This window comes from Scyliorhinus canicula, chromosome 18 (genome assembly GCF_902713615.1).
Source record: "Scyliorhinus canicula chromosome 18, sScyCan1.1, whole genome shotgun sequence".
NCBI classification, from domain to species: Eukaryota; Metazoa; Chordata; class Chondrichthyes; order Carcharhiniformes; family Scyliorhinidae; genus Scyliorhinus; species Scyliorhinus canicula.
The window spans coordinates 79,903,591-79,975,007 of NC_052163.1; the positions used below are offsets into that span (position 1 = coordinate 79,903,591).

Consider the following 71,417-nt stretch of genomic DNA (forward strand, 5'->3'; position numbering starts at 1 on the left):
AGGATCCTCTAAGTTTCAGTAAGATAGTCCCTCATCCGATGAGGGGGGACCCCTCAGCGACTTATGCCTGTTCCACCATTTAATGAGATCATGGCTGATCTGTCTCTTGATTCCATTCGTACAATATGACCACGATCTGACGTTCGCTGTACAGGGTAAATATGACATGATGGTCATGTCTAACAGTGACTATAGGTCGCCTTGTGGACTGTGAATCTGTCTCCAGCTCTTGTGTATGAACTTCTTAAACTGAAGGTGGCAATGCATCCTTGCCTGGTCCTTCCAGCCTTAACTCCAAGATGTAAGTCAGGATGATGTTTAGCTCCTCAAACGGAGTGACGTGTCTCTTTAAGGCCACTGCTCAGCTCTTTCATTTAAGGGATCTGTTATAACCTGCCCGGATTCTATTGACTGGGGAAAATGTTTTTCTTTTAAATTTTAGAGTATCCAATTCATTTTTTCCAATTAAGCGGCAATTTAGCGTGGCCAATCCACCTAGCTTGCACATCTTTGGGTTGTGGGGACGAAACCCACGCAAACACGGGGAGAACGTGCAAACTCCACACGGACAGTGACCCAGAGACAGGATCGAACCTGGGACCTCGGCGCGTGAGGCAGCAATGCTAACCTACTGCGCCACCGTGCGGCCCTATGGCTGGGGGAAATTAGTTACCTCATGATCCTTGAGAAATATGAGCCGGGGGGGGGGGGGGGGGGGGGGTGGGGGGGGGGGGGTGAGGGGAATGAGTGGTGGGGGGGGGTTATGGGAATGAGGCAATCATTAGCAATGCAGCTGTATAAATAGAACTGGCCAAACTGGTACTGGGTAGAGAAGAAATCAGTAGTGAACAGTTGGTATTTTGGATATGATGTTTTAAATAAAATTACTTTTGGTTTGACTCTACAACTCGTGCTGGATTCTTCATGGCCCTCATAAAAGGATTGAAATAAATGCATCGTTGCAGTGTTAAATTAGCAGGAATCGGCGAGTGTGTCAAGATGAAGGCACTGTGCACACTTGGTATCAGGCGCAGACGTGTATGATGCGTAATTGATGGGATATATCAGCTACACGTTCCTTGTTTGGAACCCCTTTTGGTTTGTGTAGAGCGGCCTGTCATCTACATCCCAATGTACATTGTAGAGAGAATGGGTGCCGGCATCTGGTGCAGGGTGGGGGTTCGGACGCCCACTGGGTTAGGGGGCTGGGGTTACAGGTGTGTGGGACGGGGGTTGGTGTCAGGGGCACAGTGCTGCCTATTCATCCTGGCCCCCCTGAGGGTATTGTGCAGTTTCTACCTGCACTTCAGGCTGGTGTTACCCATGGCGCTGACTGCCTCTGCCACCTCCACCCAGGTGCGGCGAATGGCAGTGGCTGGCAGTCTCCTACCCGAGCCGGGGTACAGGGTCATCCGCCTCTCCTCCACTGCATCCAGGAGGGTCTCCAGTTCAGTGATGCTGAATCATGGGCCATGCGTCTTGCTGCTATCTTGTTGGCTGGGATGGGGTGTGTGGGGAGGGAAGTGTGTATTCACCTAAAGAAGGAGCAGTGTTCTGAAAGCTCGTGTTTGAAACAAACCTGTTGGACTTTAACCTGGTGTTGTAAGACTTCTTACTGTGCTCACCTCAGTCCAACGCCCGCATCTCCACATTAAAACTGTGAGATTAGCAGCAGAAATGGCAGATGATTATGAATTAGTTCATAAATCAAAGATTGGTTTGCGACATCAGTTTCAGCCAGTGAGGGATTGAAACTGGGGACATGAGAAATATTCAAGTGGGAAAGGTAAAGGTGATCTGATGGGAGACAATAAAGCGAGTGTACTTCTTATTAAAAAAAGAAATCCAGGAGGGTGGAAAAGAAATGAAAAGTTTCAAATGTTTTCACTATAATAAACTAGACCATGTAAAGTCACAGTGTTGGTGGTTGAAGAAAAGCACTGGAAAGGCTGATGTGGTAAAACAAGATAAGACAGTGGGATTTGTTAGAGTGGTAAAGGAAAGCCCACGGGAAATGAGGGAGGTGCAAACAATTGTACAGCCTGGGCAAGAAGTAATTGTTAAGAAGGTGCCAGATGTCTTCAAAGAATTTACTTGTGTGGGTAAAGTTTACTCATGTGTATCAGGAGGAGCAGGTAAAGAAGTCACAATTTTAAGAGATACAGGGGCTAGTCAATCTTTAATGGGAAGAGATAAGGAATTATGTAGTTTGGGAAGAATGTTGCCAGAAAAGGTGGTGATATGTGGAATTCAGGGTGAGAGGAGTAGCGTTCCATGATATAAGGTAAGTTTGGAAAGTCCAGTGAAGAGTGGTGAAGTGGCAGTTGGAGTAATTGAGAAACTATCTTGTCCAGGAATACAGTTTATCTTGAGTGATGATATAGTTGGATCGCAGGTGGGAGTGATGCCTACTATGGTTGATAAGCCAGTGGAAAATCAGACAACTGAAGCGTTGAAGGATGAATATCCTGGGATTTTTCCGGATTGTGTAGTAACAAGGTTGCAAAGTCACAGGTTAAGACGAGAGGAGAAATCAAAGAGTGAAGATGAAGTTGAAGTGCAATTATCAGAAACGATTTTTGATCAGATGGTTGAAAAATAACAAGAACAGGTAGAGGATATGGCGGATATTTGTAGCTCAGGAAAACTGGTGGAGTTACAACAGAAAGATGTAGAAATAAAACAAATATATCAGAAAGCATATACGGAAGAGGAATCTGAGAGTATACCAGAGTGTTATTACCGGAAAATTGATGTCTTGATGAGAAAATGGAGACCTGTACATATGCAGGCGGATGAAAAGTGGGAAGAAGTTCATCAAGTCGTATTGCCGGTAGGGTATAGAAAGGAAGTGTTGCGAGTTGCACATGAGGTACCAGTGGGAGGTAATTTGGGAATAAGGAAAACTCAAGCTAAAATCCAGAAACATTTTTATTGGCCTGGACTACATAAAGATGTAGTTAAATTTTGTCAATCATGTCACTCATGTCAAGTGATAGGGAAACATCAAGCAGTGATAAAGCCAACGCCCTTAATGCCCATTCCAGCATTTGAGGAACCTTTTACGAGGGTCCTAATTGATTATGTAGGACCGCTTCTTAAAACAAAAAGTGGGAATCAATATCTTTTGACTATAATGGATGTGTCTGCTCGTTTTCCAGAGGCCATTCCAGTACGAAATATAACAGCTAAAAGGATTGTGGAGGAGTTACTTAAATTGTTTACTAGATATGGACTACCCACAGAAATTCAATCGGATCAAGGATCAAATTTTACTTCAAAGTTATTCAAAGAAGTTATGGATAGCTTAGGAATAAAACAATTTAAGTCAACTGCGTACCATCCAGAATTGCAGGAAGCGTTAGAAAAGTGGCATCAGACATTAAAGACAATGTTGAGGGCATATTGTCAAGATTATTCAGAGGATTGGGATAAAGGAATCCCATTCGTATTGTTTGCAATTAGGGATGCACCTAATGAGTCTACCAAATTTAGTCCTTTTGAACTTATTTTTGGTCATGAGGTAAGGGGACCACTTAAATTGATTAAGGAAAAATTGGTGGGTGAGAAATCGGAAATTGCACTATTGAATTACATATCAAATTTTAGGGAACGATTAAATAGAGCAGGTGAATTGGCGAGACAACATTTGAAAGTTGCCCAAATTGTGATGAAATGGGGAGTGGACAAGAAATCCAAAGTTCGTTGTCTTGCCAGTGGGGATAAAGTTTTAGTGTTGTTACCAGTGGTAGGTGAGCCTTTAAAAGCAAGGTTTTATGGACCATATCAGATTGAAAGCAAATTAAGTGAGGTGAATTAAGTGGTAAAAACACTAGATAGAAGGAAGACTCACCGAGTGTGTCATGTGAATATGCTTAAAAGGTACTTTGAAAGGGAAGGAGAGGAAAAGGAGGTTTTAATGATTCTAACTCAAAGTGACGAACCAAATCTAGATGACTGTGAATTTGATATACCTCAAATTAAATTGGAAAATGAGGATGTTCTTAAAAATTTGGATAAATTGTTGTGTTACCTTCCAGAGGAAAAACAAACTGACCTGAAAGAGTTATTGATATCACATGGGCAAGTTTGTAGAGATAAATTGGGATTACTAAAATAGCTATACATGATGTCGATGTGGGAAATGCTGTTCCGATCAAACAACATCCATATAGACTTAGCTCTTTAAAATTGGCACAGGTTAACAAAGAGATTGAGAGTATGCTTAAAAATGGCATAATTGAAGTGGGTTGCAGCCAATGGAGCTCACCTATAGTGATGGTACCTAAACCAGACGGTGCCCAACGGTTGTGTGTGGACTATCGAAAGGTGAATGCAGTTACAAGAACGGACTCTTATCCTATCCCGCTTGAAGGATTGCATTGAGAAAGTGGGACAATCCGCTTTTATTTCCAAATTGGATTTACTTAAAGGTTACTGGCAGGTACCTTTATCTGAAAGGGAGAAGGAAATTTCAGCTTTTGTGACTCCAGATGGTATATACCAATTCAAAGTTATGCCATTTGGCTTGAAAAACGCCACAGCACCATTTCAACACTTAACTAATACAGTCGTTTCAGGATTACCCAATTGTGCGGTGTACATCGATGATCTGGTAGTTTTCAGCCAGACATAGAAAGAACATTTAAAACATCTGAGTGAGTTATTCGATCAATTGCAGGAGGCGGGTTTGGTGATAAACCGAGCCAAAAGTGAATTTGGAAAAGCCCAAGTCACTTTCCTTGGCCATACAATCGGACAGGGTCAAATGGTCCCACGGACTGTGAAAACGAAGGTTATTGGGGAGTTTCCGAAACGCTCAACACAACAGGAAATAATGAGATTTATTGGTATGAGTGAATTTTACCGGAAATTTGTCCCACATTTTAGCAGTGTAGTCGCTCCATTGACTGACTCGCTCAAGAAGCGTAACAAATTCTAGTGGACAGCAGAGTGTCAACAGGCATTTGATGGCCTGAAGGCTGTGTTAACTGCTGCTCCTGTGTTAGCCATCCCAAATTATACCAAACCATTCAAAGTGGCTGTTGATGCGAGTGATGTGGGCGTAGGTGCGGTGCTTCTACAAGATGACGACGAAGAGCTAGAGCGGCCTGTTGGTTATTTTAAAAAAAAAATTGAATTCTCACCAGTAAAGGTATTCGACGATTGAGAAGGAGACTGGTTTGTTGGAGAGTTTGGTGCTGGCTTTGCAACATTATCACATTTATGTGACCAGCAATCCATCTGACACCATTACATATGCTGATCATATACTGATCATAATCCTTTGACGTTTTTGGAGCGATGCCGGAATAACAATGCAAGGCTGTTTTGCTGGAGTTTATTGTTACATTGTATTGTATTAAAAATAATACAGGGCTGGTTTAGCTCATTCAGCTAAATCACTGGCTTTTAAAGCAGGCCAGCAGCACGGTTCAATTCCCATACCAGCCTCCCTGGACAAGCACCGGAATGTGGCGACTAGGGACTTTTCACAGTAACTTAATTGAAGCCTCCTCGTGACAATAAGCGATTTTCATTTTCATTTTTCATTTCATTTCATGTGGCAGGACGGGAAAATGTGATAGCCGATGCTTTGTCACGAATGTGATCAATCGAGAAGGTTTTCGGTTGGAGGAAGAAGAACAAAGAAAAATTGACTATATTATTACGCCTGTTTGAGCGTGTTGTTTCCTTTAAATGAAAATGTATATTTACCGTGTGCATTTCTTAGTGGATGGTGCAAAAGTGGAAAAATGAAACCATCTTGAAGTTGATGGTTTCTTTTTTTTTCTTGGGGGGGAGGTTTTATGTGAGAGTGCCTTTAAGAAATGAATGTTTAAGAAATGTACCTTTTAAGAAATGCAGTGATGTCAGAGTGTGGGTGGAGCTGGGCTTTTAGCTCAGCCATTTTGAAGTTTTTAGTTTCAGTTTGAGAGAGCAGCTTAAAAGTGCCTGGCTGGTTTGCTGAGAGCTGCAGGAAGGAAAAGAGCTGGTCTGGTGATTTCTGCAAATCCAAAAGCTATAAATATATTGAATGTAACCTGTTGGGCTCCTATTTTTCAAGGGTTGAAGTATTTTGGAGGTTTAAATGTACAGTTTGCAGGATTGGGTAGTGTTGTATTATTTTCGGGGCTATCTTTGAACTAAGGCGTGTTAAGAGATCCAATGTTTATTTTAAAAGGTTAAGTTGAGTTCATGGAATAAACATTGTTTTGTTTTAAAAACCATGTGTCCATAATTGTAATACCACACCTAGGAAACAAGCCGAGTGCTTCAAAAGCAACAATCCATTAAAGGGGGGGGGGGGGTTGGTTGGACTCTATGATACATTTTGGGGTTCTGTAAAGACCTCTCCCATAACAGTTTCTGCTGCTGCAGCTTGTCAATCGCGAAACCGACAAATCCCACCCCATTTCTCATCGGAATCGATTGTGTTCCACGTGGCGCTGGTGTTAGTCCCTTAAAGTCACTGAATCAGTTCAGGTGCGGCGGCAGTTTTGCTGTCGTACGACATCAACATTATGAGCTGGATTCACTGTTTTTGAGCCTAAGTGCGGAGGAACTGTGGTGTTTTACGTCAAAAAAATCAGCTCCAACCCTTCACCGATCCTGCGACCGGTAACAACCACGCCCCGTAAGACTCTCGGCTCCCAAGATAAAAATGGCTGGAGAATGGCCAGGTCCATGGCCGCGCATGCACATAACGATGCCCTGCAGCAGTCGCGCTGTAAAATATGACCTGCCTGCCAGATAGTGACCCTGGTCTACCCTTGGCCACCCCCCACCAGTACCCCCAGCCCTCACGGAAGCGCCTCCCCCAGCCAGCATCCTGGCTCCCACCCAACTGTGGTGGCGCTGGACACAGTCTGCAGCCGCCAGGCCGGATCCCCAATCGCTGAAACTGTGGGCAAGATTCACCCCTACCCGGCAGGGCGAGGGTTTCAGGCGAGTTGGAGTGGCGTGAACCACTCCGGTGTCGGGCAGCCCCAAAGGCTCACCGGCTAGGCTCGCCCTGGAGTGGTTGGCGCCCCGCCGGCCAGTGGAAAAGGAGCTTGGCACCACATCAACAGGCACCAAAAGGCCTCCGGCAGCCGGCGCGAGTCAGCGCATGCGCAGGAGTGCCAGCACGTGCTGGCGTCGTCCCCGCGCATGCACAGAGGGATTCGCTTCTGCACCAGGAATGGCGGAGGACCACGGCCTCCAGTGCGGAAGTATAGAGATGCCCCCACAGCACTGGCCCAGCTGTGGATCAGTGGGCCCCGAACGCGGGCCAGGCCACCGTGGGGGCACCTCCCAGGGCCAGATCCCCCCACACCACCCCAAGAACCCAGAGCCCGCCCGCGCCACCAGGTCCCGCCGGTAAGGAACCTACTCCAATTTACACTGGCGGGACTGGCAGCAGACAGGCGGTACTTCGGGCCGGAGATTTCGGGCAGCCCCAGAGCCCATTGAGACGTGCCGGACACCGCCATTCTCCAAGGCGGGCGGCACGACTCACGCTGGGCGGGTTTTTGGATGGCGGGAGAATTAGGAGAACGGCGGGGACGGGATTCACGTCGACCCCTGGCGAGTCCCCTCCCGGGAATCCCACCCCATATGTCAACCGTGCGGTCGGGAACCCGTCCGATTGGAGGGAGGGCTTCGGGGAGGGCATTTACGTGACAAACTAACTCTATCCCAATGGCGCATGACACGATGATGACATTTCAGAAGGGGTGGAGCAAACGAAACCTGTGTCAAACATGCGCCTCCCCAAATTTTGGCATCAGAAGGGGTTCTCCACACGATCGGCGATTATGAAATCGACACCAGGGAATGGAGAATCCCGCCCCTTGTCTCAGAAATGGGGAATCCTCTCTGTATGTTTGCAGGAAGCAGTTCAATATGGGGGAAAGCAGAGTTAGGCTATTGAGTAGGATAATCAGCCACGGTCATAATTAATAGAGGTGCAGGCTCAAAGGGCCAAATGGTCTCCTGTTGCACCCGTAGGGGCTAATGTTGAACGCCAGTGGGTGGCGGCCAGGTTGCGGGGGGAGGAGGAGTGGGGGGGGAATGTGGTGGAGGGTGGGGTAAGTGATGGGGGTGCCCATACGGACGATGTCACTATGCAGAACCAAGGGCCAAGGTGGGTGGTCAATAGGTGCGCAGCAAGATGGCCATTTACCCGACGATGGCCTTCAAGGCTTATGTCTGACTCCTGTCTGCTGCCAGTACACTGACTCCCTGGCTCATGTATGAGTGAGGCACTGCATTACATTGTTTCGTCCCTTTGCTCTGGAGGAGGAATATGGGTGAGGGCCTAGGGTTCACTGAATCATGCATGAATCCTATAACTGCAAATAAAACATTTGCACTGAGAGGACCTAACCGCCTGGCAGGCATGGAGGCCAATGGCAATCCATACCTGGGAAACACCACAGCCCCGTGCGGGGTCACCCCAGCCACTCGGCCTGTTCCCCTATCCCCCCTACCCTCAGACTTGTCAGGGCCCCCCTACCCCAGCCAGCCCGGTATCTGGCCGGGCAGTCCACAATCGCTCCTCTCCGTGTCCTACCTCCTCTCTCTCTCCCTCAGCAACCACCACGCCGGTGGTTTTTAAAAGCACAAGTGAACTGCATCATCGGGAACTCGGTCCATCAGAGGAGAGAATTGCGGAGGCCCCGGAGAAACCAGGTCGGGCCTGCTAATAATATGCAAATGATTATTCTTATTCGAGAGAAGAAGGCTAAGAGATTTGTTGGAGACATTCAAAATCATGAGTAGGTAACTGTTCCCACTTGTAAAAGGATCAAGAACGAGAGGGCACAGATTTAAAGTGATTTGCCAAAGAGGCAAGTGTGAAGATAAACCTTTTCACACAATGGGTGGATTAGGTCTGGAATGTTTTGCCTGGGAGTGTGGTGGAACCAGTTTCAGTGGAGGTATTCAAGAGGCCAATTAGGGTTGGGCAACTTATTCTGGCCTTGCCAACAGAACCCACATCCCATGAAAGAATATCACATTAAAAGTGAAGCAGATGGATTTTTATGACAATGTTCGTGGCAGCATCACTTCTAGCTTTTTAATCCACTTTTATTAATCCATTGAGTAGTAAATTTCTCCATTTGCCATGAGGAGACTTGAACTCATGTCTCCAATCATTGGTCCAGTTCTCTGGACTATTCATCCAGTAACATAACACTATGTTATCAAATGTAAAATAGCAAATATTAATATCTTTAAATTCTACATTTAGGGAAAGATAATGTCGCACATGACAAAGAAATGACGCGAAAAAGTGTGAAATATTCTGCAGTGTTTATTGGTAATGATGGTTTTGTGAAACCCTGCTCCTCTACGTCCTGCTCCTTTGATGGAATACCATGAGAATTATTGTGTTTCTGTTTACGGATATAAATGCATTTTAGCCAGAAGCAGCTTTAATTTCAGAGGGTCAGCGCAGAGACTGCTTAAACTCTCAGTTGGGCCATAAGCGTGCAGAAACGGTCGCACTCCAATCACTGGCTGCGCCATTGTCAACAAAATCCTTTGCTGCAACCTGCACAAAGTATAAAGCTCTGGATCGGAGCCCACTTAGGTTATAGCTGGTTTGGTCGCTGATCTCAATCTGTGAGGCAGAAGACAAAGAAGAAGCCAAGTTATCCAAAGCCTACAGATAACATTACAACTGAGAATAATGTTAATGAAGTACTGAGCACCGTTTCACATAACGTCACAGCTTCACAAGCACAGATCAATCCGAGAATTCTGATCATTTTGACAGCCACGTTTATGAGGAATCAATCTGCAGATCAGAGGTCCAGCTCCAATGTCATATCCTTAACTATAGATTTAATAAATTCCAGACTAGCTGCAGTTTTCCATCAGATTATGATGAGTTCAATTGAGAAGTCAATAGAGAAATGTGCTTTCCAAACTAGATACGTAAGTGTGGTCCAGTATATTTACTACATTCCACAATCCTTGAATTGTTGACACTTCTGGGTTCTATCTTGTTAAAGCATATGTACACCCAGCAACCTGTGTGATTCTATCTGTTGGCTAATGGTTGTCAGGTGAATGGAATCTGAGGGGATGATCAGCCAGAAAAAAATCTTTTCTCTAATTCTGAAGAAAATTTGATGGAAACAAATGTTATTCACATTGCAATAATTGCATTTCAAAACATGAGAATGACTATGGGTTCCATTGTGTTACACTCCTCCCATTGCAGCACTAAACAAAATAATGATTTTCAATGTGGGTGAGAGAAGTCTTTATGTATTACCAATATTACTTTTCACACAGAGGGTCTCTCTGTGCAATCATGACCCATGGTAATGTTACCTTGCTTGATTAACAGAAAGACTATTTACCTGGTGAGTGGAATGTGCTCTTGGGCTAGAATCCATGATAGTGAAAATCATATTTTGCAACAGACATTTAAGGGTCAAATAGCTAACCCCTCAAACTTTTCTTTTTTACCTTTGATAAAAGTTCTTTGATGGCCATATGCACCTTCCTGGAAATGTTGGGCTAGATTTTCCTTTGGGCTTCATGCTGAGAGAAAGACCAGAGGGTCAATGTTCCCCGAGACGAGCTCCAAAATGGCTGTCTAATGCTCACCATCCTAATAAGGGTAGAGGGTGTGCTCCCAATGTGTGCAGCCCCAATCAGAGGGCCATTAGCTCTGGCAACTTGGCAGTCCCACCAGGAGAGGTGGGTGCTGCTGAGGCAGATTGGACACCGTGAGGGCGTAACAATATGGAGGCTTGCACAGAATAAGACTCCTGAAGCTGGTATAGGCATTAGGGTGGATGGGAAAACTGCTGCCAGATGAGATGCAGTGGTGTTTGTAACTTTCCATCCTCACGGTCCCTCCATGGGGCATTGAGCATCCAGCTCTGATGGGCTCTGGCCTACCATAGGGAGACCACCTTGATTGAACTGAGGGGAGCTACTCTACTGGTAGGAACTACTGGCGATGCCACAAAATAGCTCTTACTATGGAGCCTTAATTGATAGGCCACCTCCATGGTGTCAGCAACCGTTACTAGCCCAACAGTGGGAAAGGTCCCCAGGGACGGGAATACATTGGGAAACTGCCCCCATCTCCATGGGTCCAGGGAAATGCAGCCCTCTGTCTAATATTTCTCAAAAGACCATAAATAATTTCAATTTAAATTACAAGTCCAGCAGTGACCAGTCTTACACCGCTGACCCTGAAATGGGAGTAAAGCTGCCTGCGATCCTATTGGCAGCTGCTGAGTGGGTAAAGAATAGGTTGTGAAGTGGCAGTGAATGAAGGGGAGATAATTGAGAAGGGGAGCAATTTCAAACATTTGCAAAATGGTAATCAGGAGAAACTTTCAGCATTTCAGCCTCGGAGTGAATTGATGAAGGACATTGCGCATTCTTTATCAAACCTGCTGAGCTTTCATCGTTTAGAAATCGATAGAATGGCCATCAGTTGTGTTGTCGAACAAGCAGTGCCAAACTACAGTAAAAAGATGCTGAAGGTAAAAACTTCACATACATAGAATTAACAGCACAGGAAAAGGCCATTCAGCCCCACCATTATGTGTAGGTTTCTATGCTCCATACGTGCAACCCTCCTTCTTATTCTACATCTATTGATGTATCTTCTATCCCTTTCTTCAACTAATTTGTGTGGTTCTACATTTTAACCATTCTCTGGATAAAGAAGCTTCGCCCAAATTCCTGACTGAATTAATTCATTCATATTTATGACACGTAATTTTCCTAGCTGGAAACATCTTGGTCCGGATTCTCCGTCCCTGAGGCTAAGGTGTTGTCACCGGGGCAGGATTAATGGAGTTCTCCACAGGAAATCTGGCGCTGCACTTGGACCACTTCACCGACCATGAGAGGCTAGCACCAGCACCATGGGGAACACGATCAATTCCAATGAGAAATGGTGTCGGATTCGCCGAGGGCGGGATTGGCACATGAGAGGCAGACAAGCTGCAGCCTCATATTAGCACTCTACTCCCCTCACTCATCCCAGTCAAGAGCGCGCCTATCTCATTGATGGGTTGGTTGGGGCCAGAGTGTATCTAGGGGGTAGCCTATGTGATACCCATATGACCTGTGGCACTAAGTTCACAGTGGGCAGTCAGCGGCGTGCCAGCCGCATGGCTGTCTTGCAGGCTGCGGCAATGATATTTCATGCCTGTCCAGCCCAACCCACAGCCCATCTCCTGGCCAGCCCCTGCACTCCGCCCGGCCCTAGCATAAGACCTCTGGCCAGTGGCACAACTGTCAGCACACTGTTGCGATGTTGGACACTTTCCGCCCCCGCTCTCTCTTCCTCATCAAACATGGCGCCTGTTTCACAATTTTTAAAAGCTCAAGTGAACCTCGCCGTCAGGAATTCCCCTCAGTGGGGGCGGAGGTATCAGAGATTATGGGGTCAGGCCCACTAATGATATGCCAACAGTGTTTACTGTACGCACGGAGTGTAATACATAGATTCCACTGTCAAGGCACCAGAGAATTGTGATTTGGCGTGAACATGACGCCCACCATGATTTCGGCGTCAAAACCAATTCTCCACGCAATCGCGTTTCACGATTCTGCCGATGGTGACGGAGAAACTCGTCCCTTCACTTTGAATACCCAAGTTCTTGTGTAGTTTTAAACGCCTACATCAGGAAATCCTGCAGCCTTCCCATCCAAGAACAAATCCCTTTGGTCTATTTCTTCTTTTCGGACTGTTAAAAGCTTTCAATTCGGATGCCATCACGATTCTACCTGTCCCTACAACAATAGCAGAAAAAGTTGTCCTTACCATTCTGTATCTCGTTGATCCCTCTGGCCAATACTTTATTCTGTATTTCAGCAAAAATAGACTGGGATCCGGCCACGTGACAGGTGGTTTCCACTGCAACAACAACTTCTTTGGTTGGTTGGGTATTGGAGAAACACTGACATCAGTCGGTGGATCTGGCTTGACTACAAGAAAGAGGGTATTGTTTTCAATATTTTGGGTGATTTATTGTGTTATGCTGTGAAGCGGGCTCATGGGGGTGTGTGTGTGTGTGTGTGTGTGTGTCATTAATTGAATTAAAGTCAACAGTTTCTCTGCACAGTGAGTACATCGAAGAAGTTTAAAGGCCGGTTTTCACTAAAAACGCGGCGAAGTGTTGGCGCTGGCATAAACACCAGAGTGTTTCATGCCAGCGTCAACGGGCCTCTTGGCCCAGCGATTCTGTAGCCCACAGGGGGCCAGCATGGTGCCAGAGCCTGCACTGCTCGCCGCTAGTCCACGCATCCGCGCGGTGGCCACTTCCGCACCGGCGTCACGCACCATGGCGGAGCCACACAGCAGGCCGGCACCAAAGAAGGTAAGCCCTCCCCAGATCGCGCCCGCCCGCCGGTCGATGGCCCTGATTGCTGTCGTGGCGGTCCCCCCCGGAGACTGATACCCACTCCCCCCACCAGGACGGCCACCGCAGCCGTGACGCCAAGCTCCCGCCGGGTGGAACCATAGGTGATCTAGGCCGGCAGGAACTCGGCCGATCAATCGTGGAGGACCACCGCGGGGGGCCTCTTTCAACGGGCCCCGACCGGCACCACATCGACCGCGCATGCTTCTCCAGTCACCGGTGAATCGTGACCCAGTGTCGGACCCAATTCTGAGGCCCCATTCTCTGCCCCCCGCGCTGTGCACCATTTCAGCGCGGTGCTTCGGAAAATCCCGGCCAAGGTGTCAAATGCATACACTTGATGTTAATATGGCCAAGTTGAATCATCAATAAATAAATAAGCCATGCATAGAAATCTGCAAATGGAGATAAAAATAGTTTGTTGTGTTTGCAGTGTTGGCTCGTGTAGACTTGAGAGATGAACAGACACTTCCAACACTGATGAAGGTTCAACTCAATTTTATTAACTACTTCTAACTAACTAACCCACGATGACTGTGGGTCTAAATGATGGTAACTTAAACTAGAGACCTAAGCCTTGTCCGAACCAGTTGATTCTCTCAGCACGTGGTGTGAGTCTGTGCTGGGCTGGATGAGTTCTTGTTACACTGAGAGGCAGCACCCAGAATGAACGGGAACCGTGATGCTCTCTGCCTTTATAGTGTGTGTATTCTAACTGGTGATTGGCTGTGGTGTTTGTACATGTTGATTGGTCCCTGTGTATGTCCATCAGTGTGTGTCTGCACCATGATATACTGGTGTATATTATGACATCCCTCCTTTTATAAAAAATGTTGATATAGGCATGTGAAAATAAATAGTGTGGGTGTGTGGAGAATGTACCTAGCTACGTGTGAGGTGCAAAGACATATGTACAAAGCTATATACAGAGAACAAGACTATTTACAGAGGAAGGTGCCTGGTGCAGATGACTACCATGAACTGGAACAACCAACGGATCTATTTACAAATCATTGGAGAACGAATGCAACAATGAAGGATATAGAATGTTTTTTTTCAGAAAGTCCACATGTGTACAGAGCTCATAAGGTCAGTCTCTGAGGTGGACACCAAACTTTCGTTGACCAGATAATAATGTCGTCGACATATACTCAGTCGCCGTCAATCCCCTCCATCATCTGCTCCATGATCCGATGGAAATCTTCGGACATAGAAATGATGCCGAATGGCATCCGGTTGGAGCAGAACCTGCCAAAGGGTGTGTTGAACGTACACAGCTTCCTGCTTGACTCATCTAGTTGGATCTGCCAGATACCCTTCGAGGCATCCAGTTTTGAGAATAGTTTGGCGTGGGCCATCTTGGACGTGAGCTCCTCACATTTCGGAATCGGGTAGTGCTCCCGCATGATATTCTGATTCAGATCTTTAGGATCAATACAGATTCGCAGCTCGTCGGACGGTTTCTTGATGCAGACCATGGAGCTTACCCAGTCTGTGGGTTCTGTGACCCTAGAGATGACTCCTTGGTCCTGGAGGTACTGGAATTGTTGCTTGAGGCGGTCCTTGAGGGGCGCTGGGACTCTGCGAGGTGCGTGAACGACAGGTGTGGTGTTGGGCTTGAGTAAGATTTTGTACGTGTACGGGAGCGTGCCCATGCCTTCGAAGACCTAATGGTATTGCTGGATGATGGAGTCAAGTTGCGCCCTGAACTCAGAGGATGCAGACACATCGCTTGAAGAGAGAGAGTGTACTCTCTGCACTAAGTGGAGCAGCTTGCATGCCTGCGCACCAACCAAGGAGGCTTTAGAGGCAGCAACAATCTCAAACGGGAGAATGACTGTGTGAGCACGGTGTGTCACCTCAAGGCGGCAGGAGCCGCTGGCGGCGATGGCATTGCTATTGTAGTCCAGCAATTTACACGCAGATGGCAGGACAGCAGGCTGTATGCAGAGCTTGTGAAAATCAGACGACGCGATGAGATTGGCAGAAACGCCAGTGTCCAGGCGGAACCTGACAGGGGACCGGTTGACCGTAAGGGTGGCACACCACACATCATCCTGGCCAACGCTGTGGACGTGGAAGGGTTCAGTGCCACGCTTGGGGGACGTCCTGTTCGTGGTAACGACGCCGATTTGGAACGGGACCTATGGGTCATTTCAGGCACAGTCGGAAGCAAGGTCTGGAGTAGGTTCATTGATGGCAGGCTGGATAGCCTTGAGGTCTCTGTGGGGCTGGGTGGACCTTCGAAAAGCAGCAGGCAGGGAGGATCTGCATATTGTAGCATAGTGGCCTCGTTTGCCACACTCCAGGCAGTGTTGGGACTTCGCAGGACATTGCCGCTTTAAGTGGGCGGAGCCACAGTTGCCGCACGCCGGGATGTTCGTCGCGCGACCACGCATGCGCGGGGCGATCCAGCATGGCGCGCACCTGCGCGAAGCAGTCCGTGACATCAGCACGCTTGCTGCGTGTAAGCGCGGGACTCCACGAGAAGCGCACACAATGGCCGCCATCGTTCGGATTCGGAGCCTGAAAACATTTAATCATTTGGACCCGTTCTGCCTCGTACGGGGCTTGCCGCGCCTTTTCAGCGGCCTGGATGCAGGAGTAGCGCGTTGAGGCATGTTCATGAAGTACACATGTCTCAATGGCCGTGGAGAGATTGAACTGCTTTACATTTAGTAGCTGCTAGCGCAGGGGCTCGGCTTGAACACCAAAAACAATCTGGTCACGGAGCATGGAGTCAGAGGTGGACCCGTAGTTGCAGGGCTGCGCAAGGACATGGAGGTGGGTAATAAAGGACTGGAAAGGCTCGTCCTGACCCTGGATTCGCTGCTGGAACATGTATCTCTCGAAGCTCTCATTGACCTTGACCGCGCAGTGGCTGTTGAACTTTAGAATTACGGTCTTGAACTTCGATTTGTCCTCCCCCTCATCGAAGGTGAGCGAGTTGAAAATGTGCAGAGCGTGGTCCCCGGCTGTGAAGAGGAAGAGAGCAATCTTCTGTGCGCCTGAGTCAGCTTCCATGTCTCTGGCCTCGAGGTACAGCTGGAACCGCTGTTTGAAAGTTTCCAGTTGGAGCCCAGATTCCCTGCAATGCGGAGAGGCGGCGGTGGGCGAACGGAGTCCATTCTGCAGGATGGCGCGAGACTGGTGGAAGGCAGATCACTGAAAGGTAGGTCTGAGAAGTGCTATCATCCCTCAACTTCTGGTACCATGAAGTGTTGGCTAGTGTAGACTTGAGAGATGAACAGACACTTCCAACACTGATGAAGGTTCAACTCAATTTTATTAACTACTTCTAACTAACTAACACATGATGTCTGTGGGTCTAAATGATGCTAACTTAAACTAGAGACCTAAGCTTTGTCCGAACCAGCTGATTCTCTCAGCACGTGGTGTGAGTCTGTGCTGGGCTGGATGAGTTCTTGTTACACTGAGAGGCAGCACCCAGAATGAGCGGGAACCGTGGTGCCCTCTGCCTTTATAGTGTGTGTATTCTAACTGGTGATTGGCTGCGGTGTTTGTACATGTTGATTGGTCCCTGTGTGTGTCCATGAGTGTGTGTCTGCACCATGATATACTGGGTATATTATGACAGTGTTAAATTTCAAAGGCAAGTTAAAAAGATTTACAACTTGGAAAAGGTCATAAATAAAGATAAGTTATTCAAATTTATTTTACTCCAATGAAGTGCCAATAGGGAGAAAAAGATATAGTTTTGTATTCTGGGAAAGGTAAGTTTCAAAGAAGGCTGAGGGCAATGGAATAAAGATGGATGAAAATAAAAGCTACTTAAGGAGAGATATGAGATCTGTATTAGGAGTGACCATGTCAGACCTTCTGGAGTGTGGTCTGTGCTGGAAGAGAACTGTGACAGAACAAAGTGAGCTTCAGCTAACCCAGTAAAGTGTCAGTTCTTTGAGAAAACTAGACATAGAATTTACAGTGCAGAAGGAGGCCATTCGGCCCATCGAGTCTGCACTGACTCTTGGAAAGAGCACCCCACCCAAGGTCCACACCTCCATCCTATCCCATAACCCAGTAACCCTACCCAACACTAAGGGCAATTTTGGACATTAAGGACAATTTAGCATGGCCAATCCACCTAACCTACACATTTTTGGACTGTGGGAGGAAACCGGAGCACCCGGAGGAAACCCACGCACACACGGGGAGGATGTGCAGACTCCGCACAGACAGTGACCCAAGCCGGAATCGAACCTGGGACCCTGGAGCTGTGAAGCAGTTGTGCTATCCACAATGCTACTGTGCTGCCCTTATAATAATAATAAGCTTTTATTGTCACAAGTATTAAGTTGCTGTGAAATACCCCTAGTCGCCGCGTTCCGGCACCTGTTCGGGTAAGCTGGAATTGAACCCGCACTGCTTGCCTTGTTCTGCATCACAAACCAGCTGTCTAGACCACTGAGCTAAACCAGCAAAATAAACTTTAGGCCGAGACCTCTGGGTTTTGTTTTAACGTTTGTTGAATTCCATAACAGTGTGGGAGTGAGAGAAGTCCGAAGACATACCACCCCTCCCACAAACATGGAGTTGCCTTGTGTTAATATTGCTGGGTTTTTGTAGATTTAAACATCTATTCGGGGAACAGAGTCTAACCAAGCAGCAAATCATTTGGAGGGAATGTTCTGTAAGTTTAATTTTAACTGTGTAAATGTAATCTTGTGTGTTTAAGTTTTTTTTTGTTGAGAAATATTTTAATTTAATCTTTAAAATCTCCAAAAATTATACTGGAATTCTTGGCGTCTGACTTCGCCACATTTATCTGCTCATGGCAAAACTAAAAGAAAATGACTGTGATAATGTGCCAAGTTTCCCTTTGGGATTTGGTTTGCATGGTTTAAGAACAAACAAAGAACAAAGAAAAGTACAACACAGCCTACCTGATCATAACATACAGGTAAAAGACACAGTTGAAATTCCTATTTTGAAAAAAGTTGCTTTCATTTAGTGTGTAACAATATCAAATTTAGATACTATGATTTCTTGGGTTAGTTTTCAAAAATTTTTCAATAGTTAATTATATTGGTTTCTGCACATTGGGCTACATGTTACTGATTAATCCATGTCTTGGAATTTCATGGGTAGTGTGTCTGGTAGGTTCAAAGACCAGATCTATTTATTGTTAAAGCTGTGGAGAGATTTCATAAAGATACATAAAATAATGCAAGGGTTAGATTGTATATCAGTCAGTAGATTATTTCAGTTTGCTGATTGGGGAGGACCAGGGGACTTATATTTGAAGTATACAGGAGTAGGAATAGGTTGGATGCCAGAAATTTTCAGGAAGGCATTGCCAATTTATAGATTGTGTGTTGATGTTCTACTCTGCTCGTATGGGAGATCAAACAGTTCTTGGCTGGGGCAGAGATCATTTCATGTTAAAACAGTTAATGAAAACAAGGATAAGGTGAAGAAAGATATTACTATTTTTAATATTTTGGGGGTTTTGGTGCTATGCTATGAATCAGGCTAATGGTTGTGACTGTGAATATAAGTAAATTAAGATGGGGAGAAAGTGTCTGCAAAGTTGAGGACATCAAGTAATTCTAGATGGGAAAAGCATGCACTTGAAGTAAATATTTCAACATTGAATCTTCTACAAGTAAATAAACTATGTGCAGAAGTTTGCATGAGGAGATAAAGAAGGTTTGTTGTGTTCAGTTGTGAATTTCAAAGAGATATAAAAAAAGGTTTACAACTTGGAAAAGATCATAAGTAAATAGAACATAGAACATTGAACAGTACAGCACAGAACAGGCCCTTCGGCCCTCGATGTTGTGCCGAGCAATGATCACCCTACTCAAGCCCACGTATCCACCCTATACCAGTAACCCAACAACCCCCATTAACCTTATTTTTAGGACACTAAGGGAAATTTAGCCTGGCCAATCCACCTAACCCGCACATCTTTGGACTGTGGGAGGAAACCGGAGCACCCGGAGGAAACCCACGCACACACGGGGAGGACGTGCAGATTCCGCACAGACAGTGACCCAGCCGGGAATCGAACCTGGGACCCTGGAGCTGTGAAGCATTTATGCTAACCTCCATGCTACCGTGCTGCCCACAAATAAGGCAGAGTTGTTAGGTTTTATTTTAGCTGAAAGTGGGATAATAGAGAGAACATGAAAGATGTTTATACTCTGGGAAAGGTGAGTTTCAAAGAAATATATGGATAAAATGAAAGAGAAACAAAGCTACTTAAGGAGAGATGCAAGACCTATGGTGGGTGTGGCCAAGGAAGAACTCCTATATTGCTGCTCTGTGCTGGGAAAAGGAGATATGAAGAAAGTGAGCAACGTTCCAGGTAAGCCAGAAAAATGCATGTTTTTCAGAAAGCAGGGTTTTGTTTTTAAAGTTTCTTGAATCTCCACAGCAGTGTGGGAGTGAGGGAGAAGGTTTGTGACCATAAGACCATACATCATAAGACATAGAAGCAGAATTAGGCCACTCAGCCCATCGTGTCTGCTCCGCCATTCAATCATGGTTGATATTTTTCTCATCCCCATTCTCCTGCTTTCTCCCCTTAACCCCTGACCCCTTATTAATCAAGACATCCCTTCCCTACAAAAACAGCGTATTTGACTTGTGGCAATTTATTGGAATGTTTAAAATTAAACATAAGGGATTATTGCCAAAAGATATGTCTATTTGCGAGTCGAACGAATCAATTAGGAAATATTTCTGAGGGAATATTCCATTCAACTGCTGTTACATGTATAAATGCAATCTTGTGTGTTTAAGTTTTCTTTTCTTTTTGTTAATGTTTTAATTTAATATTTAAACTCTCCAAATGTGTTACTGTAATGTGTGGCTTCTGACATCATTACACATATCTTCTTGTTGTCAAAATACAAAAAGAAAACAGTTGTGATAGCTTGCCAAGTTTCCCTTTGGGAAGGGCAGCACGGTGGCCTAGTGGTTAGCACAACCGCCTCACGGCGCTGAGGTCCCAGGTTCGATCCCGGCTCTGGGTCACTGTCCGTGTGGAGTTTGCACATTCTCCCCGTGTCTGCGTGGGTTTCGCCCCCACAACCCAAAAATGTGCAGAGTAGGTGGATTGGCCATGCTAAATTGCCCCTTAATTGGAAAAAATAATTGGGTAATCTAAATTTATACAAAAAAAAAAGTTTCCCTTTGGGATCTGGTTTGCACAGAAATTACCATCTACTGAATCATAATAATACATAATATAAACTTTCATCAAGTAAAAAGATTACTAGCCTAGCCCAGTAGCATGCCCAGCAGTGAAAGCAATGTGCATGTGACATTGTGAGCACACTAGAAGATCTGGTTAATGAAGGGACACATAGTGAGAGATTGTGACATAGCAGTAATGTCAACTGATTAGTAATCCAGGGGCCCAGGCTAATGCTCTGGGGACAAGGGTTCAATTCCGACTATGGCAGCGAGTGGAATTAAAATTCAGCTAATAGCTCTGGAACTAAATAATGACCATGAAACCATTGTTAATTATTATAAAAACCCATCTTAGTCATTACTGCCCTTTAAGGAAGGAACTCTACCATCCATATCTGGTCTGATGTTCATTTGACTCCAGACCCACAGCAATGTGGTTGATCGTTTTTGGAAATTATTCTTATTACATTTTTAACCTTTCATACAAAAGAATATAAAAGGCATGAACTATAACAAACATTCTTTAATAAGATTCCATCAATTAACACTTTTTACAAAAACTCTCACCTCCAACACCCCCCCCCCCCCCCCCCCCTTGTCCCGCCTGGGCTATCCCCCCCCCCCCCCCCCCCCCCCCCCATAAACAAGTAAGCCCCCATCCCTCCTTAAATTCTAGCAGTGATAAATTCTTTGAAATACACTGTGACCACTCGCCAATTTTCGATAAAACCCCTCTATCGATCCTCTCAAGGTATATTTGACCTTCTCGAGGCACACAAATGCCATCAACTCACCTAGACATGCTGAACCTTTGGCAGTGTTGCAATCTTCCAGCTGAATAAGATTTGCGTCCGAGCAAACAACAAAGCAAAGGCCAGGTCATCAGCCCCTGCTCCCGTCCGCAGTTCCTGCACATCGGAGACCCCAAAAATCGCTACCAGTGAGCAGGGTTTCACCTCCACGTTCAGGACCTTCAAGAAAGGACCCCCAAAACTCTACCAGCCTGGGGAATGACCAGAACGTGTAGGTGTGTGCTGTGTGGGCTCCCTTGAACAACCTTCACACCTATCTTCCGTCTCTTCAAAAAAGCGGCTCATCCTCGCTTTAGTGAGGTGAGCACGGAAAACTACCTTTAGCTGAATGAAGCTCAGCTTTGCGCAGGACAATGCCGCATTCACCCTCCTCAACACATCACATCAAATCCCTTCCTGTAGTATCGACCCCAACTCCTCCATCTATTTTGCCTTCACTTCACCCCCTCAACCAGACCCAATTTCTTCACCGTTATGCGCTGGTTAATCCTGAATGTACTAACCTCCACCGATCTTGAGCATGATAAAATCCGTTCCAACAAGGTGGATTGCTGAACCACCGGAAAGGCTGGAAAAACTTCTCAACCCAGCTCCACACCCGAAGGTACCTAAGTCCGTCTGCGACCGAAAGCCTGTATTTCTCTTTAAACTCTTAAATACTCTTAAATACCCTCACAATGGCTTAGCAAGCCACCCAGTTGTGTCAAAACCACTACTAAAAGGAATACAATTGGATGGATTACCCAGTATCGACTGAGGCACCAGAAACATAAACAGCAACCCTGTCGACCATTCAAATTCATCCTTATTAACACCTCAAGGTCATGCCAAAATTGTGAGACCTGTCACACCAACTGGTCAAACAGCCTGACATAGTAATTCTCATAGAATCATACCTTACAGACAATGTACCAGACAACACCATCACTAACCCTGGGTATGTCCTGTACAACCAACTGGACAGACCCAGCTGAAGTGACGACACAGTGTGTAAGAGTCCTTTCTGTTTCCCCAGAGCCACTCAGCACCTGACCACATTACAAACATAATAATAATAATCTTTATTGTCACAAGTAGGCTTACATTTACCTTTACACTGTAATGAAGTTATTGTGAAAAGCCCCTAGTCGCCACACTCCGGCGCCTGTTCGGGTACACAGAAGGAGAATTCAGAATTTCCAATTCACCTAACAGCACACCTTTCGGTACTTGTGGAAGGAAACCGGAGCACCCGGAGTAAACCCACGCAGACACGGAGAGAACATGCAGACTCAGCACAGACAGTGACCCAAGCTGGGAATCGAACCTGGGACCCTGGCGCTGCGAAGCAAGAGTGGTAACCACTGTGCTATCCTGCTGCCCAATCAAGGACAGAAGAGCTGAACTCCAGAGGTGAGATGAGACTGACTTCCCTTGACATCATGGTGACATTTGACCAAGTATGGCATCAAGAGCTTTAGCAAAACTGGAGTATATGAGAATTAGGGGGAAAACGTCCCACTGGTTCGATTCTTACCTGGTACAATGCAAGCTAGTAGTGGGTGTTGGAAGTCAGTCATTTTAACTCTCGAATATAGCTGCAGGAGTTCCTCAGGGTAGTGCCTGAGGCCCAACCATCTTCAGCTGCTTCATCAATGGCCTTTCTTCCATCATACAGTCAGAAGTGAGGATGTTCGCTGATGACTGCACAATGTTCAGCACCATTTGCAGCTCCTCAGATACTGAATGTTCAAATGCAGCAAGAGCTGGACAATATCCAGGTATGGCCTGACAAGTGGCAAGTAACATTCCTGACACTCAAGTGCCAGACAATGACCATCTCCAACAAGAGAGAATCAGGGGCATCAGGGTGGCACAGTGGTTAGCACGGCTGCCTCACAGCACCAGGGACCTGGGTTTGATTCTGGCCTTGGGTAACTGTCCGTGTGGAGTTTGCACTTTCTCCCCGTGTCTGCATGGGTTTCCTCCAGGTGTTCTGGTTTCCTCCCACAGTCCAAATGTGTGCAGGTTAGGTGGATTGGCCATGATAAATTGATCTTAGTGTCTAAAGATGTGCAGGTTAACTGGGGTTAGGGGGTACGGTGGGGAGTGGGCCTAGATAAGGTGCTGTCAGAGAATTGGTGCAGACTCAATGGGCCAAATGGTCTACTTCTGCAGTGTAGGGATTCTATGGATTCTATGGAATCTTGCCATCTCCCCTTGGTATTCAGAGGCATTGCTGAGTCCCTCAGTATCAACATCTTGGGGGTTACCATTGACTAGAAATTTAACTGGACTAGCCATATAAAAACTGTGACTATAGGAGCAGCTTGAGTGTGTCACCTCCTGACTCCCCAAAGCTTTTCCACCATCCCCAAAGCACAAGTTAGGGGTGTAATGGAATATTGCCTATTTGCCTGGAGTGCAGCTCCAACCACACCCAAGACGCTTGACACCATCCAGGGCAAAGCAGCCCACTTGATTAGCACCCCAACTGCCACTATCAATATTTTCTCCCTCCACCACCAATGCACATTGGCAGCTGTGTGCACCATCTACAAGATGCAATTAAGGAACTCACCAAGGCTCCTTAGACAGCATATTCCAAACCCACCACCTCTAACATCTGGAAGGACAATGGCAGCAGCTGCATGTGAACACCACCATTTAGAAATTCCCCTCCAAGACACACACCATCTTGTCTCGAAAATATGTCACTGTTCCTTCATGTCACTTGTTCAAAATCCTGGAACTCCCTCCCTCACAGCACTTTAGGTATGCCTACATCACAGGGACTGCTGCAGTTCAAGAAGGCAGCTCATCACCACCTTGGCAAGGGCAATTGGAGATGGGCAATAAATATTGGCCTAGCCACTGATGTCCCTATCCCATGAAAGAATAAAAGCAATAATAAAAGTCAGAATGGTTTTGAAGGACAATGTCACTCTAGCACAGAGGGATTGGTTATCAAAGGACAGAATAGAAGCATGTCTACTGTGCAACATGTCGTGGTATAAATCTGCTTAATCATTTATATGCCCGAATCATCCATTGGTAACTCTGACTTTGATAAGCACAGTCAGTTACCAATACAGCTGCAGTATCAGCAAGATTTAGAAGGTTTTGATTCCACAATCCCACTTCACTGGTCTGAGCAGACAATCTGGGTAGGCACTGTTAGTGTAGCCCTGAGGGATTGTTGCTCTGTCAGAGGTGCAGTCTTTCAGCTGACCTATTAGACCAGATCCACAACTGCACTCTCATGTGAACATATAAGTTCCCATGCACTGCCCCTGGTTTTTGAAAACAGAGCAACATCTTCTTCTGGTGTGTAATGAGCTTGTGTACTTCACACATCATCAGGCTGCTGAGCCTGATGAATAGGTGCTACGTGTTCTAATCTAGAAAGTAACCGTGTGAAGGATAAAACTGGAGCCAATCTTTACACACTTGGATAAGCATTTATTTAAAGAGATACACCTTACAAGCATGCCCCGCCTAACCCAACAATCACAGTTTCAGTCTCTTTCTATTCATTTGGACACATTTGAGTCTCTTAGTGCCCACCGCATGCAGTTGAATACCAACGTCTGGGTCAGAAACCACAGAGCCACACTATTAAAGCTTATACTATACCATTTAAAATAAATCCATGTGTTTATGAAACAGCAACATGAGACTTGGCATGTAAATGTGTTGATTATCAAAGTTGCAGAGCTCATTTCAAAACATAGGGCATAGGTCATGAGATAAGTCACAGATTGAATTACAAATAGTGACACAGATCGTGACGCACACACATTTCTGATTTACACTGGAATGGATAAATAGTGTCACTTACTTATCTTCTCCACAATAAACTGGTTAATAGTGGATCTGAATCCCAGTGGGTTTGTTGCTGTCACTTTCAATGTGTAAGGAATCTTTGAAAAGAGTTGGATATCCTCGATTATACAGTTCCCCTGCAGCGTCTCTTCACTTGAGCAATGTTCAGCATCTCCAATTCCATATCTTTCAAAAATATAAAGGGATTTCCATCAATACAAATCAAATCAGAAATACCAATAGGCTGATTATTAATTGAGCACCATAGGCGTTCCTAATGGTTTTCCCTGGGAGTTTGGTCTGTAGCTGTAGGGGGTAAAGGCTCCTTGCAGGAACATATGAGACAGAAAGGGGCCCCCCAACTCTCCTGCCATGTATTCCAGGGACAGCATTTATTCAGTAATCCAGCACAGGTCATCTATTATAAGGTGTTAAAATGGACTGCTTCCTGCTGAGAGATAACCTCGTTGAGAGGAGCCCATTCATCACAGAGAGCCTTCCTGTACCCCAACCCATTTACTGAACATCAAGCCCTATCGACTATCCGTCTTATTCCAAATACTTAGTAGTCTTGGAATAAAAATATTTTTTTTAACAATCATTCTTATTGACTTTTCAATCATTTAAATGTTTCCTCTGGTCATACTATCTTGGCTTAATTTGAAGTAATTTGAAAGATTATTTTCCCGGGACAATTTAATATTAATTACATTCCTCCTTCCATTCTCTGTCTGAGGTGAGTCCACGGTGGATTTTTTTGCTAGGGTGGGGCAAGGGGGTGTTAGGCCCAGAGTTTACCGCAGCTGGGACGGACCAAACCCTGCACTTATGGCAGTTTGGATTACTAACGCAAAACAATCTGAACTGAGGCCTTTCCCAGCTGGCACGTGTGGACAAGGCCTGAGGTTCGCCGGGACCTGAAGATGTCAACCACAGAGCAGGAAATGAAGGTTAGAATTGTTTCATTTATTTAAATTTGAATAATTTTAAATCTTATTTCACGGCACACCTGTTTATCTTTATTCATTCATGTGGGCATTGCTGGCTAGGTCATCATATGTTAAGAGTCAACCACACTGCTGTGGGTCTGTAGGCCAGGCCAGGTAAGGACGATAAATTTCCTTCAGAGAGGACATCAATAAACAGATGGGTTTTTATAACAATCAACAATGGTTTAATGGTCATCATTAGACATTTTAAATTGAAAATAAAATTTCCCCATCTGCCATGGTGAGTTTGAACCCACACCCCCAGAGCATTACCTGGGTCTCTGGATTACTAGTCCAGTGACAATACCACTATGCCACAACGTCCCCTGACCAGTGGGGAGCCTCTGGTCAAGTGATTTCTGATTAAATTCATTTTAACAACAGCCATATGTGAAATGGATCCTAGAGGGCTGGTTTAGCACAGGGCTAAAGAGCTGGCTTTTAAAGCAGACCAAGGCAGGCCAGCAGCACGGTTCAATTCCTGTACTAGCCTCCCCGAACAGGCGCCGGAATATGGCGACTAGGGGCTTTTCACAGTAACTTCATTTGAAGCCGACTTGTGACAATAGGTGATTTTCATTTCATTGGCAGCTCTCAGACCCAAGCTACCACTGTCCCCATGGCCCTATTTCTTCCTTGACTTCTTTCGGTCTGTGCCCCAACCTTTTTGTGATAACCCCCACGCGACCCACGTAGATAACCAGATTGATCTCCCGTGGGGCCTGACAAGCTCAAGCTCCCCAGTGAGGGGCTAAGGCCCAACAGTGGACTTGTAAATACCCCGAGGAAAAGGCCAGCCCAGGAAGGAGCCAGCATCTTAAAATGGTCCAGGCTGAGACTTGGGCTGTTGCTTAGTTGCTGTTTTTCCTAGCTGTGAGTAGGAAATAAAGTACTTTGACCGACATTTTCGGGACTCCTCATCGATTACAATATTGGCAACAAGGATAAAATGGAGCTGTAGATGGCGCTGCAGGCCACTCAGACTATGCCTGCTTCTTTCTCGACACAAAGAAGCAATGTTTGCACTGTTTCAAAAATGCTGCTGTTTGGGTAGACTTGACATGTTTGATGTGGAAAACTAGGCTCAATATGCAGTGCGTATGAGCTATTTCTTCATGGCAAATGCTCTGACTGGGGAAGATCGCCAGAAGGTGATTCTTTTGACCTACTGTGGGGCCGCCCACTTTCAGCGTCATAATGAGCTTAATTTACCCTGCGACCCCAGACTCCAGGACATTTGAGGAATTGGTGGCGAGTGTAACAAACCACTATGACCCCAGGTCACTGTCCAAAGATACCGATTTAAAATGGCCGAGAGAACCCTTGGGAGTCTGTTACTGAGTTTCTAGCACGATTGTGCAAACTGGCGGAACACTGCGACTGCAGGCCTTCCCTATCCGATACACTACGAGGCCGCCTTGTGTGCAGCGTAAACAACATGATAATGAGCGGAAATTGCTGGCCAAACATCATTGGACTTTAAAACATCTATCTCCCTTTCATGGGAGAGCGTGGAGATGGGAGTCCGGGAGCTCCAGGGTTCTTCGGGAATGGAGGTGAATAGTGTGGGATGCCCGCTAGTCAAACAAGCAGCGGCCTTCGGGAGCAGGGCCTCTGGGACCCCACCCTTGCCCAAACACCATCGGAGCCAGGCCTATTGGCTGAGGACCACTTCAGCCAGACCAGACAGCTCCCCAAAACCACTGGAAGAGGATTCCCAGTGTTGCGGCACCTGTGGCTGAAGAAACCACAGGAACTGGCAAAGCCAGATCAGCCAACAAGCACCCAAGTTGAGGGAAGCTCCTGCCCAGAGCCACGACCCTCCACCTAGAGCAGCCGGATGAGGACAAGTCCATGCAGTTGAATTGCATCACCATGTTATAGGTCGCCCCCATCAAAATCACTATCTAAGTGATCGTCACTCACTACAAATGCAGCTGGACTCCGGGGCTGCAGTCTCAGTGAGTGAATGGCAGATGTTCGAAAAGATCCAGCATTTGACCCTAAGATACACCGAGGTGAGGTTGGCAACATACATGGGGTGACCAGGAGCCATCGCAGGTATAAACAATGATCCCAGTTGCCTACAGATCGAGGTTTGTCAGGTTGTCTTTGATAGTTTTACGGGGCCCCAGCCGGAGCCTGCTGGGCCATGATTGGCTGCAAAGGCTCCCCATTTGGACTGGCATCAGATTTTCAGGATGGGCGCTGGGGGATTATACAACGCCCTGGGGAAATATCTGGAGGTTTTCCAGGACGGCCTGGGTAAAATCAAAGGTGCTGTGGCCAAGCTACATGCAAACCCTGAGGCCCAACTAAAGTACTTCAGGGCCCGTCCAGTTCCCTGCGCATTGCTGACAATTGAAAACCTAGGAATCATCCAGCTGGAACAATTTGCAGATTGGGCAGCGCCTGTATTCCTCGTACTGAAACCAGACAAAACTGTCCACTTCTGCAGGGATAACAAGCTAACAATGAACAAGGCCTCTTGTTTGGACAGATACGGGATGCCATGAATACAGGACTTCTGCGCAAAGTTGGCTGGAGGACACACTTTTTCTACACTCGACATGAGTCGCGCAAACCTCCAGTTGGAGCTAAAATCAGGTTTCAGAAAATCTGTGACCATTAATCCCCGCAGAGGCCTCTATGAACACACCAGGTTGCCATTCGGAGTGGAAGGCTTGCGTTATTTTCCAGAGAATCATGGAGGACATCCTACAGGGACTACCACGAATGGCGGTCTAATTGAATGACATCCTGGTCACCGCAGCCACCGAAAAGGATCACCTGAGCAACCTGGTTTTCTGAGACAGGTGTCCACCTTAAGAGAGGAAAATGCATTTTCTATACCAAAGAGATCACATCCTTAAGGTATTGTGTCGACCGAGACAGCATGCACCCAGTAGAGGAGAAGGTGCGAGCAATCAAACAAGCCCCCATGTTGGAGAGTGCAATCAAATTGCGGTGGATCTTAGGACTCGTGAATTATTACAGGAATTTATCCGGAACCTGGCAACCATCCTCGCGTCAATGCATATGCTACTGAAGCAACATCAAGGTCATGGAGAGCGTCGCAAGAAGAAATCTTCACCAAAGTGAAGCGGCGGCTGTTGTCATCAGGATTATTGACCCATTTTGGCCCCTCAAAGCTTTGTATGGTCACTTCTGGTCACTTCATCTTTCCATATGGAATCGGGGCAGTGTTATCCCACTGCATGGACAACAGAAAGGAGAGACCGATAGCCTATGCATCGCAGACTTTGGAGCTTTAGAGCGCAATTATGCCCAGATTGAGGAAGAAGGGCTGTCTGTAGTCATTGCAGTGAAGAAATTTCACAAGTACGTGTGTAGGCATTGGTTCACCATCATAATGAACCACGAGCTATTGCTCGGATTGTTTAAAGAGGACAAGACAATTCCCCCAAAAGCATCTGCCCAGATACAGCGATGGACATTATTGTTAGCAGCGTACAAGTACGTGTTTGAGCATTGCCCGGGTGTGCAGATCGCAAATGTGAACGCTTTGAGCCCGCCCCTGTTGTCGACACACCACCTCCCATCTCCAAAGGACTGACGAGATGGTAGCAACCATAAATTTCATGGATATCTTGCTAGTCACCACCGCACAAATATGCAATTGGTCGGAGAAGGACCCGTTATTGGCAAAGTTACGCCATGTTGTCTTACACGGGGTCAGCAAGGGAAACTGACAAAGGAGCTACAGGTTTTGAGACCAAGCAGCAAGAGCTCAGCATGGAGGACTTCATCCCTCTGTGAGAAGCTTGCGTTGTAATCCGAAGTCAGGGCAGACAAACCATACTTCAAGATCTACACAATGGACACCCGGGGGGTGTCAAAGATAAAAATGCTAGCCAGGAGCTAGGTGTGGTGGCCATGCCTGGATGGTATGATCGAGCAACTGCCCTGAAATGCACCACTTGCCAGGAACATCAGAAGCTTCTGCCAGCTGCACCATTCCACCCATCGGAAAGGTCGAGCTGGCCTTGGGTGCGACTACATGCAGGATTTTCCAGACCTTTTCAAAGCTCAATGTTCTTGCTGATAGTGGACGCGCATTCCAAACATCATTCACCACTTCAAAGGCCAACATCGAGAATCTACGACTCTCATTCAGTACCCATGGCACCCCAGAGGTAATAGTCACGCACCTCAGTCACCATCGAGGAGTTTGCATGTTTTACGAAGACAAACGGGCTGAAGCACCTCCGGACAGTCTCTTACCACCCTTCCTCAAATGATTTGGCTGAACGGGCAGTACAGACTTTCAAGTAGGGCATGAGGAAACAGGCCACTGGATCCGTGAGACGAGGCTGGCGGGCTTCTTGTTCAGCTGCCGGACCACACCACATGTCACGGCTGGTGTGGCACCGGCGGAACAGTTGATGGGCCGGAGGCTCAGAACTGGCCTTAGCCTAACGTTCCTTGAGATTAGCAGGAAAGTAGAAAGGAATCAAGACTTTCAGCAATGGTACCAAAGGAAACGGACACAGGCCAGAAGATCTCGACTGGGGGAGGATATGGCACAGTATACGTCCAAAACTTTGGAGAGGGTGTACCCGCTGGTGGAACAGACTGGACCGATCTTGTACTCGATAAAGACATGAGAATGGAGGGTGCAGAAGCATCTAGACCACCTTCGGAACAGGGGGCCAGCGCCAGGACATACTCCATCGTAAGAATCATCTATCAGCACCCCCGGCCTGGCACAAGGGAATTTGGGACATCATCCCCGAGGTGCATCGACACGGAGATGCGTGAAATGGAAGATTCAGGATCCGACATGGAGACTGAAACATCCTAGTTCTGAAATGATGGTTTCACCAGGGAATAGTTGCCAATGGTAACCCCTGTCATGTGTGAGCACCTTTAAGAAATGGGTGTTTATTAAATAGCTATAGTAGATGTACCTTTAAGAAATGGGTGTTTATCAGTGTGGGTAGAGCTGGGCTGTCTGCCTGCTTTTACTTTCACTTTGGCTGTCTGCTACAGGGTGCATTTTAGTTTCATTTTGAGAGCTTGATAGCTGCAGTCAAAGCAAGAAGGTGTACTAATCTATCGCTCTGCAATCTAAAGACTGTCTCCAGATCCTTTGGTGATTTAAAAATAATACCTGTTTCTGTGGAGAAGTTAAACCTGATGTCTTTCTGTAAAAAGGTTTTTTTGTCTTATGGATGTTGCAACAAAAGATTAAGAGTTATTTATAGAGTACTGTAGTCTTTGGGGAATTTATTGGTGTTGATAGTTGTTAAGATGTTTACTGGGGGTTTATAAAGTGTTAACTGGTATCATAAATAAACATTGTTTTAATTTAAAAGTACTGTGGATCTCTGTTGTATCACACTTGCAGAGTAGGCCCATGTATTCCCCATAATCACAATCTATTAAAAGTTGTGGGTCAGGTGAACTCCATGATACACTTTGGGGTTCTCTAAACCCTGGTCCATAACACCACCACCCCTCCAGATGATTGACACAAACACAACATTCCTCAACAAGCTACAACCCCCCCACCCCCTCCCACCCCCCAACACAGCCCCACAACAGCCGGAGGTGCAATCATGCAATCACAGACAAAGTGGAGAAGACAACCTCCTCCACTCACTACAGAGGAACATACAAACTTTGGGGTGGGAGGGATGTTATAACCCCCATGAAACCCAAGAGGGTGACCTGGTTTATCGCTCCACGGGGCTTGTGGAGTACGGGTTCCTCCGCTGAGGGGCGCAGGCCCAACAGGAGGCTAGTTAACTCCCCAAGATAAAAGCTAGCCCAGGAGGGAGCCGGCATCTCAGGATGGTCCCGGCTAGGACCTAGACAGTTGCTTAGTGTAGTATTTCCTATCTGTGAGTCGGAAATAAATTACTTTTGACTCACATTTTGGGGCTCCTCATTGACTTCTTTCCCCTTCCTGTAGCAAAGATCCATGTTTCAACAAATTCTGTATTTCTTCATAATGTCTCTCCTCTTGATAAGTGACCATTTGGAATAGAAGATGCCTCATTATTGACACCCAATTCAGAGGAAAAGGTTTCCAACCCCCCCCCCCCCACCCCCCCCCCCCCCCCCCCCCACCCCCACCCCCCCCACCCCCCCCTCCCACTGCCCTCCACACACCCATTTATTTAATGGACTTTCCTTACCTGTATGTGACATTGATCCGTGTGGGAAGGTAGGTTTGGTTTTCCAGCTTCCAGGAGCAGACAACATTCAGTGGATATCTGACTGACCAACATGCAACCTGAGGCTTTCCCGGTGGATCTGTAATTTGGAAATCATGATGGGTAATTGCAACACTTGAGGCGCAGAGTAGCAGTGACTCTCCTGTTCCTCTTCCCTGAGATCCGTAACTCAGAATTGGTAATATACTGGGTGGGGTAGGGGGTGTATGGGCAAGGAGGAGGGTTAGTTACCTTAAGCTGACTTGCCAGGCAGAAAACCCACTGGACTGGGTGCAACACTGGTTTTACGACTCGCCCAATCAGAACTTAATTGAATGGAGTGTGAAGCCAGCATTGCACCCAATCCTGTCAGTTCTCGACAGTTAGGTTAAAATTGCCCCTCCATAATGTGTATTACCATCACCATAACTCATTTTCTAAAACTCTGCTTATCACACTGGTTTAGCTCACCAGGCTAAATCGCTGGCTTTTAAAGCAGACCAAGCAGGCCAGCAGCACGGTTCGATTCCCGTATCAGCCTCCCCGGACAGGCGCCGGAATGTGGCGACTAGGGGCTTTTCACAGTAACTTCATTGAAGCCTACTCGTGACAATAAGCGATTTTCATTTCATTTCAGATGTCAGCCCTGGTATCTGGTGTCAGAGTCACAATTTCCCAGACAGTGTAAAACATAGCCAGATACAGAATTAATCTCCCTCTAGTTATCTCCAATTAGGTGCAGAATTACACCAATGTGAATTTTTCCATATACCGACTCTGATTAAGATTGAACTCTGGTTTGTTAATCAGGTTTATGCCTCAATTGTGGCATACTGGCCATAATCTATGAGCTCCCAACATCATATTGAGGGGGGTTACCCCAAAGAAGTGCTTGGAAATCCCCTTCAGCGGTTCACAGCTAAGGAAGCGGATGACACAAAGATTGGCGGAGTTCAAAAGGATATGGATATGTCAAAGGGTTCAATAGGAAATGGATAGGTTGGAGACTTGGACACAGAAATGGCATCTACTCCCCCCAGCTCTGAGTGGATTCGCCCCAAGCACCCCCCACCACCCCCACCCACCACCACTCCCACAAGCCTGGCCTGACAAGAGACTGCCAGTTTGTATTCTAATGGTGAACATCTCCCACAGTCGTGTGCCCCTGGAGATCACAATATGTAGCTCAGTGTGCCTGAAGCTGTGGTGGGTGTGTGCATCCATAAAAGAGAGGGAAAGTGGACCTCATGAGCTGGATTTCAAGGGCGCCATATTCCCTGTGCTCCTACCATCTCCGCATCCTGAGAACAAAAGCCGGCTGCCCTCAGTCATTTTCCACTCTCCTGGACGTTAATTGGCTCAGGGGAAATTTCTGTCCCCGTCTGGGGGACAAGTCCCCTCTTAGAGCATTCTGGCCAATCCGATTGCCCAGCAGCTCTGTAGTCCCAGCAATGGCAGGTTTGCACGCTGGGACTACAGCCAGTCCCTGATGAAGCCAGTACACTGATGAAGGCCCATGGGGCCTCACGGTAGCATGGTGGTTAGCATCAATGCTTCACAGCTCCAGGGTCCCAGGTTCGATTCCCGGCTGGGTCACTGTCTGTGTGGAGTCTGCACGTCCTCCCCGTGTGCGCGTGGGTTTCCTCCGGGTGCTCCGGTTTCCTCCCACAGTCCAAAGATGTGCGGGTTAGGTGGATTGGCCATGCTAAATTGCCCGTAGTGTAAGGTTAATGGGGGGATTGTTGGGTTACGGGTATACGGGTTACGTGGGTTTAAGTGGGGTGATCATTGTTCGGCACAACATCGAGGGCCGAAGGGCCTGTTCTGTGCTGTACTGTTCTATGAAAGAGGGGGTTATGGTAACCGAAGGAAAGGTAAATCCGGTCCATTAGTAGGTCCTGACTGGCAGACTCCGTGAGAGGGGTGAGGGAGGTGGGGAGGGGCATGGTTTGACAGGTTCAGTGGTGAAGGTTATAGGTTGATACGACCTGGGTGAGGATGCATCCGATGGGCACCGGGGGCCTCGCCAAAGCAGGTGCTGCCCAGCAAGCAACTCACCTGGCAAAAGTGTCCATTAATTGGCCACTAAAGTGCCTCAATAGGCCCAAGAGTGAGGGGGCCATCCTACGCCTCCACTGTCCCTCATAAAATGGAAGATAGGTTGAGTTTGGGTGGGAAGGCAGCAGACAAGACACATGCTGTACTTTACAAGAAGCTCCCCATCTTCAGAAACACCGGCGGGTGGGAATAAAATCAAACACAAAATCTCTGCCCCAGACCCCAACCTTATTAGGAGGCTTGTTCACAATTTGCAGAATAATTCCAAGCCTTACTTCTTCAACAGTAACAATTACACCAACTTTCCTTTAATTAGTACCTTTATTATAAGAAACCGTTCCAAGGTTTGTGCTACATGAATGCCAGTGCTACAACCTCCAACAGGAGAGAATCTAACTAGCGCCCCTTGACATTCAATGGCATTACCATCGCTGAATCCCCGACTATCACCATCCCAGGGTTACCATTGGCCAGAAACTGAACTGGACTAGCCATATAAATACTGTGGCTACATGGGCAGGTCAGAGGCTGGGAATTCTGCAGCAAGTAACTCATCTCCTGAGTGTGTGTGGAAAAGGTACATTCTCTCAGGGGGTACTGTTTAAATAGGGAGTGACTGAAAATGTCTCATTCAGTTGCAAACATTTTCCTTGATGTGGAAGAGGTCACTTGGGCTAGTTTACAATGAGTGACTGAAACAAAACCTTTGGATTTGGTGAACAAGCCGCAGATTACTTTTTCTGAAGGGGTTAGGAAGATCATTGAATTTACAGAGCAGAAATGGGCCGTTCGGTCCATCGAGGCTGCACCGGCCCTTGGAAAGAGCACCCTACTTAAGCCCATACCTCCACCCTATCGCCGTAACCCAGTAACCCCACCTAACCTTTTGGAGATAAAACAAACAATAGCCCAGCATTTAAATTTGTCAGAGACACAGCTTGAATCATCCGAATTAGCTAGAATTCAAGTAGAAATGAAACAATTAGAAATGCAGGAAAAAAATAAACAAAAAGAAATAGAACTGAAGAAATTGGAAATAAAAGAAAAGGAGAAAGTTTCCTCTGGCAGAGGGAAAGGGAAAGGTGAAAGAATTTGAACATCACAAAATGGAAATGAATGAAAGAGAGTTGGGAAGGGAAAGAGAATATCAACTTAAAATATTGGAGTTAAAGGCAGAAGTTGAGGAACGTCTAGAGGAAAGATAAAACACTCCCCATTAAAGCCTAGTAAGGATATGTTTAAATGTATTCAAGCATTGCCAATGTTTGATGAAAAAGATATGGAAGCCTTTTTTAATCTTATTTGAGAAAGTGGATAAGCAATTAAATTGGCCAAAGAGCATGTGAGTATTGTTATTCAAACAAAGTTAGCAGGTAGAGCGAGTGAAGTGTTTGCATCACTACCACAGTAAGTATCTAGGGATTATGATGATGTGAGAAAAAACATATTAAGTGCATATGAACTAGTACCAGAAGCCTACAGCCGGAAGTTTAGAAATCTCAGGAAAGAACCAGGTCAGGCATATATAGAATTTGAAAGCGTTAAGCAAAATAATTTTGACAGGTGGACTATAGCCTTAAAAAAGACAAAACATATGATGCTCTTCAAGAAACAATTATTTTGGAGCAATTTAAAGATTCACTTCATGCAGTAGTGAGAACTCATGTGGAAGGGCAAAGGGTTAAAACTGCTAAATTAGCAGCAGGAATGGCAGATGATTTGAATTAGTTCACAAAGCAAAGTTTGGTTTTCAACATCAATTTCAATCTGTGATGGATAGAAACTAGAGAATCAAATTAGATAGTCAGAGAAAAAGCAGTTTTATCAGAAAGCATCTACAGAGATAGAATCTGATTGTATACCAGAGTGTTATTACATTAGAAAGAATGTATTGATGAGAAAATGGAGACCTTTACATATTCAGGAAGATTAAAAATGGCAGAAGTTCAGCAAGTGGTATAACCGGTGGATTATGAAAAGGAAGTATTGTGGGTAACACATGAGGTTCCGGTAGGAGTTAATTTAAGAAAACATAAGCAAAAATACAAAAACATTTTTATTGGCCTGGACTGCATAAAGGTGTAGTAAAATTTTGTCATACATGTCACACATGTCAGGTAATAGGGAAACTTCAGGCGGTAATCAAACCAGCACTCTTAATACCCATTCCAGCATTTGAGGAACATTTTAAGAGGGTCCTAATTGATTGTCTGGATCCTCTGCCAAAAATGAAATTTTACTCAAATGGGTATCATCCAGAATTACAAGGAGCATTAGAAAGGTGGCAAGAAGCATGTTGATGGCCTCTAGTCAGGATTATCCAGAGGACTGGGATAAAGGAATTCTATTTGTACTATTTTCAATTAGAGATGCACTTAATGAATCAACTAACTTCAGTCCATTCAAATTGATTTTTGGTCATGAGGTAAGAGAACAACTTCAATTGATCAAAGAGAAATTGGTGAGTCAACGTTCTGAGACTGTTGTTGGACTATGTGTTCAGCTTTAGGGAGAGATTAATAGGAATGGAGTTGGCTCAAAAACATTTTAATTTGTCACAGCGTGATGGAGAAGGAAAGAAGGAGGAGGTGTTTGTCATTCTTACTCAGGGAGAAGTAATAAATTCAGGTGATTCTGAATTTCACATTCTCAAATTAGAAATTGGGAAAAATTACTGAATGACCTTCCTGAGAAAAATCAAAGTGACCTGAAATAATAATTACAGTCACATCGACTTATATATGGGAACAAATTGGGAAGTGCAAAAGCAATTATACATGATGTAGATGTCGAAAGTGCTACTCTAATTAAGCAACATCCATACAGGCTCAGTCCACTAAAGTCAGCACAGGTACAAAAGGAGAAAACATGCTTAAGAATGATATAATAAAAGTGAGTTGCAGTGATTGGAGCTCGCCAATTGTGATGGTGCCAAAACCAGATGGAACAGAACGATTGTGTGTTGATTATAGAAAAGTCAATGCAGTTACAAAATCAGATTTGTATCCTATTCCTTGATTGGAAGACTGTGTTGAAATGGTGAGACCAGCTAATTTTATTACAGAAACTTGACCTACTTAAAGGATATTGGCAAATACCTGTATCAGACGGGATGAATTATGTTTTGGCTTTTATGACACCAAATCATCTGTATCAGTTTAAAGTTATGCCATTTGGAATGAAGAAACAACCAGCAACACTCCAATGATTGACCAGCAAGGTTCAGTCAAACATGGAAGGAACATTTGGAACATTTAAATCAGCTATTCGATCAACTACAGAAGACTCAATTGGTGGTAAACTTGGCTAAAAATAAATTCAACGAAAGCGAGTCACATTCTTAGGCCATACAATTGCACATGGTCAGGTGGCCCCATGGAATGTGAAAATGAAAGCTATTGGGGGAGTTTCCAATACCATCAACGAGGAGAGATGTTCTGAGATTTATGGGTTTCTACCAGAAATCTGTGTCAAATTTTAGCGGTGTGGTTGCTGCACTAACTGAACTTTCAGTGGACGTTAGAATGTCGGGGGTGGCATTTAACAATCTGAAAACTGTTAACCACCTAATTATGCCAAACAATTTAATGTGGCAATTACGCGACTGAAGTGGCCATTGGTGCTGTACTCAGAAACTAAATACTTATTGAAAGAAACATTCAACCATCAAGAAGGAGACATTGAGTTTGGTATTGGCGTTACAGCATTTGAACATTTATGTTGCTAACATTTCATTGGAGACAATTTTATATTAAGACCATAATCAATTAAAGGTTTTGGAAAAGTTTAAGGAATGAAATGCAAGACTGTTTAGATGGAGTTTATTGCTACAACCATTTAATTTTAAAATTATACATGCAGCAGGAAGAGAAAACATGACTGCAGATGCTTTATCATGGCTTTGAAATGTGAGAAGACACGAACGTTCAAAGGTGGAAAGGAAAAACCGTACTTGACTATTCGCATGTTTAAATTTGCATGGTTAAATGTAATATGATATGTATCTTACAGAGTATTTGTTGTGTTTAGAAATGAGTAACGTTTATGATTCTTAGGGAGCAGGTGTGATAAATTTAGAAATTTTAGACATATTGTCTTCTCTGTATTTGGTGCAGTAAAGATTAAATGCCTGGGTTAGTGAGTAAATGCCTGGGTTAGTGAGCATATGCCTGGGTTAGTGAGTAAGTGCCTGGGTTAGTGAGTATATGCCTGGGTTAGTGAGTATATGCCTGGGTTAGTGAGTATATGCCTGGGTTAGTGAATCAATGCCTGGGTTAGTGAGTATATGCCTGGGTTAGTGAGTATATGCCTGGGTTAGTGAGTATATGCCTGGGTTAGTGAGTAAATGCCTGGGTTAGTGAGTATATGCCTGGGTTAGTGAGTAAATGCCTGGGTTAGTGAGTAAATGCCTTGGTTAGTGAATAAATGCCTGGGTTAGTGAGTATATGCCTGGGTTAGTGAGTATATGCCTGGGTTAGTGGGTAATTGCCTGGGTTAGTGAGTATATTCCTGGGTTAGTGAGTAAACGCCTGGGTTAATGAGTATATGCCTGGGTTAGTGAGTATATGCCTGGGTTAGTGAGTATATGCCTGGGTTAGTGAGTATATGCCTGAGTTAGTGAGTAAATGCCTGGGTTAGTGAGTATATGCCTGGGTTAGTGAGTAAATGCCTGGGTTAGTGGGTATATGCCTGGGTTAGTGAGTATATGCCTGGGTTAGTGAGTACTGTAGTCCCCCGTTATAACGCGGGTGTTGGGGTCCAAGACAGCCACCGTGTTGCATCCGAGCCGCGGATATCCACGATGGGGGTTTTAAATTTATTTAAAAATCTATGCATGTGCTTCCCATTGTGAGTCTACGGGGGGCGGGGGGAGTGGTCAGACCCCCGTAGACTCACAATGGGAAGCGCATGCATAGATTTTTAAATCAATTTAAAACCCCCATCGTGGATCTAATTAAAACATAAAACTGATTGCCACAGAATGAGGCTGGGAGTTATTCCAGAGGGAAACCCACAGAAACTTACCAGGAACTCTGTTGGGTTTCACCAAACTGGAGGAAAGGATTGCCTTTCAAAAATATGTTCTGACCGCCACCGGTTTAAAGAACCTGTCTGCTGTGCAGGGTTGAGGCAGCTGTAGCTCTGCACTATCCACTTCCGGACGCTGTGTGAGCTGCTCCTCTCTAACTGAATCTCCCTCCAATCAGCCGGCAGTGTCAACTTCAGCGGCCGGCTCACTTTGATCCAGAGAGGGAAGCTGACAGTTGGGGTCCATAAGCCCCCCCGCCGTATATCGCGAACCGCGGTATTGCGGAGCGCGGTATAACGGGGGACTACTGTATATGCCTGGGTTAGTGAGTAAATGCCTAGGTTAATGAGTATATGCCTGGATTAGTGAGTAAATGCCTGGGTTAGTGAGTATGTGCCTGGGTTAGTGAGTATATGCCTGGGTTAGTGAGTATATGCCTGGGTTAGTGAGTATATGCCTGGGTTAGTGAGTATATGCCTGGGTTAGTGAGTATATGCCTGGGTTAGTGAGTATATGACTGCTGCAGTAGTGTGTTTAAAAATCCTGGCTCGCAAGACAGCTGAGCTTTTTTGGGAGCCAGAGGTGGAATGAAAGCATTGTAAATGTCTGGGCTGATGAAGTTTTGTTTGGATTACGAGGGTTCCTTGCGGAGTAGTTAATTAAAGACAATGGGCTGGATTCTCCGATTGCCAATGCTGAAATCGCATTCGGTGCCGATTAGGAGAATCCGTTTTTATGCCGAAAACAGGGGTGGCGCCATTTTGCGGATGCTCCGCCCCCTCAAAAACAGCATCATCACTGAGTACCCCACACACCGTTGGGACGGCTTCAGGACATCACCTGAGGCCCTCCCCCCGATGGGCCGACTTCCTGACAGTGTGGGGCACGTGTGCTCACAGTTTTCGGAGACCTCGCATGGTGGCTGCGGACTGTGTCCAGCAGCATCATAATCAGGGAGGGAGCCGCTCTGCTAGCTGGGGGTACTTTTGCGAGGACTGGGGGGACTGGTGGGGGGGGGGGGGTGGTCCGGGAGAGGCAAGGGGTGTTGCAGGGGGGCACTATCTGGCAGGCTGGGTCCGCACATGGCCGACACCATGTTGTACGGCGCGACAGCTGCAGATCGCCGCCGTGCACATGCACGGCCATGGACCTGGCAATTCTCCGTCCATTTCTGCAGATATCTTGGTCGTAGGACATAGCCTCAAAATCAGACAATTCAACACATTGTGTTCAGTTTAGTGAGATGATGTAGTTAATGGGAAGTGCCAGGGGTTGAAGCAGTCAGATGTTGAGGTTCAGTTTTTTAGTTTGTGACTGGAAGGCAAGCTGAGAGGTTTCTGAAGAAATCCAGCTGAGATTCTGCATGGTCCGGACAGGGTTCAGGTCTACTGTTTCAAACAGACTCAAAAGACATCTCTGTGCAAGTATTCCTTAGTTCCAACTATGTTTAAAAGTGGTTTTGAAACTGAGATGCTTCTGTTATTTTGAGTAGAAATAAAGATAGCAGTTACTGTACTGAGTAGTATTATTTAAAGGGTAATTGTCGATTATTTTCTTGTGTGATGTTAAAGATATTTTAATACAGTGTTATAATGAAGTTTTTCAATATACCATATCACTATTTGTGCGTGAAATCACTCCTGGAATGAAGTATCCTTTCCTCACAGTCTTACAAATTAAAACAAAATATTGAGGTTTCTGTCCAGTATCCTAGCAACTGTTGGGTCTGGTCCAGGATCGTAATTTTAAAAAACACATTCCATAAACACATTTACAAAGGTGCTACACAGGAGTGTACCTAACAACTTGCTTTCTGGAGAGTTTTCAAAGTGAATTGCTGAGACTGTCATAATCTCGGGAACTCTGCCAAGGATTGACATTGAATGACAACGCGATTAATTTAATTCGCTTTAAACCTACAGCCTAACAGCAATGAGACTGTGCTGTAAACATTGCCTGACTCCAGATTGTGACAGCTGTACCGCCCTTCCTGGGATTCAATGACGTTGAAGAGGGTGAGGCTTGTTCCAGTTAGTTCCATGTCTTTGGTTCTGATGATTTCTGAGTCATTCAGCCGCCATTCGGCCATTCTATTACCTGTGGTTTTACATAATAGTGTGATGTTCCTCCCGATCTGACCATACTGTGTGATAACACCTGAAACACAAGGAGAAAACACTCCAAGTTGAGTTCAGTACAATGGCTTATATCAATTTCTCCTGTTGATTCAGTGATTGCATGGTTTGATATGTAGCTCCATACCCTGTCATTAAGCTGTAGTGAGTTAGTTGAGGCCATTTTGAGAAACACTGGGATACCGTGACATTGTTGATAATGTCACGGGACTAGTAATCCAGAGGTCCAGGCTAATGACATGAGGACATGTGCAAGGCAATGTTGAGACTGCCCCAGGGGTACTGTGGAGAGTTTTGGTCTCAATACTTGAGGAGGAATGTAGCTGCATTAGAGGTGGTTCAAAAGAGGTTCACTAGATTGAGTCCAGAGATGAGGGAACCATAAAATTCCTACAGTGCAGAAGGAGACCATTCAGCCCATCGAGTCTGCACTGACCCTCTGAAAGAGCACCATAGCTAGGCCCACCATAACCCCACCTAACCTGCACATTTTTAACTGTGGGAGGAAACCATGGCACTCAGGGGAAACCCATGAAGGCATGGGGAGAACGTACAAACTCCACACAGATAGTCAGCCAAGGCTGGAATAGAACCCCGGTCCCTGGCGCTGTGAGGCAGCAGTGTTAGCCACTATGCCACAGTGCGACGCTGGATTGTTCTTATGAAGAGAGATTGAGCCATGTGGTTGATTCTTAACTGCCCTCTGATATTGCCGAGGAGCCGCTAAGCTCAATGGCAACTAGGGATGAGCAGCGAATACCGGCCTTGCCAGCAATGCCCAAATCCCAGGAAAATATAAATAAAACACAGCCCAAGGCAAGGGATGTAACAGATTAGCCAGTTTTCAAACTCATGCTGGAGGATTTTTGAATACATTTAAACGTCATTATTACTCCTGATAATTGTCCTCCCCAACCCGTGTTAGATTGTCTATTTACGTCGGCCAATCACGACAGGTCCCCTGGGGCGTACACCTGGCGAGCGCACAAAGAACAAATTAGTTTAGGTGTGTTATGTGTTTACAATGATATAAAAGAACAAGCCACCCATGAGGGATTGTGTACACACATTGTGGATTCCTTCATCGGGCGAATGAGCTGCACTCCGAAAGCTAGTGATTCGAAGCAAACCTGTTGGGCTTTAATCTGGTGTTGCAAGACCTCTTACTGTGCTCACCCCAGTCCAACGCCGGCATCTCCACGTCAGTTTTTATGATGCAGCAAGAGTGGTAATAGTATAAAGTATTTAGCAGTTTTCCTCACCCACAACCCCTAAATTTGATTAGAGCGTTTCAGCAGGGATCAAGGAAGGAACAACTTACCATCCACAACAGTTTGCCCTTCTGTTGTGACTAGGATATTTAGCAGCAGCATCATAGTACGAAGGATTATGGTCAGCTTCAGGTACATCTTGGATATCTAAAAATCAGACTTAAGGGAGTCGGACACAAATGAAGAAATAAGGTTGGCTGGGAACACATAGCAAGGAACACATTTAATTCACATGTTGAGGTGATATTAGAAACAAAGCACAATGATAGTCATTTGAACAGCAAAACTCACATAATGTGGAACATGTGCATGGAACAGTTTCAGTGCACTCGCGCAGAGGAACTGGGTAGCACAGTGTGTCAGTGCTGAGGGACTGGATGGCAGTGTGTCAGTGCACAAGTGCAGATTGATTCGATGGCCAGTGTGTCAGCGCACTAGTGCAGAGGGATTAGATGGCACAGTGTGTTAGTGCATTAGTGCAGAGGGATTAGATGGCACAGTGTGTTAGTACATTCGTGCAGAGGGATTAGATAGCACATGTGTGTTAGTGCACTAGTGCAGAGGAACTGGGTAGTACAGTGTGTCAGTGCACTATCGTAGAGGTAGTGGGTAGCACAATGTGTCTGCACACAATTGCAGATGGACTGGGTGGCACATTGTGTCAGGGCACTAGTGCAGGGGGATTAGATGGCACAGCGTGTTAGTGAACTCATGCAGAGGAACTGGGTGGAACACAGTGTGTCAGTGCACTAGTTCAGAAGGATTAGATGGCACAGGTGTTAGTGCACTAGTGCAGAGGGATTAGATGGCACAGTGTGTTAGTGCACTAGTGCAGAGGAACTGGGTAGCATATTGTGTCAGTGCGCTAGTGCAGAAGGATTAGATGGCACAGGTGTTAGTGCACTAGAGCAGAGGGATTAGATGGCACAGTGTGTTAGTGCACTAGTGCAGAGGAACTGGGTAGCATATTGTGTCAGAGCACTAGTGCAGAAGGATTAGATGGCACAGTGTGTTAGTGCACTAGTGCAGAGGAACTGGGTAGCACAGTGTGTCAGTGCACTAGCGCAGAGGTAGTATGTAGCACAATGTGTCTGCACACAATTGCAGATGGACAGGATAGCACATTGTGTCAGAGCACTAGTGCAGAAGGATTAGATGGCACAGATGTTAGTGCACTAGTGGAGAGGGATTAGATGGCACAGTGTGACATCACTCTAGTGCAGATGAACTTTATGGCAGTGTGTGTCAGTGCACTAATGCAGATGGAGTGATTGGGAGAGTGTGTCCGTGCACACATGCAGATGGATTGGATGGCACAGTGTGACATCACTCTAGTGCAAATGAACTTTATGGCAGTGTGTGTCAGTGCACTAATGCAGATGGAGTGGGTGGCACTGTGTGTCAGTGCACTAGTGCAGATGGAGTGGGTGGCACCGTGTGTCCGTGCACTAGTGCAGGTGGAGTGGGTGGCACTGTGTGTTAGTCCACTAGTGAAGATGGAGTGGGTGGCACTGTGTGTCAGTGCACTAGTGCAAATGGAGTGGGTGGTACCGTGGGTTAGTGCACTAATGCAGGTGGAGTGGGTGGTATCGTGTGTCAGTGCACTCATGCAGATGTAGTGGGTGGTACCGTGTGTTAGCGCACTAGTGCAGATGGAGTGGGTGGCACTGTGTGTCAGTGCACTAATGCAGGTGGAGTAGGTGACACTGTGTGTCCGTGCACTAGTGCAGGTGGAGTGGGTGGTACCGTGGGTCAGTGCACTAATGCAGATGGAGTGGGTGGTACCGTGTGTCAGTGCACTAGTGCAGGTGGAGTGGGTGACACTGTGTGTCAGTGCACTAATGCAGGTGGAGTAGGTGACACTGTGTGTCAGTGCACTAGTGCAGGTGGAGTGGGTGACACTGTGTGTCAGTGCAGAGGGACTGGATGGCAGTGTGTCAGTGCACAAGTGCAGATTGATTCGATGGCACAGTGTGTCAGTGCAATAGTGCAGAGGAACTGGGTAGCACAGTGTGTCAGTGCACTAGTGCAGAGGGATTAGATGGCACAGTGTGTTAGTGCATTAGTGCAGAGGGATTAGATGGCACAGTGTGTTAGTGCATTCGTGCAGAGGGATTAGATAGCACATGTGTGTTAGTGCACTAGTGCAGAGGAACTGGGTAGCACAGTGTGTCAGTGCACTAGCGCAGAGGTAGTATGTAGCACAATGTGTCTGCACACAATTGCAGATGGACAGGATAGCACATTGTGTCAGAGCACTAGTGCAGAAGGATTAGATGGCACAGGTGTTAGTGCACTAGTGGAGAGGGATTAGATGGCACAGTGTGACATCACTCTAGTGCAGATGAACTTTATGGCAGTGTGTGTCAGTGCACTAATGCAGATGGAGTGATTGGGAGAGTGTGTCCGTGCACACATGCAGATGGATTGGATGGCACAGTGTGACATCACTCTAGTGCAAATGAACTTTATGGCAGTGTGTGTCAGTGCACTAATGCAGATGGAGTGGGTGGCACTGTGTGTCAGTGCACTAGTGCAGATGGAGTGGGTGGCACCGTGTGTCCGTGCACTAGTGCAGGTGGAGTGGGTGGCACTGTGTGTTAGTCCACTAGTGAAGATGGAGTGGGTGGCACTGTGTATCAGTGCACTAGTGCAAATGGAGTGGGTGGTACCGTGGGTTAGTGCACTAATGCAGGTGGAGTGGGTGGTATCGTGTGTCAGTGCACTCATGCAGATGTAGTGGGTGGTACCGTGTGTTAGCGCACTAGTGCAGATGGAGTGGGTGGCACTGTGTGTCAGTGCACTAATGCAGGTGGAGTAGGTGACACTGTGTGTCCGTGCACTAGTGCAGGTGGAGTGGGTGGTACCGTGGGTCAGTGCACTAATGCAGATGGAGTGGGTGGTACCGTGTGTCAGTGCACTAGTGCAGGTGGGAATCGTGTTTCCTTTTTAATTTTTTTTCCAATTAAGCGGCAATTTAGCGTGACCAATCCACCTAGCCTGCACATAGAACATAGAACAGTACAGCACAGAACCCTTCGGCCCTCAATGTTGTGCCGAGCCATGATCACCCTACTCAAACCCACGTATCCACCCTATACCCGTAACCCAACAACCCCCCCCCTTAACCTTACTTTTATTAGGACACTACGGGCAATTTAGCATGGCCAATCCACCTAACCCGCACATCTTTGGACTGTGGGAGGAAACCGGAGCACCCGGAGGAAACCCACGCACACAGGGGGAGGACGTGCAGACTCCACACAGACAGTGACCCAGCCGGGAATCGAACCTGGGACCCTGGAGCTGTGAAGCATTTATGCTAACCACCATGCTACCCTGCTGCCCGTAGTGTCCAGAGATATGCAGGTTAGGTTACGGGGATAGTGCGGGGTGGGCGGGTGAGTGGACCTAGGTAGAGTGTTTGAATAGTCGGTGCAGATTCAATGGGCTGAATGGCCTCCTTCTGCACTGTAGGGATTCTATGGTTTTACACCCACGTTGCTGTACTTGCTGATGGCTAAACCGGGCTCAATATCCACCCTACATACATGGTGTTGGACGACACAACATAGATTTCAACATCTTTGGGTTGTGGGGGTGAGACCTACGCAGACACAGGGAGAATGTACAAACTCCACACAGGCAGTGACCTGGGGCCGGGATCGAACCTGGGTCCTCAGCGCGTGAGGCAGCAGTGCTAACCACTGTGCCACCGTGCCACCCTCGTGTTTCCTGACTCCTGGGCACAGTGGTTAGCACTGCTGCCTCACAATACTAGGGACCCCGATTCCTGCCTTTGGTAACTGTGTGGAGTTTGCACGTTCTCCCCATGTCTGCGTGGGTTTCCTCCTGGTGCTCCGGTTTCAGATCACAGTTGTGGGGGTTAGGTAGATTGGCCATGATAAGTTATCCCGTAGTGTCCAGAGATATGCAGGTTAGGTTACGGGGATAGTGCGGGGTGGGCGGGTGAGTGGACCTAGGTAGAGTGTTTGAATAGTCGGTGCAGATTCAATGGGCTGAATGGCCTCCTTCTGCACTGTAGGGATTCTATGGTTTTACACCCACGTTGCTGTTCTTGCTGATGGCTAAACCGGGCTCAATATCCACCCTACATACATGGTGTTGGACGACACAACATAGATTTCAAAGAGAATGCGCCATCTTTGGTTTGCAGACCCTTCACGTGGGCATGTGATTGCAATGTAAACAGGTTCTAACAAAAAAAACAGTGAATACTGGAATGTCGCAACCTCCGTGAGAATGCACAGACTAAAAGAACTCCACCCATAATGAACTAATCAACATGTTGCAGCTGAAATCCTGACATACCTTCTATCCTCGCAGTTTCTGATCAATCACTATTTGGAGTAACTTTTCCCTCCTTTCACTTCTCAAGAAATCTGGTGGCTTCAGAGCATTGAGCCAGAACAGAGACAGATCTATCCCTCATTTAACATTCCAAATGTGTTCTGAAACAACAGAGTTCTAAATGAAAAGGTACCAAATGAAAACTGCTTTCTCACAAGAGAACATGACGGCAACACGGTAGCATGGTGGTCAGCATAAATGCTTCACAGCTCCAGGGTCCCAGGTTCGGTTCCCGGCTGGGTCACTGTCTGTGCGGAGTCTGCACGTCCTCCCCGTGTGTGCGTGGGTTTCCTCCGGGTGCTCCGGTTTCCTCCCACAGTCCAAAGATGTGCGGGTTAGGTGGATTGGCCATGCTAAATTGCCCGTAGTGTAAGGTTAATGGGGGGATTGTTGGGTTACTGGTGTACGGGTTACGTGGGTTTAATTAGGGTGATCATTGCTCGGCACAACATCGAGGGCCGAAGGGCCTGTTCTGTGCTGTACTGTTCTATGTTCTATGTTCTATGTTCTAGTGCAGATGGAGTGGGTGGCACCGTGTGTCCGTGCACTAGTGCAGGTGGAGTGGGTGGCACTGTGTGTCAGTGCACTGGTGCAAATGGAGTGGGTGGTACCATGGGTCAGTGCACTAATGCAGGTGGAGTGGGTGGTATCGTGTGTCAGTGCACTAATGCAGATGGAGTGGGTGGTACCGTGTGTTAATGCACTAGTGCAGATGGAGTGGGTGGCACTGTGTGTCAGTGCACTAGTGCAGGTGAAGTGGGTGGCACTGTGTGTTAGTGCACTAGTGCAGGTGGAGTGGGTGACACTGTGTGTCAGTGCACTAATGCAGGTGGAGTGGGTGACACTGTGTCTCAGTGCATTAGTGCAGATGGAGTGGGTTGCACTGTATATCAGTGCACTAGTGCAGATGGAGTGGGTGACACTGTGTGACAGTGCCATAGTCCAAGTGGAGTACGTGGCACTGTGTGTCAGTGCACTAGTGCAGATGGAGTGGGTGACACTGTGTGACAGTGCCATAGTCCAAGTGGAGTACGTGGCACTGTGTGTCAGTGCACTAGTGCAGATGGAGTTGGTGACACTGTGCGTCAGTGCACTAGTGAAGGTGGAGTGGGTGGCACTGTGCGTCCGTGCACTAGTTCAGATGGAGTGGGTGACACTGCGCGTCAGTGCATTAGTGAAGGTGGAGTGGGTGGCACTGTGCGTCCGTGCACTAGTTCAGATGGAGTGGGTGGCACTGTGCGTCCGTGCACTAGTTCAGATGGAGTGGGTGACACTGTGTCTCAGTGCACTAGTGCAGGTGGAGTGGGTGACACTGTGTGTCAGTGCCATAGTGCAAGTGGAGTGCGTGGCACTGTGTGTCAGTGCACTATTGCAGATGGAGTGGGTGACACTGTGTGTCAGTGCACTAATGCAGGTGGAGTAGGTGACACTGTGTGTCAGTGCACTAATGCAGGTGGAGTGGGTGACACTGTGTGTCAGTGCACTAATGCAGGTGAAGTGGGTGACACTGTGTGTTAGTGCACTAGTGCAGATGGAGTGGGTGACACTGTGCGTCAGTGCACTAATACAGATGGAGTGGGTGACACTGTGCGTCAGTGCACTAATACAGATGGAGTGGGTGACACTGTGTGTCAGTGCACTAATGCAGGTGAAGTGGGTGACACTGTGTGTTAGTGCACTAGTGCAGATGGAGTGGGTGACACTGTGTGTCAGTGCACTAATGCAGGTGGAGTAGGTGACACTGTGTGTCAGTGCACTAATGCAGGTGGAGTGGGTGACACTGTGTGTCAGTGCACTAGTGCAGATGGAGTGGGTTGCACTGTATATCAATGCACTAGTGCAGATGGAGTGAGTGACACGGTTTGTCAGTGCACTAGTGCAGATGGAGTGCGGTGGCACTGTATGTCAGTGCACTAGTGCAGATGGAGTGGGTGGCGCTGTATGTCAGTACCGGGGGACTGGCTGGCACAGTGTGTCCATGCACACATGCAGATGGATTAGATGGCACAGTGTGACATCACTCTAGGGCAGATGAAATATATGGCAGTGTGTGTCAGTGCACTAATGCAGATGGAGTGGGTGACACTGTGTGTCAGTGCACTAGGCAGGTCGAGTGGGTGACACGGTGTGTCAGTGCACTAGGCAGGTGGAGTGGGTGACACTGTGTGTCAGTGCCATAGTGCAGCTGGAGTGGGTGACACTGTGTGTCAGTGCCATAGTGCAGCTGGAGTGGGTGACACTGTGTGTCAGTGCCATAGTGCAGCTGGAGTGGGTGACATTGTGTGTCAGTGCACTAGTGCAGATGGAGTGGGTGGCGCTGTGTGTCAGTGCACTAGTGCAGATGGAGTGGGTGGCGCTGTGTGTCAGTGCACTAGTGCAGATGGAGTGAGTGACACGGTGTGTCAGTGCACTAGTGCAGATGGAGTGGGTGGCGCTGTGTGTCAGTGCACTAGTGCAGATGGAGTGAGTGACACGGTGTGTCAGTGCACTAGTGCAGATAGAGTTGGTGACACTGTGCGTCAGTGCACTAATGCAGATGGAGTGGGTGGCACTGTGCGTTAGTGCAGTAGTGCAAATGGAGTGGGTGACATTGTGTGTCAGTGCACTAATGCAGATAGAGTTGGTGACACTGTGCATCAGTGCACTAGTTCAGATGGAGTGGGTGGCACTGTGCGTCAGTGCATTAGAGCAGATGGAGTGGGTGACACTGTGTCTCAGTGCACTAGCGCAGGTGGAGTGGGTGACACTGTGTGTCAGTGCACTAATACAGATAGAGTGGGTGGCACTGTGTGTCAGTGCACTAATGCAGATGGAGTGGGTGACACTGTGTCTCAGTGCACTAATGCAGATGGAGTGGGTGGCACCCTGTGTCAGTGCACTAGTGCAGGTGGAATGGGTGGCACTGTGTGTCAGTGCCATAGTGCAGGTGGAGTGCGTGGCACTGTGTGTCAGTGCACTAATACAGATGGAGTGCGTGGCACTGTGTGTCAGTACACTATTGCAGACAGAGTGGGTGACACTGTGTGTCCGTGCACTAATACAGATGGAGTGGGTGGCACAGTGTGTCAGTGCACTAGTGCAGGTGGAGTGGGTGACACTGTGTTTCAGTGCAATAATGCAGATGGAGTTGGTGACACTCTGTGTCAGTGCACTAGTGCACATGCAATGGGTGGCACTGTGTGTCAGTGCACTAATGCAGGTGGAGTGGGTGACACTGTGTGTCAGTGCACTAGTGCAGATGGAGTGGGTGACACTATGTCTCAGTGCACTAGTGCAGATGGAGTGGGTGACACTGTGTCTCAGTGCACTAATACAGATGGAGTGGGTGGCACAGTGTGTCAGTGCACTAGTGCAGATGCAATGGGTGGCACTGTGTGTCAGTGCACTAATGCAGGTGGAGTGTGTGACACTGTGTGTCAGTGCACTAGTGCAGATGGAGTGGGTGACACTGTGTGTCAGTGCACTAATGCAGATGGAGTGGGTGACACTGTGTGTCAATGGACTAGTGCAGGTGGAATGGGTGGCACTGTGTGTCAGTGCACTAATGCAGATGGAGTGGGTGACACTGTGTGTTAGTGCACTAGTGCAGATGGAGTGGGTGACACTGTGTATCAGTGCACTAATGCAGATGGAGTGGGTGGCACTGTGTGTCAGTGCACTAGTGCAGATAGAGTTGGTGACACTGTGCGTCAGTGCACTAATGCAGATGGAGTGGATGGCACTGTGCGTCAGTGCACTAGTGCAGATAGAGTTGGTGACACTGTGCGTCAGTGCACTAATGCAGAGGGAATGGGTGGCACTGTGTGTCAGTGCACTAATGCTGATGGAGTGGATGGCACTGTGTGTCAGTGCACTAGTGCAGATGGGGTTGGTCGCACTGTATGTCAGTGCACTAGTGCAGGTGGAGTGGGTGGCACTATGCGTCAGTGCATTAGTGCAGATGGAGTGGGTGACACTGTGTCTCAGTGCACTAGGCAGGTGGAGTGGGTGACACTGTGTGTCAGTGCCATAGTGCAGGTGGAGTGTGTGGCACTGTGTGTCAGTGCATGATTGCAGATGGAGTGGGTGACACTTTGTGTCAGTGCACTAGTGCAGATGGCGTGGGTGACACTCTGTGTCAGTGCACTAGTGCAGATGGAGTGGGTGACACTGTGTGTCAGTGCACTAGTGCAGATGGAGTGGGTGACACTGTGTGGCAGTGCACTAGTGCAGATGGAGTGGGTGGCACTGTGCGTCAGTGCACTAGTGCAGATGGAGTGGGTGGCACTGTGTGTCAGTGCACTAGTGCAGATGGAGTGGGTGACACTGTGTGTCAGTGCACGAATGCAGATGGATTGGGTGGCATTGTGTGTCAGTGCACTAGTGCAGGTGGAGTGGGTGGCACGGTGTGTCAGTGCACTAATATAGTTGGAGTGGGTGACACTGTGTCAGTGCAATAATGCAGATGGAGTGCGTGACATTGTGTGTCAGTGCACTAGTGCAGATGGAGTGGGTGGCACTGTGTGTTAGTGCACTAGTGCAGATGGAGTGGGTGACACTGTGCGTCAGTGCATTAATACAGATGGAGTGGGTGGCACTGTGTGTCAGTGCACTAATGCAGGTGGAGTAGGTGACACTGTGTGTCAGTGCACTAATGCAGGTGGAGTGGGTGACACTGTGTGTCAGTGCACTAGTGCAGATGGAGTGGGTTGCACTGTATATCAATGCACTAGTGCAGATGGAGTAAGTGACACGGTTTGTCAGTGCACTAGTGCAGATGGAGTGCGGTGGCACTGTATGTCAGTGCACTAGTGCAGATGGAGTGGGTGGCGCTGTATGTCAGTACCGGGGGACTGGCTGGCACAGTGTGTCCATGCACACATGCAGATGGATTAGATGGCACAGTGTGACATCACTCTAGGACAGATGAAATATATGGCAGTGTGTGTCAGTGCACTAATGCAGATGGAGTGGGTGACACTGTGTGTCAGTGCACTAGTGCAGATGGAGTGTGTGACACTGTGTGTCAGTGCCATAGTGCAGATGGAATGGGTGGCACTGTATATCAGTGCACTAGGCAGGTCGAGTGGGTGACACGGTGTGTCAGTGCACTAGGCAGGTCGAGTGGGTGACACTGTGTGTCAGTGCCATAGTGCAGCTGGAGTGGGTGACACTGTGTGTCAGTGCACTAGTGCAGATGGAGTGCGGTGGCACTGTATGTCAGTGCACTAGTGCAGATGGAGTGGGTGGCGCTGTGTGTCAGTGCACTAGTGCAGATGGAGTGAGTGACACGGTGTGTCAGTGCACTAGGCAGGTGGAGTGGGTGACACTGTGTGTCAGTGCACTAATGCAGATGGAGTGGGTGGCACTGTGTGTTAGTGCAGTAGTGCAAATGGAGTGGGTGACATTGTGTGTCAGTGCACTAATGCAGATGGAGTGGGTGGCACTGTGTGTCAGTGCACTAGTGCAGATAGAGTTGGTGACACTGTGCATCAGTGCACTAGTGAAGGTGGAGTGGGTGGCACTGTGCGTCCGTGCACTAGTGCAGATGGAGTGGGTGACACTGCGCGTCAGTGCATTAGAGCAGATGGAGTGGGTGACACTGTGTCTCAGTGCACTAATACAGATGGAGTGGGTGGCACTGTGTGTCAGTGCACTAATACAGATGGAGTGGGTGGCACTGTGTGTCAGTGCACTAATGCAGATGGAGTGGGTGGCACTGTGTGTCAGTGCACTAATACAGATGGAGTGGGTGGCACTGTGTGTCAGTGCACTAATGCAGATGGAGTGGGTGGCACTGTGTCTCAGTGCACTAATGCAGATGGAGTGGGTGGCACTGTGTCTCAGTGCACTAATGCAGATGGAGTGGGTGGCACCCTGTGTCAGTGCACTAATGCAGGTGGAGTGGGTGGCACTGTGTGTCAGTGCCATAGTGCAGGTGGAGTGCATGGCACTGTGTGTCAGTGCACTAATACAGATGGAGTGCGTGGCACTGTGTGTCAGTACACTATTGCAGACGGAGTGGGTGACACTGTGTGTCAGTGCACTAATACAGATGGAGTGGGTGGTACAGTGTGTCAGTGCACTAGTGCAGGTGGAGTGGGTGACACTGTGTTTCAGTGCACTAATACAGATGGAGTTGGTGACACTGTGTTTCAGTGCAATAATGCAGATGGAGTTGGTGACACTCTGTGTCAGTGCACTAGTGCACATGCAATGGGTGGCACTGTGTGTCAGTGCACTAATGCAGGTGGAGTGGGTGACACTGTGTGTCAGTGCACTAGTGCAGATGGAGTGGGTGACACTGTGTGTCAGTGCACTAATGCAGATGGAGTGGGTGACACTGTGTGTTAGTGCACTAGTGCAGGTGGAATGGGTGGCACTGTGTGTCAGTGCACTAATGCAGATGGAGTGGGTGACACTGTGTGTTAGTGCACTAGTGCAGATGGAGTGGGTGACACTGTGTATCAGTGCACTAATGCAGATGGAGTGGGTGGCACTGTGCGTCTGTGCACTAGTGCAGATAGAGTTGGTGACACTGTGCGTCAGTGCACTAATGCAGATGGAGTGGGTGGCACTGTGCGTCTGTGCACTAGTGCAGATAGAGTTGGTGACACTGTGTGTCAGTGCACTAATGCTGATGGAGTGGATGGCACTGTGTGTCAGTGCACTAGTGCAGATGGGGTTGGTCGCACTGTATGTCAGTGCACTAGTGCAGGTGGAGTGGGTGGCACTATGCGTCAGTGCATTAGGGCAGATGGAGTGGGTGACACTGTGTCTCAGTGCACTAGGCAGGTGGAGTGGGTGACACTGTGTCAGTGCACTAGTGCAGATGGAGTGGGTGACAATATGTCTCAGTGCACTCATGCAGATGGAGTGGGTGACACTGTGTGTCAGTGGACTAGTGCAGGTGGAATGGGTGGCACTGTGTGTCAGTGCACTAGTGCAGATGGAGTGGGTGACACTGTGTATCAGTGCACTAATGCAGATGGAGTGGGTGGCACTGTGGTCAGTGCACTAGTGCAGATAGAGTTGGTGACACTGTGCGTCAGTGCACTAATGCAGATGGAGTGGGTGGCACTGTGCGTCAGTGCACTAGTGCAGATAGAGTTGGTGACACTGTGCGTCAGTGCACTAATGCAGAGGGAATGGGTGGCACTGTGTGTCAGTGCACTAATGCTGATGGAGTGGATGGCACTGTGTGTCAGTGCACTAGTGCAGATGGGGTTGGTCGCACTGTATGTCAGTGCACTAGTGCAGGTGGAGTGGGTGGCACTATGCGTCAGTGCATTAGTGCAGATGGATTGGGTGACACTGTGTCTCAGTGCACTAGGTAGGTGGAGTGGGTGACACTGTGTGTCAGTGCCATAGTGCAGGTGGAGTGTGTGGCACTGTGTGTCAGTGCAATAATGCAGATGGAGTGCGTGACATTGTGTGTCAGTGCACTAGTGTAGATGGAGTGGGTGGCACTGTGTGTCAGTGCACTAATGCACATGGAGTGGGTGACACTGTGTGTTAGTGCGCTACTGCAGATGGAGTGTGTGGCACTGTGTGGCAGTGCACTATTGCAGATGGAGTGGGTGTCACTGCGCGTTAGTGCACTAGTGCAGATGGAGTGGGTGACACTGTGTGTCAGTGCACTAGTGCAGATGGAGTGGGTGTCACTGTGTGTTAGTGCACTAGTGCTGATGGAGTGGTTGGCACTGTGTGTCAATGGACTAGTGCTGATGGAGTGGGTGGCACTGTGTGTCAGTGCACTAATGCAGGTGGAGTGGATGGCACTCTGTGTCAGTGCACTAATGCAGGTGGAGTGGATGGCACTCTGTGTCAGTGCACTAGTGCAGATGGAGTGGGTGTCACTGTGTATCAGTGCACTAGTGCAGATGGAGTGGGTGGCACTGTGTGTCAGTGCACTAATACAGATGGAGTGGATGGCACTGTGTGTCAGTGTACTCGTGCAGATAGAGTTGGTGACACTGTGCGTCAGTGCACTAATGCAGATGGTGTTGGTGACACTGTGTGTCAGTGCACTAGTGTAGATGGGGTTGGTGGCACTGTGTGCCAGTGCACTAATGCAGATGGAGTGGTGACACTGTGTGTCAGTGCACTAGTACAGATGGAGTGTGTGGCACTGTGTGTCAGTGCACTAGTGCAGATGGTGTGGGTGACACTATGTGTCAGTGCACTAATGCAGATGGAGTGTGTGGCACTGTGTGTCTGTGCACTCATGCAGTTGGACTAAGTGGCACACTGTGTCAATATACAAGTGTGGAGGGACTTTTTGGCACAGTCTATCAGTGCACTAGTACAGGGGGACTGGAATGCACAGTGTGTCAGTGCACACATGTGAAGGGAGTGGGTTGCACGTTGACAGTACGTGAGTGAACTGGGTGGCACAATGTCGAGGGTTGGTTGGCACAGTGTGTCAATACAATAATGCAAAGTGAGTGTTTGGCACAGTGTATATGCACACTAGTGCAGTGGACTGGGTGCAAAGCATATCAGCGCACTCGTGCAGAGGAATTGCGCGGCACAGTGTGCTGGTGCACTAGTACGGAGGGACTCGGTGACATAATCTGTCAGTGCACAAACGCAGATGCACTATGTGGCACATTGTGTCAGTGCTTGAATATGGGGGGACTGGGTGGCACATTGTGTCAGTGCTCTAGTGAAAAGGGAGTGGGTCGCACATTGTGTCAGCGCACTAGTACAGAAGGATTGGGTGGCACAATGTCAGTGCACTGGTGTGGACAGATTGGTGGGCACTCTGTGCCAGTCTGCTGGTGCATATGGACAGGGTGGTGCAGTGTTTCAGTGCACAAGCGCAGGTGAACTGGTTGGCAAAGCGTATCAGTGCACTAGTACAGAGGGACTGGATGGCACAGTGTTTCAGTGTACACATACGAATGGAGTGGGTGGCACAGTGTGACAGCGCACTAGTGCAGAGGGACTGGGTGTTACAGTGTGTCAGTACAATAGTGCAAAGGGAGTGGATTGCACAGTGTGTCAGCACAGTAGTGCAGTGGACTGGGTGGCACAGTGTGAGTGCACTAGTTCAGGTTGACTGTGGCACTGTGTCAGTGCATTAGTGCAGATGGATTGGGTAGCATTGTGTCAGTTCATTAGTGCAGAAGGACTGAATGGCACAGTATGTCAGTGCACTGGTGTGGATGGACCGGTTGTAAGGATCCTATAGAAAATTAGTTTTCCGTCAAGCTCTACTACACATCTAAATCATTGCAACAAATGCAGAATCCAATCCTCATCCAAACCGTACTGTAACTATTCAATAGAATTGTGCTGTATTACAGCACACAAACAGACCATTAATCCTAACTATTCTGTGCTTCTGTTTACCCTCCACAAGAGTCTGGATAACTCCAGAGATTCTGTTACATATTCGAATCATGGCATTACACTCAGAGATTTCATTACAATTCCAATTTTTTTCCCAACCGACCTATACATTCTAAAATGAGTATATCTTTCACATTATCACGAAAGTGAAATAAATCCTTCAAGTGTGTACATTGCCGACAAAACAGAATTGTAACTAGCTGCTGTTGAAGACTACCGGATGTGGGTACATGGTTTTATTCACACCATAGCATACATGGAATCTCTTCAACTCTTAGTCAAGTTCAACATTCTTTATCACTCTTTAAATCTGTCTAATAAATCTATCGCAATAGAAATAATTGTCATAGTTAAAATACTTACCTTTTCGGAAAAGGATACTGGGATATGAAACGTTTGCCCTAGAAATCCCACTACTAACTGTAGAGTATGTTCAGTGATTCCTATTGTCCTCAGCAAATAAGCTCAAATTGCTACAAAATGGACAACAGATTTATGCTCCTTATTTAAGTTGCACCTCATCATGCACACGTGATTGCTCTCTGCGTGGAAGTTACTGGTGACTCTCATGAGATTAATCTCTAGTTTTATATAAACAGATCACTTCCTTGTGAAGTTAAGCCCTCTTGTGTTTTGTATACTGAGGAAATATAGTCAACAACAAGCCCATTTTGGTATATGCATCTTAAAGAAGTCTTTTCACCTTGAGATGAGCTTTTAACCAGCAAACATGGTCATGTTCAATGCTCAATGACACACAGATATCAAGTATCTGTCAACCGGATAAATATCACATGAGGACCACATTACGTCAAGGCCAAAACACCATGAAGTCTGGTTGATTCCAATCGCATGTACTATGATTAGCTCAATTGGCTAGACGGCTATTTTGTGATGCGGAGTGACACCACAAGTGTGGTTTCAATTCCTGTACTAGCTGCAGTTACCATGAATAATCACTTATTGTCACAAGAAGGCTCCAATGAAGTTACTGTGAAAAGCCCCTAGGCGCCACATTCCGGCGCCTGTTTGGGGAGGCCAGTACGGGAATTGAACCCATGCTGCTGGCCTTGTTCTGCATTACAAGCCAGCTGTTTAGCCCACTGTGCTAAACCAGTCCCGCCTTCTCAACCTTGCCCCTTGCCTGAGGTGTGGTGACCATCAGGTTACATCACTACCAGTCAGCACTCTTTCTCAAAGGGGAAAGAAACCTATGGGTCTTTGGTGACTATGGCAACTTTCACTATCATTACAATGAGAATTGATTATGCAATTGCTTCAGCTAAAATACAGGTACTCAGGCAAGTTCACCTGAAGGCTGGAATTTACTAATCTATTGGTATCAACTGATCCATTTAAATGGAAAAAATTTTTAAATAACAGAGAGAACGGGGGGTTTCAGCACAAAATAATTGAGTGAGAGGACAAGTTGATAAGGTTATATTAAAATCGTGGGCTCATTGATTTTTTTAATAGACGTAGAGAATACAAAAGCAAGGACATCATGATAATTCTGGGGAATTGGTGGCATAGTGAACTAGTAACCCAGAGGTCCAGGAGAATGTTCTGAGGACATGGGTTCAAATCCAGTGAGGGAATGGAAAACTAGCCTCAGCGATGCAAAGTGACCGTGGAAATTATCATTGAAATCTCATCTGATTCATTAATAAATCACTTGGTTGCATGGTGTACCGAAAACAACCTCTCTCTCAATGTCTGAAAGACCAAGGAACTGATCATCGACTTCAGGAAGCGTAGCACGACATACACCCACGTCTGCATCAATGGTTCCGAAGTGGAGATAGACGATAACTTTAAGTTCCTGGGAGTCATCATCACCAACAGTCTGCCTGGTCCACTGACATTGATGAAATAGTCAGGAAAGCCCAACAATGTCTCTACTTCCTAAAGAAGCTAAAGAAATTCGACATGTCGGCATTGACAAACCTCTACAGAGGTGCCATAGAGGGAATCTTATCCGGCTACTTCACAGCCTGGTATGGCAACTGCTCAGCCCAAGATCTCAAGAAACTGCAGAGTGTGGTGAACTCAGCCCAAAGCATCACACAAGCTTGCCATCCTCCCATTGATTCTGTCTACACTTCCCGCTGCCTCAGGAAAGCAGACAGCATTATCAGAGCCCCCTACCATCCAGGCTTTTCCCTCTTCTAGACCCTTCCATCAGGCAGAAGATACAGAAGTCCGCACATCCAGACATAGGAACAGCTTCTTCCCCAACTACAAGACTCCTTAACGACTCCCCCTCGGATTGATCTGTTCCCTGTAAGAACATTATTCAGGACGTCCTATGCTGCTCTTGCTCATGTATTTGCTTTGTTTCACCCTTGTTCCTCACTGTAACCAATCACTTTTTGTTGATGAACTATTTGTCAATATACTCTGTCGATTATTCATTTTTGTCTACTATGGACGTACTGTGTACATTCCCTTGGGCGCAGAAAAATACTTTTCACTGTACTTCGGTACATGTGACAATAAAATCAAATCAAAAGAAATCACTATTCACAGGGGATGCAAAGACCTCCCTTGCTTGTTGGAATTCTCTTGGACTGCTGCTCTGCACCATTCATAGTAATGCACTTTATCCTTCCAAGATCAATTAAGATCTTCAAATCTTCATCTGCAAACTGAGATTTGCACAGTTTGTGTTTTTCCCTTCACTTTTAATAGGAGTTGCTCTCCTCCTAGGTAGACTGATCCTCAGAGTGCTACTTAGCCACTTTCTTTCAAGGCTGAAGGTGAATAGGAAGCTAGCATCAATCATCCCCTCAAGCCTGCTCCATTATTCAATTAAATAATGTGTGATCTGTAGCTTCAACTCATCTACCTGCCTTTGACCAATAATCCTTAATCCCCTAACACAAAAAAAAATCTGGCCTGGATTCTCCGTCGCTTGTCCGTAGCGGAGTTCCCAATGGAGCGGAAAATCCAGTATGGAGGCAAAAACAGGATCCGTGCTGGAGGCCAATCCAGTTCCAATGCTCTAGTTCCCTGTTGGCGGCGGCATTGAGGTCTATGAACCCTGCCAGTGAGAGGATGCAAATGGGTCAATTATACACATTTTCATCTTATTAACGGGCAGGGCACCATATTCTCCAAGCCTGCATGATTCTCCAGTCCTCTGAGCCAGGATTCACGTGGGTGAGAATTCGTGCAGGTATTTACAAATGTGGCCCTGATGCGGTGGACCACGCGGTGAGCCATTGTGGTAACTCTTTAAGGGAATTGTCCCCAATGTCCATCAAAGGACCACCCTCCTGCCCACAATGCAAATCTTGCCCACCCCATTGCCCCCCGCCTCCCCCACCCACTCGAGATCCCATAAGAGAGACCCCTGTCTGGAAGCTCCCCATAAGAGACTTCTACCTGGGAGGGCCCCGTAAGAAACACTCCTGCCTAGAACCGCCTAAAAGTTGGCTCAGGCAGAGGAATCAGCACCAGTCAATTCCTGGAAAGAGAAATCCTGTCAGATGGGTTTAAACTCCCTCACATCTTTGATCTGCAAGACTTCTATTTATATCTCTGTGAAATTACTTTAACTAGGCTGTGACTGGCATCTTCCACACACACCCAGCTGTCTGGGTTGTTTAAATTATCCCCCTTCACGCTTGAGGGATTTTCAAGTAATCGGTTATCAAACTAACTACTTAAATGCTTTAATTGCTCTCACTTCCACTATTTCTCTGCAGAAAGTACTTAACTGTCTTTCATGCGGTCCAGGAGCTATCAATCCTAGCTGGATGTTTATAAAATTTGCAGTTAGTTTCACTGCTGGGTACGTAAAAGCCACTCAGGAGTGAAGGGAGATCAACGAGGTACACTACGAGCCCGGTGGTGGCGGCTACCCTCAAAATTTGGGGGCAGTGGAGGTGACAGGGGGGGAAGCGGGGGGCTCGTTGGAGGCCCTGCTGCAGGGGAACCACCGCTTTGTCCCAGGGAACATGGATGGCAGGTTCCTGGGGTGGCACAGGGCGGGCATTAGGAAGTTGGGAGACCTATTTATCGACGGGAGGTTCACGAGCCTTGGTGAACTAGAGGAGAAGTTTGAGCTCCCCACGGGGAATATGTTCAGGTACCTTCAGGTCAAGGCGTTTGCTAGGCGACAGGTGGAGGGGTTCCCCTTGTTACCCCTGCGAGGGGTAAGGGATAGCGTGCTTTCGGGGGTGTGGGTCGGGGATGGGAAGGTGTCTGACATCTACCAGGTAATGCAGGACGTGGGGGAGGCGTCAGTAGAGGAGCTGAAGACTAAGTGGGAGGTGGAGCTGGGGGAGCAGATTGAGGAGGGGACATGGGCGGACGCCCTGGAGAGGGTGAACTCTTCCTCTTCATGTGCGAGGCTTAGTCTCATCCAGTTTAAGGTGCTGCACAGGGCCCACATGTCCGGATCTAGGATGAGCAGGTTTTTTGGGGGCAAAGACAGGTGCGTCAGGTGTTTGGGGAGTCCAGCGAACCATACCCATATGTTCTGGGCATGCCCGGCACTGGAGGAGTTCTGGAAGGGGGTGGCGGGGACGGTGTCGAGGGTGGTGGGATCCAGGGTCAAGCCAGGTTGGGGACTCGCGATATTTGGGGTTGGGGTGGAGCCGGGAGTGCAGGAGGCGAAAGAGGCCGATGTCTTGGCCTTTGCGTCCCTAGTAGCCCGGCGGAGGATCTTGCTGCAGTGGAAAGATGCAAGACCTCCGAGTGTGGAGACCTGGATTAATGGCATGATGGGATTCATTAATTTGGAAAGGGTCAAGTTCGCCCTGAGGGGGTTGATACAAGGGTTCTTTAGGAGGTGGCAGCCTTTCCTCGACTTTCTGGCTCAACGATAAGGTGCTAGGTCAGCAGCAGCAGCAACCCGGGGGGGAGGGGGGAAAGGGGGGGGGGGTTTAGGGGGATAGTGTTTAAGTTAATTTGCTCATTGTTAATTTATTCTGTTGTTTATTGGGGTTGGGGGGGGTGGGGGGTTTGTTATATGCGCTGTTACGGGTGCCGGCGGGTGTTTATTATTATTATTGTTATCGTTATTATTGTATTGTTTTGTTGATATATATTTTCCAAAAAATTTCAATAAAAATTATTTTTTTTAAAAAAGGAGTTAAGGGAGATGAACTAAACAATACAGAGAGCTAGGTGTGTGTTGAAGCTGTCAATCAGAACCTTGATAAAGCAATTTCACAGAGATATGAAGGAAAGGTTTGCAGGTCAAAGATATGAGGGGGTTTCAACCCATCTGACTGCTTTTCTCTTTCCAGGCATTGACAAGTGCAGCTTCCTCTGCCTGAGCCAGCAGGTGTATTGCACAGGTGAGTGCTAAAGCAGTCATTTTTTTTCACTGCTTTTGCCTGGACTGCTGTCTAGCTCATTTGTGGGGTATTGAGACATGGGCCTCTCTTATGGGGGCTTCCAGGCAAGGTCATTCTTATCTGGGGGTATCTAGTATTGGCCTCTGGATTGGGTGTTCTCCAGTGAGGATCTCTCTCATGGAGGAGTCCCTGGTGGGGGTCTATGTAATTGGGGGGTCTCTGGCGGGGGTCTCTCTCATGGGGGTCTCTGGTGGGGGTCTGTGTAACTGGGGGGGTCTCTGGTGGGAGTCTCTGTAATTGAGGGTTCCCTGGTAGGATCCCTCTCATGGGGGGGTTTGGTGTCTGTGGTGGGGGTCTTGTAATTGGAGGATCTCTGGTGGGGGTCCCACTCATTGGGATGTCTCTAGTGGGGGTTCTCTCATTTGGGTTCTGTGGTGGGGGTCTGTGATAATTGGAGGATCACTGATGGAGGTCCCTCTCAAGGTGGTGTCTCTGGTGGGGGTCTCTATCACGCGGGCGTTTCACTCTGGACTTTTCATGAGAAAGTCTAGAGTGATTCTCCAATTCGCAAGGGGCTAGCAAGGCCCCGGGGTGCTTCTCACAGCTCTGCCTGCGGATACGGGGCCCTGCACTTCCGGTCAGGAGTTCACGCATGCAAACTGCAGCGGCCTGCAGCAGCCACCCCGTGCGACAATGCGGACACAGCCCGCGGAGCGGCATCAGTAATGTAGGTCCCCACCAGATCGCGCGCACCCATAGATCGGTGTGACCCAATCGCGTGCATGGTGTGAGCCCCCACCCCCCCCCCCCCCCCCCCCCCCCCGCCACAGTGAAGGGTCCCCCACCCCCCCACCAGGGCGGCCGTGGACTGCATACACAGCCGCCACCAGCTGTTTCCAACAGACAAAACGTGGTTAGAACCACACCGTCGGGAACTCGCCCAGTTACCCTCAGTGAATTGCAGGGAGGGCCTCTGTCAATGGCCCCCTACCCGGGCCGCGTAGACCGATTTTGCCGCAGAGGCTTAGAGAATCCCGCACCTTGTCTTCTTCAGCTCTAATCTAATTTTCTCCCGAAGCACAAGAGCCAGTGCAATTTATAGTACTGTCCCTTAGCTCCCTCTAGTGGCTAGATTTAACATAACATTAACTCTTCACATGTTGTACATTTGTATAATGTCACTTTCCCCTTTCTTTGATACAAAATGTTCCTTTTTCTCATACAAGGTTGAATAGCTGTACATTTCTTTTTGTTTAAAATATCATACAGCATGTCAACAATGATAGAACCAATGTCAGATTTACAGATTTAATCTATTCTGAGGTTTTCTATGTCTTGTGGACCTTCTTCATGTTACACCATTGTTATTTGAATTGTCTGGTACATTTGACAATATAGCTTTTGGAAAGTCATTTGTAGGAAATATGAGTTGTTGACTCATAGCTGATTCTGTGAATGCAGCAGGTTGTTTAAGTTTCAATAGATCTCTTCTGCTTCTACAAAAAATCCTTCCCGATTCTGTTGCGATCACGTATGATCTTGCTGTGAGTTCATTGAGTATTTTTGCAATGTCCCTCCATCCACCTTCAGGATTACGAATGCATACAATACCACCTTCTCTAAATGGAGTGGAGATGCCGGCTTTGGACTGGGGTGAGCACAGTAAGAAGTCTTACAACACCAGGTTAAAGTCCAACAGGTTTGTATTGAATCACTAGCCTTCGGAACACTGCTCCTTCCTCAGGTGAATGAAGAGGTGGGTTCCAGAAACATATATATAGACAAAGTCAAAGATGCAATACAATACTTTGAATGCAAGTCTTTGCAGGTAATTAAGTCTTTACGGGTCCAGACAGAGCAACTGGAGAGAGAGATAATCACAGGTTAAAGAGGTGTGAGTTGTCTCAAGCCAGGACAGTTGGTAAGATTTTGCAAGCGCAGGCCAGATGGTGAGGGGTGAATGTAATGCGAAATGAATCCAAGGTCCCGGTTGAGGCCATACTCATGCGTGCAGAATCGCCGAGCAGAAACCTATAGCCAAGTCCAACACACATGAATTCGGCCTCAACTGGGACCTTGGTTTCATCTTGCATTTGTTTTGTTTACACAGACCATTGAGCTTACCCAGTCCATTGGGTCAGTAACCTTTGATATGATGCCATTCTGCTGCATCCTATCTAGTTTTTCCTTTAGTCGTTCTCTCAGAGGTGCTGGTAATCATCTGGGAGCATGAATAAACAGGTTTAGCGTTCTCTTTTAACTTGATGCTTTAGGTAAATGATAATGTCCCCACTCCATTAAACACATGCGTGAAGTTGCTCAAAATAGATTCAATGTTGTTGTTCAGTGAATCAGTCAAAGATTTGACAGTGTGAATTCTGAATCAGGTTTAACTGGATACATGCATTTACGCTAATAAGTGAGGATTTTGTGTCATCCACAATTTCAAAATCAAGTGGAATTTTAATGTCACCACTCTGAACAATGAGTTAGCATGAACCTTTTTTGCAATTTCATTTCCATTCTAGTCTGTTAACCTACAACGTATCATTTTGTATTTTGGGCGGGTTTCTATGTTGCCCAAATTTGATTCTGTTATCAGATTAGCGTGTGTACCAGTGTCCAATTTAAACTGTACCTCTGATCCATTTATTATCAATGTTTATATCCACTTGGCGGGATTCTCTGACCCCGGACCACGGTTCACACAACGCCGGTTGTGGTGACCAGAGAATCGCCGCTATTGGTGCCGGCGAGGTCATCACGGCGCTGGTCGGGGGCCGCTCTACGTGGCCCCCCAGCGATTCTCCACGTGGAGTGGGCTGAGTGGCCGCCAAGACGCCGAGATAGGCTGAGTCCCGCTGGTGTCGTTCACATGTGGTCCTACCCAGCTGCACCTCAGCGTCCTTCCTGCGAGAAGCGGCCTGGTGGGGGGGGGGGGGCTCCAACCCCAGGGAGGGCCTCCACCATTGACTGGCCTGCGATCGGGGCCTACCGATCGGTGGGCTGGCGTCTCCTGGTGGGGGCGCCTTTTACTCCACGCCAGGCCCCTGTAGCTCTATGCCATGTTGCGGCAGGGCCGGCGCAGAGAAGGCAAGCTAGCGCACGTGCGTGGGTTTCCGCCGGTTGCAGCGCGCATGTGCAAAATTGCGCCGGCTGCAGCGTGCATGCGAAGAACCGCGGAGCCTGTTTAATGACTGTATCAGCAGCTGGAGCTGTGTGAGTTTCTACAGTGCCATCCTGGCCTCTTTAGGGCGCAGGATCGCTGCTCCTGGGGGCCTGTTGATGACGGCGTCAACTTTCGGTTCATGTCCTTTTACAAAGTGCACATGTGTGAACTTATCCTGCACATGCGCAGAATGTCGAATATCTGTTTTGTGGTGGTTTCTAACCCACGCCTGCACACAATGGCCACTTCCTGCAGTGCGATTTGTTTTAAACTGCACCACAGAGGCAATGGTGCCAACCACATTACTGAAGTTGGCGCCTTTTTCACGAGATCGAAGTTCAGCATATTCATTGGTGGCTTGCTCTACTGGCTTTACAAGTAGAGCAAGAATTGGCTTCTTCTAATGTTAAGTTTGGTTTCCTTAATAAACGTTCCCGCATTTGCTCTTCAAATATGTCAAACACAATTTGGTCATGCAGGATTGATTCAGTAATTGAGGAAAAATTACAGGATTACGCTCGGCGCCTCAAATCAGTGAAAAAAGTTTCATAAAATCCCCCTCTTAGCTGCACTCTTTTATTGAACATATATCTCTCATACACCCCATTGACCTGTTTTTTGCAATGAGAGTCAAATTTTTCCAATACTTTCTCATTCTTATTTTTACCTTCATTTTCTGAAAAATCAAATGACTAAAACAGTTCAGATGCCTGCCGACCTGCCGTATTTGTAGGAGAGCTATCAGGAGCTGATTCAAGTGCAGAGGCAGCGAGAAAGACTTCAAACTGCTGCTTGAAGTTTTTCCGATTCTTAAACTTCGTATGAATTGAAGTTATCTGGTTTATGCACAGCATCCATGTTGGCGTTGGATTTTCTTTTTTTTTCTGATTTTGAGATGTGTAGCGATACACTAATTTATTTTCTTTCTTCTTTCTTACTGCTTGCTTTTCTGGAATACAAGACCTGGCACCATGAGGTGATCTTTGTGAGGGGTTTCCAGCTTGGAAGGCATAGTGATCACAAAGACACATGAAGCTCTTTTTTGAAGAACTAAACTAATTTTATTAATACTACCGTATTTGGGTTTGACACTTATTCTAAATAGCAAACATACATACATGCAAGAATTAAACTACACTCACTAACACTATCTCTATCTACTAACTATAACTATTATATCTTAACTAGCTCTGCAATTCACTATGAGTCACGTTTTCTTCAGCTCCAATTTAATCTCCTCCTCGAAGCCCAAGAGCCAGTGCAATTTATAGTATTGTGCCTTAGCTCCCTCTAGTTTAGCTCGGTTTTACACGGCATTAACTCTTCACATGCCATACATTGGTGTAATATCACACAGTTTTCATTCAATTACTATATTTTGATTTGGAAACTAAAATTTTGTTAGATTCAATGATATCAGTCTTGTTAAATATCTGCTGTAGGATTCTCCATTTGTGTGATCCACCACTTCGCCGGCAGCGATGTCTGTGGGTTTCCGAACGGCATGGGGGTGACCACAAAGGGAAACCCCATTGGCCGGCTGCAGGAATGGAGGATCCCGCTGCCGGTGGGGGCGCACCGCGCCGGAAAACGTGACTGGAGAGACGGAGAATCCCCCCCGACCCTTACACGATTTGGCAGTCGCAGGAATTTACATCAGTGTATGAGCGATAAGCAATCCCCGTGCAGTTGCAACATCGATAATTAGCCTTTAAACAGAAGATGAGCCCGGAGGAAGTGCAAAGTTTTCCTTTGCATTTGCTTTACGAGAATCTATGATCTAAATCTCACATTGTGGCAAGAAACATGTCTATTTGAAATGGTAGTTGTTTACTTTCAGAAGCTGTGTACAGTTCGTCAAGAGAAAGGAATGTTCACAAACTAATCAACGGAACCTTCCAGCATTTGCCTTTGTTGACATAACTAAATCTTGTTTTTCCAAAAGTAATTGTGGAACAGCGTTCCCAGAATCCATAATAGTTTCAGGAACTGGTAAACCCCTTCAGATTGGATAAAATTACATCTTTGCTTTTTGCAAAAACCATTCATGTTTTTTTAAAAAGGAATTTTAGTCCAGGCTGTTCATATTAAAGGGAAAGTACATTCAGACCTTTTTGGTTTGGAATGGAGAAAATGTGCAATTACTCGTGCATGTTTTGTCAGCATTGGTCAGGGTGAATTAATCATCATCTCTCATTTGGGATGGCAATAAGAGTCAACCACGCAAGTGTAGACTGGAGCCACATGTACACCAGGCTGGGTGGGGATGACAAAACCCCTTCTCATAAGGCCATTTAATGAACTGGTTGGGTGTTTTAAGACATTCCAATAACTTTTCATTGTATTTTTATTCTGGTGTCAACCTGAAAAGTACCATATACATTGGCCAAAATAGTCTGGTCTTCAGATTACAGGAAGCCAGAACTACATGGCAGCACAGTGGTTAGCACAGTTGCTTCACAGCTCCAGGCTCCCAGCTTTGACTCCAGGCCTGGGTCACTGTCTGTGCGGAGTCTGCACGTTCTCCCCGTGACTTCGTGGGCTTCCTCTGGGTGCTCCGGTTTCCTTCCACAGTCCAAAGATGTGCTGGTTAGGTGGATTGGCCATGCTAAATTGCCCTTAGTGTACAAAAAAGGTTAGGCGGGGTTATTGGGTTACGGGGTAGGGTAGAGGGGTGGGCTTGGTGGGCTGCTCTTTCCAAGACACGATGAGCCGAATGGCCTCTTTCTGCACTGTAAATTCTGTGACAGATTCTATGAAATGCACGTCGGGACCCTGTGGAAGTCCTGGCATGTTGTAAAATAAAGTAAAGTTGCCATAGTCCCTAATGTCCATAAGCTGCTTTCCCCTTTGACGGGGAGAGCTGACTGGTGGTGATTTAACTTGAGAACCACCACACCTCAAGCAAAGTTGAGAAGGCAGGGCCTTTATAAATAACCTAAGCCAGCACAGGAATTGAACCCGCGCTGTTGGCCTTGCTCTGCATCACGAACTAGCCAACTGAGGTAATGTTGATCTTTATAGAAATTACCCAGGAAGTTTCATCTTCCATTGGGCAATTGCCCTGCTCCCCAGGACCCTTCGTAAACGTCTCTGATTCTGAACTAGTCAAAGACTTCGGTCAGATTTAGGGTACTTATCTAGGTAGTTACTCAGGAAATATTAGACATATTAAAACTTATTCTAACTCCTGGATAACTATAGAACTGACCCCACAATCTGACACTGACTCTCAGCTACTCTCCGACTACTCGACCCCAGCCCCCGCAGAGCTGCCTACCATCTAATTACTTTTGACTGCTCGATTACTCGGTTATCTGCAACTACACCCAACTACCCTGAAACCAGACACAGATACCCACCAAACCTGAATTTCCCCAAACAACCAGACCACCCCCAGACACGACTACCACCTCAATCTGCTGCCTCATTCACCCTACCACTCCACCAATTACCTCATTTATCCACTTACCCATTCAAACTGGACATTTAAACTTACCAGCTGATGTGGGTGGGGGGGGGGGGGGGGGGGGGGGGGGGGGGGGCTGGGGGAGGTCCTGTCTCCCCTACCATCCATTCCCAGTAGTCATCTCTACTCCACTGTGATGGAGCTCGCTAAGGGACACTGCTCCACATTTTTGAGAAGTCTGGGTTCGGAATATCCCGAATCAAATATAGAGCACCGTGTTAGGGAAACGTTTAAACAGCAGCAATCCAATGATAATTGCTGCTCCTTAGAAAATCCAGGACATTATGTTCAATTTTACAACTTGCGATGGTGAGATTTGAACTTGGAGGTTTGCTAATCCAGTGCCATTAAAGCCCAGAGATTGTGTCCATTCCTATATGGTGTCCTGACATGATCATCATAACGAAATGGTTCAATGCCATTGGTGTGACTGTCATGTGTTTGACAAAAGGCTTTATAGTAAAGTTAGGCCTGAATTTTTCATCCGTCAAGGGTGCACCCTCGATGCTCATGGAAACAGACACTAAACACGTTACCAGCTGCGGGCGCCCCCAGAGCTCAAATTTATGATGGTTGGCCAATTAACAGGCAAAGAGCACAATGCACAATCTGTGTGAGGTTGAGCACAGCCGGAGAGGGTGGGAAGAGGGAAGGCGTCAAGAAAAGGGGGCTGTCGGTTGGCGGTTCTAATGTGCTCCCTCAGTGACAACCACTGTGTCTCAAGGAGCTGCTGACCTGTGAAAAATAAATTGTGATGGAAAAGCTATGCATAGACTGTTTGGGCAGCACATTCAAACGCATAACCTCAGTCTCCAGACACCATTTTGAATTTCATTTCAGCCTGAGCATTTCATTCCGCCCTGGATAGATGTTGAAGCTAAAATATAAAAGCCGCCTGGCCAATCGGTCCAACTGGCAACAGTCAAAGCAGACAGTCAATGTAAAATTGCATTCAATTGGCCCCTTAATGGACTAAATTGCCATCTTGATCGTCGGCAGATGTGCCGACAATCTGGAAACACAAGTGCGCGATAACAGCAGGACATTGCAATTTTATCAGGGTGTTGGTGAGACCACATCTGGAGTATTGTGTCCTGATTTGGTCTTCTTATTTGAGAAAGGATGTGGTGGCATTGGAGGCAGTTCTGAGGTGGTACACCAGATTGATTCCGGGGATGAAAGGGTTGGCATATGAGAGATTAAACAATTTGGGTTTATACTCTCTAGAGTTTAGAAGAATGAGACGGGATCTGATCGAAGTATATAAAATATTACAAGGGATTTATAAAGTAAACGTAGACTAAAATGTTCCCCGTTGTGGGACAATCTAGAATGAGAGGTCACAGATACAGGTAGATTTAGAACTGAGATGAGAGCGAACTCCTTCTCGCAGAGGGTGAGGAATTTGTGGAACTCACTGCCTCATAGTGGGGTGGAATCAGAGTCGTTAAGTGGTTTCAAGAAGATAGATATATTTACGATAAAATACTGGTTAAAGGGATATTTGGAGCAGATGGAGTGGTGGATTTGAGACAGGAAGTGATCAACCATGATCTGACTGAATGGCGGAGCAGGCTCGAAGGACTGAATTGTCTACTTCTGCTCCTAATTCCTATGTTCCTTTGATGTGCATCGACATCTTTTTGCACAATGTTGCGTGGATCAAGGCGCATGCGCCCAAACAATATAAAATTCAATCCAAATTGATCGGGCAATCAGCTCTTTCTTGACAGATGTGGGTGACTGTGAGAAGAGCTCTGAAGGAGAGTAATATTGGACTTGAAGTGGTGACTCTGTTTTTTCTCGACCGAAGCTGCCAGACCTGCTGCGTTTTTTCAGAAGATTCTGTTTTTATTTAAGAAGAGCCTTTGCGTCCAGAGGTTTACAATTTGTTCGCGTTGTTTCCCTTCATTTCCTGATGCTGTTTTCTTAGCTTTTGCTGCTTTCATATTGGACCTGGCTTTTGTTTTATCCACTTTGATTGCGCCCATTGCATTTTGCGCCTTGTCAAACAAAGCTTTCTGGCAGGCTGACTGCATGGAGTGACGTCATTGAATTACAGTGCATGGGTGGACCAGTGCGCATGTGCAGATGAATATCGGCGGCCATCTTGCATGGCCATATTGTTTGAGAATATAAACACAGTGGCCATTTTATCCACAGCACAAACTGCAATTAATCTACAGAAAGGTATTTTGCTGCCGTTGGTTGAAAGGGCAATGTTGACCTGGACATGGAAACGACTCCCAACTCCTCTTCTGTATGATTTCATCAGAAAATAAAATAAGGCAGCATGTGAAACCGACTGCCCATTTGCTAGTTGCTTAAGACCAAGGTCTGTCTCCCTGAGTGTCTAGCGCAGGTAGAGAGATGGGCAATTAGGATGCCCCTCATCCTAAGTTCGCTGAGCTCTAGAGATGGACTTGGGTAAAACTCTTTGGGCAGCAATAATGCATAGCTCAATGAATCATTTCAGTTGATCCAACCAGGCAGAATTATTGACCGCCCATTTGAAAGGGAGTGAGACGGGTGATGTGTTATCTATGTTGGTCTGACATCGACTGCAACTGGATGCAGTAAAACGAGAAACGGGCTTCCGACACAGGAGATGGTCCAACACTGTTTTATTGAACCTGTTGATTTCTGTACATAATCTGCTGTGGGTTGACACTCTACTAACCTAACTGATAACCTCCTACTGGCTTGACCAGACTAGCTCTCTACCACATGGTGATGATGTTCATTGGCCTGTGAACTGCGACTATCTCCCTAGCCGTGTCCTGTGAGAGAGGGAGAGCCTTAATGCCCTGTGGACTTTATAGTGGTGGTGTCCTGTCTGGTGATTGGTTGTTCTGTGTCGTGTGTGTTCATTGGTTATCCTGTGTGTCAATCACTGCCTGTCCGCATCTCATGATATACATGAGTGGA

The 71,417-nt window shown here is 47.0% G+C and overlaps 1 protein-coding gene across 1 annotated transcript; it reads right to left on the reverse strand.

Annotated features, from left to right (window-relative positions):
• Positions 1 to 9,281: 9,281 nt before the first annotated feature.
• On the reverse strand, positions 9,282 to 56,997 carry LOC119953737 (interleukin-27 subunit beta-like). Its single transcript, XM_038778302.1, has 7 exons — positions 56,908 to 56,997; positions 42,886 to 42,995; positions 41,350 to 41,586; positions 32,325 to 32,442; positions 25,188 to 25,357; positions 12,794 to 12,957; positions 9,282 to 9,610 (listed from the first exon to the last, which is right to left on the reverse strand). Exons 2-7 carry the CDS (start codon positions 42,971 to 42,973, stop codon positions 9,461 to 9,463), a joined length of 927 nt encoding a protein of 308 aa, XP_038634230.1. The 5' UTR covers positions 42,974 to 42,995; positions 56,908 to 56,997; the 3' UTR covers positions 9,282 to 9,460.
• Between the last annotated feature and the right edge of the window lie 14,420 nt (positions 56,998 to 71,417).

Excerpts from the sequence above, each read along its gene's own strand:
- LOC119953737 (XM_038778302.1), bottom strand. The coding sequence starts at position 42,973 with ATGTACCTGAAGCTGACCATAATCCTTCGTACTATGATGCTGCTGCTA. Across the intron at positions 25,358-32,324 it reads CGGATCAATGTCACATACAG|ATATGGAATTGGAGATGCTG; the intron begins GTAAGGAAAGTC and ends TATTTTTGAAAG. Across the intron at positions 12,958-25,187 it reads GTTTATTGTGGAGAAGATAA|TCAAGCCAGATCCACCGACT; the intron begins GTAAGTGACACT and ends TCTTTCTTGTAG.